The sequence below is a fragment of the Hemiscyllium ocellatum genome, chromosome 5 (genome assembly GCF_020745735.1).
Source record: "Hemiscyllium ocellatum isolate sHemOce1 chromosome 5, sHemOce1.pat.X.cur, whole genome shotgun sequence".
In the NCBI taxonomy this organism is placed as follows: Eukaryota; Metazoa; Chordata; class Chondrichthyes; order Orectolobiformes; family Hemiscylliidae; genus Hemiscyllium; species Hemiscyllium ocellatum.
Genome location: NC_083405.1, coordinates 57,540,232 through 57,612,320, shown reverse-complemented (window position 1 = coordinate 57,612,320; position 72,089 = coordinate 57,540,232).

Genomic DNA, 72,089 nt, shown 5'->3' with positions numbered 1-72,089 from the left:
TCCAAATCAGGATAGGGAGTCGGTTGAAGTGGAACTAACAGGTAGTGGTATTCCTATGTGTCTGTTCTTGCCCTTCTGGATGGGAGAGTTTGTATGTTTGGAAGCTGCTGTTTCAGGGTATTGTGTAGTGTGTCCTGTAGATGGCACCCATTGCTGCCAAAGTGTTGATGGCGGAGGGAGTAGATGTTTGTGGATGTGGTGTCAATCAACTGGGCTGTTTGGTGTCAAGTTTCTTGAGTGTCGATGTAGCTGCATCTGTCCAACTGGGGAATATTATGTCACACTCTTGACTTGTGCCTTCTCGATATGTGGCTGTCTTTGAGGAGTCAGGAAGTGAGTTACCTGCTGCAGGGCTCCTGGATTCTGAACGTTTCCTGTAGCCACTATATCTATGGCTAGTCCAGTTCATTTCCTGATCATTGAAAACTCCAGGATGTTAATGGTGGAGGTTACATTTTGGTTATTTCCCATTGTTACGACATGAGGTAAACACTCTTGCTTAATTTAAACGAGCAACAAAGAAAATACTTATCCCATGCAGTAATCTGTGAAAATTTGAGAGGCTAAGAACTATTTAAAGTAAAAATTAACAACTTTGTTTCTTAAACAGAGAATAATTAACTAATAACAATTTACAACTCCTTCCTCTAGCCGATCTTTTACCTTCCTCTTCTACAGTACGAGTCTGATGAAACCCCTGATTAAGATTTACAAAACAAAACTTCTTATCTCAAAATCAGGCAACTTTTGGTCCTTCTCTGTATTCCTGTCTTCTTTTTTTCTTCTTGGGGATTCTGCTTCACAGGTTACTGATCAATAAAGGTACCTTTTAAGAGAGCTATTCTCTGGGCTGTTTGCAGATGTTGTTGGCTTGGCAGTTCTCCTCCCAACTGTTCAATTTTCCTAGGTCATATACCCCCAAAGCATCAGATTATGTCACTGGGTTTTCAGAATTTCAATATATTAAATTCAAACTGGATTAGATACTGGCATTTTCTAAACTGATTGGCCTAATTCAAATCTGATTTTGTCTCCAGGGAACCAGCTACCCTAGACACCCCAGTAGCTGGACCACACGTCATATTGTATCTTATTGAGAACACTTGATGCTTCACTTATAGCTTTTAATTCTCTTAAAGGTGCAGTATACCCACCTCTTCATAACACTACTGAACATCAAGGAGACAAAACCCTTCTGGATCATGAATGCCTTTTAAGGACGGACACTGCTGACCTTACTAGGTCTGGCATACATGTGACACTTCACCCACAACAATGTGGTTGACTCTTAATATCCTGCTGGGCAATTAGGGATGGGCAATATGCAGCCAGTGGTGCTCACATCCAGTGAATGAATTCAAAAAACCCAACCACTGAGAATTTTACGCTGAATCCTATTGATACCAACTTTGCTTCAATTCTTTGACACCAGACCGAGTTAAATGTGGCCTTGATGTCAAGGGCTGTCACTCTCTCTTCACCTCTGGAATTCAACTCCTTTGTCCATGTTTGAACCAAGTTTCTAATGAGGTCAGAGCCGAATCGTTACCCAAACTGAAATGAAATGAACACGTTATTGCTGAGGTAGTGCTGCTTGATAGCACTGTTGTTGACCTTTCCATCTATTGTGGACCAACAAAGATAGATCTGAAACATTGGAATGTGTCAGGAGCATTGTTATTCAACTCATAGATTCTGATTGAGATGGCCACGCCCAGAGCTGTGAATCTGTTTCTGTGTATTACTGGGAGCAAGAATGCAATGAGCAATTAAAGCTTCAGAATAGATGGTGCTTTACTTTATCAAAGAGTGAGAGCAGATGACATATTGAATCCTGATCTGTGCTTAACTGAGATATCTCTGAGATGTTAAGACTGAAGCTGTCTTCTATTGCTTGTATTCATGTCCCATCCAACTGATCCATGGGCCTCAAGCTGCCTAGTCTCAGGCAGCACCAGAAGTGGGTGGGGTGACGAACAGACCCACTGACTTTCCTGACTCTTCCTGACTTTTTAAACAAGGCAGTGTGACGCGAGAAGGTGCCTGTGGAGATAAGGAATTCCTGCCTGACAAACCCATAATGTGCTGCATTCTACTCATACATGCTTTGGAAATGAACTGAAAAGTGTGGAATCATGTGAGACAATCTGATCCACCCCTAAGTGGGAGACGCCACTAACGTGTAAAACACAGATTCCATCCGGGGAGTGTGCCCAAAGCTGGGACAAGTGCAACTGACTTTGAAGTTGCCCTGGGCCCCTGTCCCCATTAAATCAGTTCACCTCAGCACTGGGGAAAAATATCAGAAGGTCACATTCTCTGAATTCTCTCTGTCATTTTATCTTGGATTAAGCACACTGTTTAAAACTTACCCATTCAATAAAGTGTTGTATTTGTAACAATTTTCAAAAGCTGATTGGGGGCAGACGTTGACAGGTAAAGGGACGGCTGGAAAATGGGAAGCCTTCAGGAATGAGCTAATGAAAGTGCAGAGACAATATATTCCTGTTAGGGTGGAAGGAAAGGTTGGTAGGTATAGGGAATGCTGGATGACTAAAGAAATTGAGGGTTTGGTTAAGAAAAAAAAGGCAGCATATGTCAGGTATAGGCAGGATAGATCAAGTGAATCCTTAGAAGAGTATAAAGGCAGTAGGAGTATACTTAAGAGAGAAATCAGGAGGGCAAAAAGGGGACATGAGATAGTTTTGGCAAATAGAGTTAAGGAGAATCCAAAGGGTTTTTACAAATACATTAAGGACAAAAGGGCAAGCAGAGAGTGAATAGGGCCCCTCAAAGATCAGCAAGGCAGCCTTTGGTGGAGCCACAAGAGATGGGGGAGATACTAAACAAGTATTTTGCATCAATGTTTACTGTGGAAAGGGACATGGAAGATATAGAATGTAGGGAAATTGGTGGTAACATGTTGAAAATGTCCATATTACAGAGGAGGAAGTGCTGGATGTCTTGAAATACATAAAAGTGGATATATTCCCAGGACCTGATCAGGTGTACCCTAGAGCACTGTGGGAAACTAGAGATGTGATTGCAGGGTCCCTTGCTGAGATATTGGTATCATCGATAGTCACAGGTGAGGTGCAGGAAGACTGGAGATTGGCCAATGTGGTGCCAGTATTTAAGGGAACTATAGAACAGTGAGCCTGAAGTCATTGGTGGGCAAGTTGTTGGAGGGAATCCTGAGGGACAGGATGTACATGTATTTGGCAAGGCAAGGACTGATTAGGAATAGTTAACATGACTTTGTGCATGGGAAATCATGTCTCACAAACTTCATTGAGCTTTTTGAAGAAGTAGCAAAGAGGATTGATGAGGGCAGAATGGTTGTTGTGATCTAAATGGACTTCAGTAAGGTTTACAATAAGGTTCCCCATGGGAGATTGGTTAGCAAGGGTCGATCTCATGGAATACAGGGAGAACTAGCCATTTGGATACAGAACTGGCTCAAAGGTAGAAGACAGAGGGTTATTTCTGAAGTGTTGTTTCCCAGACTGGAAGCCTGTGACTAGTGGAGTGCCACAAGGATCGGTGCTGGGTCCATTACTTTTCATCATTTATATAAATGATTTGGATGTGAGCTTAAGAGGTACAGTTAGTAAGTTTGCAGATGACACCAAAATTGAGGTGTCGTGAACAGAGATGACGGTTACCTTGGATTACAATGGGATCTTGATCAGATGAGCCAATAGGCTGAGGAGTGACAGATGGAGTTTAATTCAGATAAATGTGAGGTGCTGCATTTTGGGAAAGCAAATCTTAGCAGAACTTACAGACTTGATGGTTAGCTCATCGGGAGTGTTGCTGAACAAAGAGTCCTTGGAGTGCAGGTTCATAGCTCCTTGAAAATAGAGCTTCAGGTTGAAAGGATATTGAAGAAGGCATTTGGTATGCTTTCCTTTATTGATCAGAGTATTGAGTACAGGAGTTGGGAGGTCATTTTGTGGTTGTACTGTACATTGGCTAGGCCAAATATTGAATATTGCATGCAATTCTGGTCTCCTTCCTATCGGAAAGTTGTTTTTAGATTAGATTCCCTACAGGTGGAGACAGGCCCTTCAGCCCAACAAGTCCACACCAACCCTCTGAAGAGCAACCCACTCAGACCCAATTTCCTCTGACCAATGTAACTAACACTTTGGGCAACATTGCATGGCCAATTCACCTGAACTGCACATCTTTGGACTGTGGGAGGAAACCAGAGCACCCAGAGGAAACTCACGCAGACACAGGGAGAATGTGCAAACTCCACACAGACAGTCGCCCGAGGCTGGAATCGAACCTGGAACGCTGATGCTGTGAAACAGCAGTGCTAACCACTGAGCCACTGTGCCGCCCTGTTGTGAAACTTGAAAGGGTTCAGAAAAGATTTACAAGAATGTTGCCATGGTTGGAGGTTTTGAGCTGTTGGGAGAGGTTGACTAGGCTAGGGCTGTTTTCCCTGGATTGTTGGAGGCTGAGGGGTGACCTTATAGAGATATATAAAATGATGAGGAGCATGGATAGGGTAAATAGACAAGGTCTTTTCCCTAGAGTGGGGGAGTCTAGAACTAGAGGGTTTACGTTTGGGGTGAGAGGGGCAAGATATAAAATATACCTAAGGAGCAACTTTTTCACACAGAGGGTAGGGTATGTGTGGAATGAGCTGCCAGAGGAAGTGGTGGAAGCTGGTACAATTGCAACATTTAAAAGGCTTGGGGATATGAACAGGAAGGGTTCGGAGGAACGTGAGCTGGGTGCTGGCAGGTGGGACTAGATTGGGTTGGGATGTCTGGTCGGCATGGACGGGTTGGACTCTGTGACTCTGTGACTTTAATGGAAAAATCTGGACTATCCTGAAGGATGTAAATTCTGTCAACAGCAAAGATTTCTTGTCAAGCTTCACTTTCAGTGGTCAACACAGGAACTGACAGAGAAAAAGTTTTCAGTAGCTTGATGAAATTCATTCAGGAAGTGTGCGCTTTGCTGGCTTTTATCACCAGCATTTGATAGCCAACCTGAGGAGCCTTTGCCTTGCTCCTTCACTGTTGCTGAATCAACCTCCTGTGAATCTTTTCTGAACTGCACTGTCTATGTACCTATACTGCAGTGGTTCAAGGTTGCCGTTCACCAGCATCTTCTCTTTGTTAACTCTGAATGAACAATAAATGTTGCTGATGTTTAAAAATCTCTGTTAAAAACTGAGAATCCTATCTTTAACATATTATAATGTCTCGATGTTACTGGTCACTGCTTCATGGGAGTAAGATACTAAGGGTGAACACACAGTTCTGGTCACAATGTTCTGCAGACAAGAACTGTTCTAGCAGTAATTCTTTCCTAAAGCTGTCTCTCAAAACATCTTCAAATCATCATTCCCATCAATTTATCATCAAACCAATCAATTGCTTGCCCTCCTGAGGTGAAAACATACTTCGTGCCTCACCTTTCTCTTGTACAGCCCAGATTCTTTTATCAAAGGAAATTCTTCAGTTGAACTATTATGTTCACCATTATGGCTGGTATTTCAATTTAGTCTTGCTATCGTCTTTGGATCTTCCAATAAGATCTCACTCCTGCCCATAATGATCCCTTGTAAAGTAGTCCTAACCTGAGTTAGAGCTTATTTCCCTTTAGTACCAGCTGACAGCTTCAGTGGTCTAAATAGTTCTTTACACATTTTCAATTAACATCCATAATAACTTTAGTCAATTCTTAAGTTTATACAAACTGATATAGAGAGTTTTCTTTGGTTCGGATTAAGCAATTGGATTCTGAAATCTCCCAGAACTATTCGATAAATCTGTGTTTAAATATGATGTTGTACAGATCTTCATAGTCTTCATTGACACTTGTATTCAAACTCAATAACCAATTTTGCAAACGTGAATTGGAGGAACTGATGTTTGAGTGGGTTGGATAATGTTAAAAATCACATGACACCAGGTTATGGCCCAACAGGTTCATTTGGAAGCACTAACTTCTTCCCCACCTGATGAAGAAGCAGCACTTCTAAAGCTAGTGCTTCCAAATGAATCTGTTGGACTATAACCTGGTGTTGTGCGATTTTCAATGTCTCCCTTCACAGCTTCATATCCTTCACAGTTGCTCAGTGGTTCGCACTGCTGCCTCACAGTGCCAGGGACCAGGGTTCAATTCCAGCCTCGGGCGACTGTCTGTGTGGAGTTTGCACATTCTCCTCGTGTCTGCGTGGGTTTCCTTTGGGTGCTCCTGTTCCCTCCCACAGTCCAAAACTGTGCAGGTCAGGTGAATTGGCCATGCTAAGTTGCCCATAGTGTTAGGTGCATTAGTTAAAGGGAAATGGGTCTGGGTGGGTTATTCTTCAGAGGGTCAGTGCGGACTTGTTGGGCCAAAGGGCCTGTTTCCACACTATAGGAAATCTAATATAATAGATCTCATATTTGAACCAAGGCTTTCACCAGACCTGGAGCTTCATGGCACCACAGAGACTCAAACTGAGCATTGGTGGTAAAGTAAATACCATTTGACCCATTGGATGTGAAATTGCTTATCTTTGTCTGTTGCATTCTGCTCCCACAGTTTAACATGCAAATAGTCCTGTATTAGCTTCATTTAGTTGACCACTTCATTTTTAGGCTGGCTTGCTGCTGTTCCAGGCAACTCTCCTACACTCTACAATGACTTGATGGTAATTGTAGAGTGAGGGATATTCTCAGCTGTGAGATGACAGATTACGGATGAATATAATTCCATGATTGCTGATGGTCCATAATAACTCAATGATATCCCCATTTTAACCACTTGACCTGTTCTGAGTCTATATCCTGCAGCATAGTGACAGTGCCATACAAAATAATTGAGACTGACCTCAAGATGACAGAAATAATTTGTAACCACAAGGGCTGTTTGATGGTTTCTTCCACCAATGTAAGGTTCAAGCATTAACCACTTCCCCTCAATACTCAATGGTGTTACCATCACTGAATCTTCCACTATTAATATCCTAGGAGTTATCTTTGATAAGAATGAGACTTAGGCAACCATGTCAAGAGGCAACAAGGACAGGTTAGAGGCTATGGATTCAATGTGATGAATGTTGTAACTTCTGATGCCCCAAAGCTTGTCTACCACCTTTCAGGCGCATGTCAGGATAGAATATTCTCTACTTGCCTGAATGTGTATACCTGCAATAACAACTAAGAAGCTTGATATCATTGAGGATAATGTGAGCTCCTTGATTGACATAATCACAAATATTCATTCCCTCCACACTGGCACTCAGTATCAGCAATTTGGACCATGAACAAAAAAGTTCTGGGATTCCCTTCCATACAGCATTGGAGATGTACTGACACCACAAGGACTTCAGCAGTTCAATAAGGCAACTCACTCCCATCTTTACAAGAGCAGTTATAAATGGGAAATAAGGGTTGGCCTAGCCAGCAATGCCAACATCCCTTGAATGAATTTAAAGAAAAATATGTCTTCCTTTTGCTGTGCTATCAGCACCAGCCACAAGCCCGGTGTGACCACCACATCCCTTAGGACTCGTACACCTCACTTCAGGAGTAGTGCTACCATGTCACTCTTACTGATGAACATTGATGCCCAGAAGAGCTCCTACTGCTTCCTTGCCATTCCCAGAGCTACTGCTGTTCAATGTGGAGGAGTGCTCATTTATCACTTTTAACTGATGCTATAACACTTTGTGTGGTCAGGAGCAAATCCCTCCCAGTTATAATATCACTGTAACTGTGCTGCTTATCAACCGGGATATATCCTGGGATGGTGAAGGAGGAATTTGGGATATTGGCTACAAAACTGTTGCTTGATTTGTGGAACATTCTCCCAATGTTGTTGTAAATCCTCAGACATGACGAAGGATTTAATTAATGTGCGATGGATTGGATTCAATTTTTTTCATAGCAGTGTCTATAATTTTAGAAATTAGAACATAATGTTTTAATGAGTGTTTTAATTGAAAATGTGACAATTATCTTTCATCAGAATGACCATAAACTGGCAACATTTATGAATACTAGAGGACATTAATAATAGCCATAAGACCATAAGTCACAGGTGCAGCAGTGAGCCATTCACCCATCAAGTATGCTCCACCATTAAATGGAATTATGGTTTATCTGATAATTCTAAAGTCAACTTTCCTGATATCCATAAACTTTGATGTTCTTATTATTTAAAATAAAGTCTCAGTCTTGAACATAACAAATGAACCATTCTCAACAGCCCTCCGTCATAAAGAATTCCATAATTCACAACCCTCTAAGAGAGGATATTCCTCCTCATCTAAACTGTAATCTAAAATGATGCCCTCTGATCTTACACCCTTCCACCAGAGGAGATACCCTTTCCACATCTAACCTATCAATTTACCTAAGTATCTTGAGTGTTTTAATATGGTCAACTAGTTCTTCAAAATATCAATGAGTACAGGTCCAATCTACTCAACCTATGTTCAGACTACAATCCCTCTGTACCTGGTATCAGCATAGTGCACCTTCTCTGCCCTCTTTCCATTGTCAATACATCTGAGATAAGAGAATGAAAACTCTTCACAATATTCTAGCTGTGGTCTATATTAGTGCCTGTATACGCTTAGCAGAAACCTCCCAAAATTTGTTTCATTCCTTCATGGGATGTGTTCATCACTGGATGGTCAGCAGATATTGCCTATCCCTTGTTGCCCTTGAGAAGGTACCTTTTTGAACTGCTGCAGTTCATGTCCTGTAGATTGACCCACAAGCCATCGGGGATGGAGTTCCATTGTTTTGATACAGCAACAGTGAGGAAACAGAAAATCAGGAAGGTAACAGGCACTTGTAGGTGATGGTGTTCCCATACATCTACTTCTCTTGTCCTTTTAGATGGAAGTGATCATGGGTTTGGAAGGTTGGAAAATTCCAGATCTTTGGTGAATTTCTGCATTGCATCTTGTGGATTGTACACACTGTTGCTACTGAGGGTCGGTTGTAGAGGGAAGGAATGCTTTAAGATGTGGTGCCAATCCAGTGGCTGCATTGTCCTGGGTTGTGTTAATATTCTTGAGTGTTGTTAGAGCTTCACCCATCTAGGCAACTGGGAGAATTCTCTCACACTCCTGCCTTTTGCCTTGTACATGGTGGACTGGCGTTAGAATCAGCAAGTGAGTTACTCGTCACAGAATTCCTAGCTTCTGACCTGCTATTTTGGATGCTGTTTTAGTGTGAACAGCCAAGTTGAGTGGCTGGTCAATGGTAATCCCAAAGATATTGATAGTGGGAGAACTCAGTAATGGTAACACTATTGAATGTCAAGGGACAGTGGTTAGATTGTCACTTATTGGAGAAGGTCATTGCCTGGTATTTGTGTGGCATCAATGTCACTTGTCAGTTTCTCGCCCAAATCTGGATATTGTCCAGATCTTGTTTCATTTGAACATTGACTGCTTCAGTAATGTGAATGGTGCTGAAGATTGCTCAATCATTAATGAAGATCTGACCTTATGATAAAGGGAAGGTCATTGATGAAGCAGCTGAAGGTGGTTTGGCCAAAGGTACTTCCTGAGGAATTCCTACAAAGATGTCCTGGAGCTGAAATGACTGACCACAACCAACAGAGTGTTTTTTGGCAAATACTCATCAATTTCAAAATTGCTTGAGACCCTTGATGTCATCTTTGGTCAAATGCCAGCTTGATGTCAAGAGCTGTCACTCTCACTGCACCTCTGGAATCCAGCTGTTTCGTGCATGTTTGATCTAAGGCTGTACTAACATCAGTAGCTAAGTGGTCCTGGTGGAATCCAAGCTGGGCATCACTGGACAGTTTATTGCTGAGCACATGCTGCTTGATAACATGGTTGAATATACCTTCCATCATTTTACCAATGACTGAGAGTAGACTTATGGAGTGTAATTCATCAGGTTGGTTCTGTTCTGCCTTTTGTGTACAGGACAGAACTGGACAGTTTTCCACATTGTCAGAGCTTGACTAGTGGAGCAGCAGGTTCTATAGCTATTGTTGGCATGTTGTCACGGTCAGTAGCCTTTGCAGTAAGTAGTGCCTCCAACCATTTCTTGATATCACATGGAGTGAACTGAATAGGATGAAGACTGAAATCTGTGATTCTGAAGATGAAGGAGGAAGCAGAGATGGATCAATCCTTCTACACTGTTGGCTAAAGATTGCTATGTGTGCTTCATCCCTATCTTTTGCACTGATGTGTTGGGTTATTGTGAAGTCTGCTTCCTTCAGAAATGTATTTAATTGTCCACTATCATTCGCTACTAGATGTAGTAGGTCTGCAGAGCTTAGATATGTTCAGTTGACTGTGGAATCACTTAGCTTTGTCTATCAATTTCTGCGTATGCCATTTTTCAGGTTGCCTTGTCTTGCTCTTGGCATGCTCAACAACCCAACCCTCCCGCCACCACGCTGATTTTGTTCTCCATTGAACCAGAGTTAATCCCCTGGCTTGATGGTAATGATTGAGTTGGGGATATCACGATTGTGCTGGAATACAATTCTGCTGCTGTTGATGGTCCACTGCATCTCATGGATGTCCAGTCTTGAGTTGTTAAATCTGTTTGAAGTCTGTCCTGTTTAGCAAGGTGATAATGCCACACAACATGATAGAAGGCATTCACAATGTGAAAGCAGGACTTCATCTCCACAAGAACTGTGCGATGGTCATTCTTCCCAATACAGCCATAGACAGATTCATCTGCAGCCAGCAGGTTGGTAAGGATGAGGTCAAGGATATTTTTTTCCTGTTGATGGCTTCTTCAGAACATGAACAGACCCAGTATAGCAGCCAAGTATTTTAGGAGTTGACCAGCTCAATCACTAGTACTGCTGCTGAGCCATTGTTGATGGTGGACATTGAAGTCTCCCACATCGAGTACATTTTGTCCCCTGCCACCCTTAGTGCTTCCTCCACATGTTGTTCAACACGGGGGTATACCGATTCACCAGCTGAAGGTAGAAGTGGGTATTTAATAATCAGCAGAAGGTTTCCTTGTCCGTGTTTAACCAGAAGCCATGAGACTTTATGAGATCTGGAGTAAATGTTATGGACTCCTGGGACTATTTTTCCTCACTGTATACCACCACCTCTGCCAGGTCTGATCTGCCGGTAGGACAAAATATACTCAAAGATGGAGATGGTTGTGTCCGGCACATTGTCTGTAAGATGTGTTTCCGTGAGTATGACAATGTCAGGCTGTTGTGGACTACTTTGTGAGACAGCTCACAATTTTGGCCTTAGGAGGACTTTGCAAGTTTGTCATGGCTGTTTCTGCTGTTGTCTTTTCAGGTGTCTAGATTGATGCTGGGTGGTCCGTGTGAGGAATTTGGCAATGTAACAGCATGAGTCCATTTTATCAGAAGTTGATTCCAAAATTCAGCACTGCAGTGGCTCTATTGATACGTTTGTTCAAGAAATGCAAAAAATTGGAATGAATAAATGAATGTCAGGGTGGTTTTGATAATTTGAAAGCTGCACTGACTACTGCTGTAGATGTAGCAACTAATTCAACAAAATTAGATAACAGGCTGTTGATACTCGTGAGATTGATGTGTTGCATTATTCACAATAGAAAGATGAGATTGGGGTCAAATGACCAGAGTATTATTTTTCAAACAAACAGAATTATTCAGTTGTGCAAAAATGTCTTTGAGTTTAGTATTGATTCCACAACATTTTGAAGTCTTAAGATTGAGCAACTCTGCTAGAAATATTCCATAATGAGAATGTAAGATTTCTAACTGGTGTTTAATAGTCCAACTATGCCAGTCACATTGCAACGGAAGACAATATTATAGTGGATCCATTATCAAGAGCAAATATGAAAGTAATGTCGTTAAGAAGGTATGCAAAATGGTTATTGTAGAAAGTACTTGTATAGTTAATGTGAATATCATTATCATTGACTTCAAATCTGCATAAATAAAATAGCATAGTGATGAGGTGATATTGTAACAGAAAAATAAAATAATTGCTTCTTAAAGGTACATTTTCATTTTTGTTCTGAGGACAGGTATTATGAACATTCATGATTCCATTATTATTACAGAAAACTTGGTTTTAACTAACCTTATCAACTGGCACTCCTGATAAACCCGCAAAAATTATATCCCCAAATGCTAGTATTACTATCAACTGGAATTATAGCATAATGCAATGTGCAGGAAAATGTCTGTTACCTAGATAGCTGGCACTATATTTTCATTATTAAAATCTTATATGGATGGGAGATCTTTGAGGCCCAAGAAAATGTGTATGTCTGACCATGAGGTTACAAGAGATTCCTTCTGATGCTATGCCTCATGACACCTGTTAAAAAGTCTGAGTCACCAAACTCATATAATGAGAACCAATCGGCCATCAGGAATATTATAAGATGGGCCATAGGTAACTGAAACTGAGTTTGGGGATCAGTCAGGAGGGGCTATGAAATTCTTAGAAGGGAAGCAGTCCAAGATAGTGATAACTTATTACATGCTCCAGAATATGGTGATCATTATGGTCCAGCAGTTACTGCCAATAAATGTGCTAGAGAGTCAAACCAAGGCAGCTCGAGGGGAGGAGGCAGAAGATCATAGGAGGTCATCAGAGAGTAGCTGGTAGAAGGTACACATCTGAGAGAGTTGATAACCAGTATTTAATTGACAACAACTTTAGAGAGACATCCGTTGACACCTTACATCAGAGCACTTGTCTCTATGCTTCACGTTCCACAAGCCCATCAGGAAATTCATCTGCAATCAACCCTTTCAAATTTTTCCCTATGCAGCAGATAAAAAAGGAGCACCAAATATACAACTTCTCCATTACAATAATCACTCTTTATCTACCTTTAACAAACGGTAAGCACATGAAACAGTCAACATTACTTACAAATATTAAACTATACATCTGTAATACCTTTGCAGGGAAAAATAAAACAGTATGACACACAATGAGAGGCAGCACAAAATGAAAACTAATTTGTTCTGATATATACATACATCCATACGGATGGCCACAAGGAGATGATATTAAACTCCTCCCTCCTTGGTGAATATGTCACATAATTTTCAAAAATACTATAAAACTTATATATGTCCATAAGGTATAGGGTAGGATTAGGCCAGTCAGCTGATTGAGTCTGCTCCACTATTTGATCATGGCCAACGTGCTTCTCAACCCCATTCTCCTGCCTTCTTTCTGTAACCCTTAATCCCCTTTCCAAACAAGAGCCTATCTTTCTCTGTCTTAACTACACTTAATAATTTGGCCCCCATAGCCTTCTCTAGTATGAGTTCTGCAGATTTATCACCCTCTGGCTGAAGAAATTCCTCATCTAAGGGTTGTCCTTTCATTCTGAGAGTGTGCCCACATGTCATAGTCTCTCATATTAGTGGAAACATCTTCTCCATGTCCACTCTACCCAGGCCTCTCAATAATCTGTAAATTTCAATCAGATCCCCATCTCTTCCTCCTAACCTCCATAAAGTACAGACCCAGTGTCCTCCTAACCTCCTCATATGACAAGCCCTTCATGTGTTGGATCATTCTTGTAAACTTCCTCTGGACCCCCTACAAGGCCAGCACATCCTTCCTTAGAAACTGCTCACAATATTCCAGATGTGATCAGACCAGAGTCCTATATGGTCTCAGCAGTTCATTCCTACTCTTATATTCTAGCTCTCTCTAAATGAATGCTAACATTGCATTGCCTTTCTAACTTCCAAAAAGCCTGCATTTTAATCTTAGAAGAATCCTGAACTAGGGCTCCTAAGTCCCTTTGTACTTCAGATTTCTGAAGCTTTTCCCCATTGAGAAAATAGTCCACACCTTTATTCTTCATACAAAGTCTTTAACCTCACACTTTCCAACAGTGTACACATTTTCTTTTCCTTTTATGCTATTCTTGTTAGCCATGATTGCTTCATCCTTCCCTTAGTATGTTACTTCTTTCTTGGGATGAATTTCTGCTGTGCCTCCCAAATTACCACAGTAACTTCTGTCATTATTGCTCCACTATCTTCCTGCTAAGCTCCCCTTCCAATCAATTCTGGCCAGCTCCTCCCTCATGTATTTGTACAAGGTCAAATCACGTGATACCCGGTTCCAGTCCAACATGTTTATTTGAAAACATTATTTTACAGAGCTCTGCTCCTTTATCACACTGAAAGCTAGTGTTTTCAAATAAACCTGTTGGACTCTAACCTGGTGTCGTGTGATTTTTGACCTTGTCAAACCCAATCCAACACCAACACCTCCACATCATGTGTTTGTAGTTACCTTTACTCAATTATAATACCATTACACCTGATTCTAGCTTCTCCATCTCAAACTCCCGTATGAATTCTATCATATTGTGGTCACTGCTCCTGAGGGTTCTTTCACCTTAAGCTCGCTAATCAAGTCTGCCTCATTACACATCACCAAACTCAGAATTGCTTGTTCCTCAAGTGGGCTCCACCACAAAAAAATCTCATTGACATTCCATGAGTTGCTTTTCTTGGGGTCGCTACGAATCTGATTTTCACAATTTATCTGCATATTGAAGTTTCCCATGGTTAGTGTATTAGTGTCCTATCTGACATGCCTTTTGTATCTCCTGATTATTCTCTGTCTCACTTCCTGACTACTTCTAGGAGACCTGAACATATTTACCATGAGGGTCTTTTTCTGTTGCAGTTCCTCAACTCTAGCCACACTGATTCTATGCCTTCTGATTCTATGTCACTTCTTGTGATCAATTAAATTTTATTTCCTACTAACAAGACAACTCGCCCATCCACCAGTTCTTTCGGTAGGATGTATATCCTTGGGTATTTAGTTCCCAGCTCTGATCCCCTTGCAATTATGTCTCTGTGAAACCCACAGCATCGTAACCACCAATTTCAATCTGTGCTATAACCTTTAAGTACTGTGTTGATTGACCCTTCGATGTCCTTTACTTGTTCTGGGAAGTCTAATAACCTCTGCTGAATGCCATCCTCATTTTGCTTTTCCCATCATCTTCCATGCAAGTTAACCCAAACCCACACTATCTAGTTTAAAGCCCTATCCACAGCCCTCATTATACAATTCACCAGGACTTGGTTCTGGCATGACTCAGGTGCTGTCTGTCCCATTGGAAATGCTTCCTCCTTCCCCAGTACTGATGCTAATGTCGCATGAATTCAAATCTGTTTCTCCAACACCAATCTTTGAGCCAATCCTGTTGACACTATGTCAAACAGGTCATGGTTCACCAAGTAATGTCTCTTGTTTTTCATTTATTTATAATCATTTATTTATCTAACTTAACCACAGTTTTCCTATTCCTAAGAGGATAGCTCTTTTCTTGACTTAAGCCTTCCATGTGCAAATGCATGACTGTACATGAATTAGGAATTGCACATGATCTTGAACTGGGCTTCAGTGGTGGGAAAATGAATGTGGGACAGCTAGAAACCCTGAGAATGAGAAGGAAGGAGGGTCCAGAAGTTGGGGAGGGGTGGTCGAGAGTAGGGTGTGCAATAGGGAGGGGCCAGAGTGTGAAAGACTCTCTACTCCTCTCTCTCTTTTCCATTTGCAATTTAAAGTGGCAAATGCATGGTTCAGTATCACCAAACACAAGCAAATTGGCAAAAACTCTTGACCAGTTTTAGTCTGGGACTGAAGAGAAGGGCAGCACAGTTGCTTAGTGGTTAGCACTGCTGCGTCACAATGCCATGGACCTGGGTTCGATTCCAGCCTTGGGTGATTGTCTGTGTGGAGTTTGCACATTCTCCCCATGACTGCGTGGGTTTCCTCCGGGTACTCCGGTTTCCTCCCACAGTCCAAAGATGTGTAGGTTAGGTGTGTAGGCCATGCTAAATTGCCCATAATGTTCAGGGGTGGGTTAGATATAATAAATGTAAGGTTATAGGAGAGGTGAGTCTGGGTGGGAGGCTCTTCAAAGGGTTGTTGTAGACTTGATGGGCCAAATGGTCTGCTTTCACACAGTAGGGATTCTATAAAAGTCTTTTCTAACAAAGACTGATGTAGCCCTAAACTTTTATTGAATATTCCGTTCATCAGGTATAATTTATTGAACCTGACTTTGATCTGTGATGGGTTAAGGCACGACCTGTGTTGGAGTAACCATTCTACTTGTATTCCAACCAGAACATCAGACATGTATGATTCTTCTGAACAGAACTGCCTCATGAACCACAGAAGATTTTAAAATGATCAACATGTACAAAGCTAACCTTGCCACGATTAAAGTAAATATTGTGAGAAGACAGTATATCTTTACATCTGTCCCTGATAGCCACTCCAACCACTTACAATATTGTCTTTTCACTTACAATAGAGTCTTTGATTCTACCTCTGGCTTCCTCCCCTCCCTCAATCCCGGTTGTGGGACTATTTGGAGGCAAATTAAGAAAGTCATCCAATTAACACTGAATTCCAAGAATTCCTTCCACAATTTGGTTCATTACCCTTTGGAAGTTTTCAGATGCTGAACCAGCATCATATGGTCATTTATGAAACTGAAACAAACCCTTGTGAGTATTAACAGTCAGGAATCTCAATCTTCATGTCCACTGGGGCACTGCCAATAAAACACCCTAACAATTTCATTCAGCATCTTTTCATTCTTATTGTATGTTTATAGTGACTGCCATTTCCTTCCCCCAGTACTTCCCCATGTAACTTCTTCAGACATACCTTGGAGAAGTGACCTTTCTTCTTGCACCCATAGCATTCTGTGGTCACAAATGGACAATTCTGTCCCCAGTGCTGGCCTGTGTAGTGGTAACAGGATGTTGTTACTGCAATTGGGGCCTTTGAATTATTAAAATGCACCTTATATATTTCCACAGATTACAGGCTGATGTTAAGTCTGACTTCTCAGATTCACAGTCTGCCATATCCATGTTTGACAAGTTGTGTCAAAGATGATCTTTGGGAACTTATTGCAAATGCCCTCACTTTAAAAGCTACATAGAAATCTTCCTGTACTGCCCTCGCCCCCTCCAAAGTTGAAATAGATCGATACCTATTTCAAAACTACAATAAATTCTCTGCTATCCTGTCTGAGTAACTATTCCCTTGTTCTAAACTGATAGCCTTATGTAATATCCAAAGACATGGGAGTGTAGTACTGCTCTGGCTTAGTGCTTTGCTTTAGCAGGGAAAAATACACACTTGAGTATTTTATGCACGTCTGCTTTGGTCAAAAATATTGTTGTTTTACTTTCTTCCACTTCCTGATTAACAGCCAGATTACCAGGAACATCCAGGATATTACTAACAGTGAGACATATGTCAAGCCAATTCACATTTGCATCAAGACTCCCGATAATGACTGCATTCTCCCAGACTGCCAATAATACCTGACTTTAAAAAAAAGTTATTCATGAAATACAAATATTGTTGGATAGACCAGAAGCTATTGCCTATCCTTAATTGCCTAGAGGGCAGTTCAGAGTCAGCACATTGTTCTCTGCTTTACCCACTCATTGCCCGACTATGTATATTTATTTTATATACATGGATAAACCTGCCACTTCCTTGAGTATCTGTTCACATGCGGTGACCATAAAAGGTACAATTTTCTGGATGGATTTTCTTAAGTTGCTGAAAAGAAAGGAAAGTTACTTTTTATGTTGAAGCTTTCTCTCTCTCTCAAACACATGGACAGACACACTCCAACCAATTCAATGATTGTCTGGATACTTTGTCAATGGGATAGGAGATGGTTCCATTTCATCAACTTCAAAACAATTAATTTTAGTGCAGCTTTGCAAAAAGTTTGACTTTGTTTCACTGGGATTTGAAATGTAGAGGGTGCAGAGACGCAAATGTGCAGCCATTTTAGGTTGTAATTTGACTTCAGATATTTTAAAAATTCAGCTAAGGACTTCTGGGCATTATATTTGAATATAATATTTTCAATGCATATTCTCATAACATTATACAAATTTACCTACAATTTACAGGACAGAAGCAGGCCATTAGACCCAACCGCTGCAAGCTGATGTGAATGCTGTAAATGAATTTCCTCCCTCTCACTTCATCTCACATATTCACCATATTCTTCTTCTAATTTATCCCTGTTGAAGAGAGGTGCTACCTGGTCTGGTGACTATTCATAGCACTTCCAGTTAATTTTGTTTAGGATTTACATCATCCACTGTGTTAGCCCCTGCTTTTACCCTTGTTCAATGCTCTTTACAGCACTATCCTACTATGGGAAAGGCAAAAGAAAAGCCAGTTAGATTGCTGATATCACAAATGGCCTCTTACCTCTTATGGTTGTATCAGCATTGTTTTACAAGTTACTTTCAGGGCAACAGACTAAATGCAAGTCCCTCACTATCACGAATTAAGCATTTGTGGAAAGTATACTCATTGGCAGAGTTACTTATGTATAATAGCCCATGTTCTATTTCTAGGTCACAGTAGAAGATCCACGCACTTGTCACCCTGCATAGTTGGTGAAGGATTATTTTACTCTGAGTGCTAGAAGCCTGCTCACCAGCAAGCCAGTCCAAAGGAAATAAAATGAAAGGATTGCAACTAACCCACAAAGCCAAGACAAAATCATCTGTTCAACTATCATACAGCTTGTAAGTTATTTTACTCACTTTTCATTTATAATCTGCATGTATATTTATAGTGTTATTATTTATTCTTGCATTTAATAACCTAGAAGTTCACTCAGTTATGAACGCAAAGAAACCTAGTTAACGTGACTCCTTTTAAAATGAAAATTCTTCTGGTTTTGATGTAAAGTGTTGAAGTGAAACTGCTGCCTTCACTAAATTTTTTTGGCCAACGTTTCCCAGGTTTCAAGAAACCTAACTGTGGAGCTGGAAATGACTGAATTTGTAAGGATGCAGCCCTTTTGAGAACTCCATGTGGGCCAGGATGAGAACTATGTTTGCTTCAGGCCAGATATAACACTTTTCAGAGAAATGAAAATAGTTAGATTAGATTAGACTTACAGTGTGGAAACAGGCCCTTCGGCCCAACAAGTCCACACCGACCCGCCGAAGCGCAACCCACCCATACCCCTACATTTACCCCTTACCTAACACTACGGGCAATTTAGCATGGCCAATTCACCTGACCCGCACATCTTTGGACAGTGGGAGGAAACCGGAGCACCCGGAGGAAACCCACGCAGACACGGGGAGAACGTGCAAACTCCACACAGTCAGTCGCCTGAGTCGGGAATTGAACCCGGGTCTCAGGCGCTGTGAGGCAGCAGTGCTAACCACTGTGCCACCGTGCCGCCCACTGGGCCACCGTGCCGCCCACCTGCCACCGTGCCGCCCACGGTTCTATCTATCAATTTCATTGCTTGAAGCTGCTTACAGGAGTGATGAAATTGAGTTAAAAATGTAATAGATATATTCAACCTGCATTTTAGTGTTCCCACAGGAAGAGTCCATTTGTGACGAGACAGCAAAATTTGTTTCTGACTTCAAATAAACTACTCGCTGAGAAAGAAAATAATTCTCCCCAGCCTTAAGGTCAAAGCTATTACTTGCAAAAGTCAATTTTCAGGTGTTTTAAAGCGAAAACAAAGGAGATGATGTGTTCTGGGAATGTTTGCACAGGGCACTCCGTTACAATTAAATACATCGAGCAAAGAACATTTTGAAATCTACGGAAAATGACACTGACTCAGCAAAGCTGAAATATAATGGATATCATGTTGCGACCTTTCCAAAATGACTATTTAAGGAAACCGACTTGCTAAGCTTTTTAAGCATTGTTTTATTTTTCAGAAGCTGGTGCAGAGGCTTTGCACAGATTCCTAGGCGAATAAATGCAACGTCTTTGCTACTTTGAATCAAAATGGTAGAGTAATGGAAAAGTTTCTTCTTTTCAAGGTATTTCTCGAAAGCCTTGTTGTATTAAAGTGAATTCTTGTTATGCCTCCTCTGGGAGGAAACATGGCAGGATGAAACTGACCTATGCTAGCAACACTAAATTGACCCTTACCAAATTAGCAATCCAAATTAAACTACACCTTATTCTCTCTTCCATTGAAGGGGCAGTAAGGGAGTGGAAAAAAAACTACAGGTAATAAAATAAAAATCCAAAGGTTCTGGCCCAGAAGTCAATGGTACAGTGCGATGGTACACCTTTATCATACTAGAAGTGATAGTACACATGAGGCAATGACACTGGTTGCTCAGAAGTCCCACGGATCAGGTCAATTCATCAACAGATCTCCTGGTGCAAGTTTGAAGCAGCTGGGCAAAGAACCTGGCTGCAGCAGCAATTTATTCACATTGTCTCTTTTTGTACCTCTTCTTTTGCTATGACTGAGCCATCTTTGGTAATATAAAACAAAAAAAAAATTGTCAATGCTAGATATCTGAAACGTAAAGATAAATTGCTGGAGAAATTCAGCAGTTAATATTTTTAGATCCAATGAGCCTTCTGCAGAACTGATAGTAGCAAGAACTAGATTGTATAGATGCTGAAGACAGGGATTGGGGGAGGAAGGAGTAAGCGACAGGCGGAGATGGAGTCCAGTTTGAAGAGAAAGACAAAGGGATGGATAATGGCCAGCCAGGGAAAAAGAAAATGCTGATAATGGAGACCATAACTAAATGAAATTGGGTTGGCTGCACTACAAACAGTCCTATGTGATGCTAAGGCTTGGGGTGTGGGGATGGATAAAAGACATACAGAAAAGTATTCATGATTGTAGGGGGTGACCTGTACCTGCTTATAACAAAATGGTTCATGTTTGCTTACACAAAATGGCCAAGAAACGGAATGAGGCAGCCTGCCTGAGAATTAAAACACAAGATGGCTGAGGGGAGATAAACAAGACTAACTGTCTGTTCCAGGCTTTAAATTTAGAAAATGACAACAATTTTGAATGAACCATTCCAAGGAAGTAAGTACGCCATTCCAGACAGTTTTTGCTAAGAGCGTGCCATCATACAGACAATCCTGATCTTCATTAATGAAAGAATAATTATCCTAGTAAATGGGTGAACACCAGGTGCAAGATGCAGCCGATAAATTACCTAAGCAGCTATCGGGATGACAGCTTAAGTTATAGTGTTCTTTAAAATTACTCAGAGCATTAAAAAAAAGATTCTCATTAAAGATTTTTTAGAATCATAGGGGTAGGTTTCAACAGAAAATTTATACCTATAGTTAATGACGAACACATTGCTCTCACCAGTTAATGCAGCTTTCATTGCCTGGAGATGGAACTTCTGCCCCTTACCTAGGAGAAAGTCTATCCCAGAGAACCACTAACTAATCTGATTAGCCGGCAGTTCTTTAGTCCCAGCGATGCCACAAGCAACAGTTTATCATATTACCTTAGCATAGAATTATTACTCTGCATTTATGATAATGCCGGTCATGGATCTGTCTCAATTCTTTGATAAAAGAAGAATGGCAACAATAACCTGGATGTAAAATTTACATTAATGCAGTCTAGTATCTCAAGGCCCAGGAGTGAGATGTGGAGTGATTGAAAATGTAGTCGAAATGGCTGCTTTTTAGTAGGATTTGATGGTGGGAAGTGAGGTGCTGGAAGAGTGGAGATCAGTTAATGTGGTGCCTTTATTTAAGAAAGTGATAAAGAAAAGCTGGGGAACTATAGACTGGTGAGCCTGAATTCAGTGGTGGGTATGTTGTTGGAGGAGATGCTGATGGACAGGGTTTACATGCATTTGGAAAAGCAAGGACTGATTAGAGATAGTCAGCATGGTTTTGTGTTTGGAAATTATTTCTCACTAATTTGATTGAGTTTCTTGAAAAGTAATGAAGAGGATTGATGAAGGCAGAGAGTGAATGTGATCTGTATAGACTTCATTAAGTCATTCGACAAGGTTTCTCATGGTAGACAGGTTAGCAAGGTTTGGTCACACAGAATAAAGGGAGAGCTAGTCATTTGGATACAGAACTGTCTTGAAGGTAGGAGACAGAGAGTGGCGGAGGATTGTTTTTTGGACTGGATGTCTGTGACAAGTGGTGTGCCAAAAGTATCAGTTCGGGGTCCATTGCTTTTCATCATTTACAGAAATGATTTGGATGTGAATATAGGAGATGACCCCAGAATTGGTGGTGATGTGGACGGTGAAGAAGGTTATCTCAGGGTACAATGGGACCTTGATCAGATGGGCCAATAGGTGAAGGAGTGGCAGATGGAGTTTGATTTAAATAAATATGGGGTGATGCATTTTAGTAAGGCAAATCATGGCAGGACTTACACACTTAATGGTAGAGCCCTGAGGAGTCATGAGCCATGAGGTCATGTTGCAGCTGTACAAAACTCTGGTGTGGCCACACATTGAGTACTGCATATAGTTTTAGTTGCCACATTATAGGAGGGACATGGAAGCATTGGAAAGGGTGCAGAGGAGATTTACCAGGATCTGGCCTATATGGAGGGTTCATCTAATGAGGAAAGGCTGAAGGACATAAGGCTGTTTCGTTAGAGAGAAGAAGGTTGAGAGGTGACTTAACAGAGACATACAAGATGATCAGATGATTAGTTGGGTAGACAGTGAGAGCCTTTTTCATTGGATGGTGTTGGCTAGCATGAGGGAACATAGCTTTAAATTGAGGTGTGATAGATATAGGACAGATGTCAGAGGTAGAGGGTAGTAAGGTCATGTATTGTCCTGCCTACAACAGTCATAGACTCGACAACTTTAAGGGCATTTAAATGGTCATTGGATAAGCATATGGATAATAATGGAATAGTGTCGGTTCGATGGGCTTCCGATTGGATTCACAGGTCAGCGCAACATCAAGGGCCAAAGGGCCTGTACTGCACTGTAATGTTTTAAGTTCTATACCTTTTACCCAGCATCAGAAGACCAAAACTAGAGGGCATAGGTGTAAGGTGAGAGAAGAAAGATTTAAAAAGCATCTCAAGGGTAAATTTTCATGTACAGAGTGGTTTGTGAATTGAATGAGCTGCTAGATGAAGTGATGGGGGTGGATACAGTCGCAACATTTAAAAGGCATCTTGATGGTACATGAATAAGAAGGGCTTCGAAGGAATATGGGCCAAATGCTGCCAAATGGGATGGGATCAGTTTAGGATACCTGGTCAACATTTATGAGTTGGACTGAAGGGTCTGTTTCTATGTAGTGTAGTTCTTGTGTGTTTTGTCTATGACAAAAGGTGGAATGAGCACATTTTGAATTGTAACACGTTGGATAACAGAGTTAGAGCAAGGGCTCCTATTATAGAAGGTCAAGGAGAGTGGCTTGGACATAGTTATTCAGCTATAGATTAGGAATCTTCTCCTTGGAAGGTATGAGGAGCCAAATTTCAGGTACTTCACCACATGTCTTGGCTCTTTCTGCCCTATTAAGTGGCATTACGTCCAACACACATGCAGAACAGGGATTGAGTGAGATGAAAGTCAGTAGCACAGCAGTTAGTGCTGGTGCAGTGGGGGAAAGATGGTGAGAAGATGGTGATGGCATTGCAGGAAAACTCACTTGTCTTCACAGAGAGAAATCCTGTCATGAAATTCACAAAATTGGCTCTTCACTAAAATAATATAGTTTTCATCCTAATATTGTCACTCCACTCTGTTATCATTGAACCTTTTACCCTTGTTTCACCAACAGTCTCCTGCTCCCCAACTGCTCCACCACCAGCTGAGTCTGCACAATTACAATCTGCTTTCGGAATTGCTTTGCACTCCCAAGAGCAACATAGGATTCTGCTCATTGATTCCGATGATAACGGAGGAGGATGATACAGGCAAACATGAGAATGGTGCATCTTTGTTGTTGGTCCCACTGCACCATGATAACTCCCCTGTGAACATGGCTGAGGGTTTAAGATGCACTTCTGGTGAAATTATAATGTGTGGAGTTAGGGTGGCTATATGAAAGGTTCCAGTTTTGATAGTCTCAGTATATATGATTTGAGAAAATAAGAAATTATCTGTAAAATAGATTGTAAAAGTGGTTATTGAGGTTGAAGACAAGTGTCAGCATGGCTGGGAAGTGAAAACATTGAAGCTTTTAAAATTTTTACCTCATAATATTTAAGTATAGTTGTATTAACTACTTATTGGAGATTTCAGAATCTCATCATTGATCAGAATTGAAAGTCTCTTCATATCAGTTTGTAAAAACTTTAAAAATGATAAAGGATATAATTGATGTTAATTGAAAATGTGAAAAGAATTACTTCTCAAACTGATATTGTTGACTGGTACTAGCAGGAAATAGATATAGCTCAGGCTACGGCTATTTACAAGAGCTGAACCAGGGCAGGGTGTGAGATTTTATTGGAAGAACGAGAAAGCTAGAGCAAGACCAAATTGAAATATTAGCCATAATGGTAAACATAATAGTGCAATTTAGGAAGTGACTCTGGTAAAAGAATCTGGGCTGCTCAGGAGAAAGGTTAGGCACAATGTATTTCTTCACCTGAGATGGGGAAGTAACTGATCTACTTAGATGGCTGATTGGTGAACATGATGATTTATACCCATATTGAGAGATAGCTTTAGTGTAAAGTTATTGCTGGAAAGGCACTGAAACAAAACATGTACCTTGAATATTGTGACCAGGACCACCCTTCTATCTTATTATCATGAAGAAGCTACTTGTAATATCCAGATATCATAACAAAGTTTTTTAAACATTAACAAAGGATTTTTCAGAACAATTTAATTCACTATTCTACATTTGTATAATTATAACCAACTGGTCCTATCAAAGATGGTATTCAGTTAATAATTTATTATGATCATTTCTACTCAACTCAACATAACTACTTCATTGACTTCTTTCAATACTGAGATGATCAGAGAATCACAGAATACTACCAATAAGACAGAGGATATAGATTAGATTAGATTAGATTAGATTAGATTAGATTAGATTAGATTTACAGTGTGGAAACAGGCCCTTCGGCCCAACAAGTCCACACCGACCCGCCGAAGCGCAACCCACCCATACCCCTACATTTACCCCTTACCTAACACTACGGGCAATTTAGCATGGCCAATTCACCTGACCCGCACATCTTTGGACTGTGGGAGGAAACCGGAGCACCCGGAGGAAACCCACGCAGACACGGGGAGAACGTGCAAACTCCACACAGTCAGTCGCCTGAGTCGGGAACTGAACCCGGGTCTCAGGCGCTGTGAGGCAGCAGTGCTAACCACTGTGCCACCGTGCCGCCCATATTGTGTCTATTCAGCTTGTATTGGCTTTTTATTAGATATGCCAAACTGAGAAAAAAGATGGGAGAAACGAAAGTGATTTGCAGTATCACAGAGCCTCTTTGATGGTAAATTCCATCAACATGAGAGAGAAGCAAAGGATGACCTGTGAATCTTCATGGATCCCCAAGGTCTAGTTTCCTTCTGTCATGTGGTAGCAAGGAAAGCTTTAATCAATGTGGTGAGACGAGCTGGTAATAAAGTTATGAAACAATCAATAATCTTCCTAAATAGGCCATTTGTTATTCCCCAGCAACAAAATCACTTGAGACCTGGAATTTGACTAAAGGTTGCAGTGAATTGCTCCAAATATCAGGATGGGCCTTGCTGGATTCTTGCCCTGTTTGACCATGATTTCCTGCCATAGGCCTTGCCATTCAGGCCTCTTCATACAGGTCCCAAAAAGATTTAGTCCATCAACAAAATTCTCTGTATGCTTTTCAGTACTAGAACCAATAAATTGAATTCCTCAGCAATAAAATTATCTGTGCAAATTTTCAACTGTTTGATATACTTTGACAAAATTGGATGCATCAATTTTATCAGAACAGATAGAACCAATTATAATATATTTTGTGAAAGTCTTCACTCATGTTTGGCAATCTACATTTAATCTACAGTTGGCTGAATGCTATATATATTTCCCTGTCTTATGAATAGTGATGCAGAGACACCATGTGTGAACACACTGTTCTTGGTACAAAGTACGGATCACAAACTGCCATGTTACTGTTCGTCTAACAGAAATAGCCAAACCAATATCTTGAAATGGTTTCAAGTTTTTCTTTCCATTTAATGTGTTTTGTATGCAATCAGTTACATTGATTGTCCTCTTCGAGAGCAGAAGATAGTTTGTGCTCAGTTGTCTCCACGAAATCTAATATTGTTGATCTCCTTCAATAGTTCATTTTAATTCCCTATTACCAATGTTTTATCACAGTTCTCTCTGTCTTAGGAAACATATTGTGTTCAGCATCAGGAGTATGGACCAAGCAAACCCCTCTTTCCTGGATAGTTTCTGGTTTCATTATAGTCAAGGCTGCGGTGAGATGTGGGATCTTAGCATCCATGGAGCCAAAGTTGGGGCAAACCTGTCTCTGATCAGCTTGCTTCTTAGTCACTGATAATCATCATGGGTTTGCCTTCTGGGGAGGATCTCCTGACCAGGAGAGCTCCTGGCCATTGCAGCACCAGCATTGGATGTTGTAACTCTTGCTGGGAATAACATGCAAACTGTGAGGTCATCCACTTTGTTTGGAGAAACGGATGTGCCAGAGTATTTCTTAAATGGGAATAGATTGTAAAGTGTAGATGTCCAAAGGTACCTCAGAGTTTGTGTCAATATAACATCAAGGGCTAACATGAAGGTGCAGCAAGCTATTCAGAAAACTAATGAAATGTTAACCATTATTCCAAGGGATTTAAGAACAGGAGTGGTAAGTTCTGCTTCATCTGTATGGGAGGTTGCTTAGACTGCACCTGGAGTATTGCGTACAGTATTAGTCTCCTTATCGTGAGAAATATATTATTGCTGTAGAGGGAGTTCAATAAAGATTCTCTAGACCTACTTTCTGGGATGATGGGACTGCCCTATGCAGACAGATTGGGCAAACTTGGTCAGTATTTTCTAGATTCTTAAAGAATGATAGGTGACCTTACTGAAACTTAAAAAGTACTGAAAGGGATAGACATGGTCAATGAAGATTAAATGTTTCCCTTGGTTGGAGACTCAAGAACCAGAGGTACAAATTAAAAATTAGGGTTGGATACCACATAACCCAAGATGAGGATTTATTTTTACTCAGAGGAACTCTCTACCAGAAAGCACTATAGAAACTCAGTCTTTGAATATGTTTAAGATAGAGATTGATACATTTCTGATTACCAACAATGTACAGGTCAATGGGAATGGGGTGGGTAAAAGTATTTTGAAATATTCAATCAGCCATAATCAGATTGATCATTTAATGGCCTAATCCTGTTCTTGTGCTGTCTTGTATCTCCCAATTGATGCAGTTCTGTAAAACGTTTGATGATCCAATATCAGTTGAACAATTTTGCAAATGAGTCTTCAAATACTGTATTCCATCAATTGCACTGTGAACATCACACATTGCTCACATCTCCCACTGCTCACAGCTCTGTTGTAAGGTGAATGGTTATCACTCCATTTTTGCAGCAGCAGCAGGGGCAGTGAGAGTGAGGGCCAGGGGCTGCTGGGAAAGTAAAGTTCTCCTTTAAAAATGTACCTCGTGAGTAGGCAGAGCACATGCTGAGCAGGAGCAGACATGGGACTGCTGAGTAAGTGAGGCTGTATATTTTGGGTGGTTTCTTTACCCGGAACACTACTTAGGTAGTGTCTCCCACCTATCCTCCTCCTCTAACCAAAAAAAAAACAGTTCTGTGCGCTGCTGCAGGGCGGTTACTTGTTTTTTTTCAGTTGTCTCTTTGGGAATTCAGAACATTGGGAATGGATGTTAGGGCAATTACATGCTCCTCCTGTAGGATGTAGGAGGTAAGGGTCACGACTAGCTTCCCCACTGACTTCATCTGCCGGAAGTACACCTCACTCCAGCTCCTTGGAAACCGTGTTAGGGAACTGGACCTGGAGTTGGATGAACATCGGATCATTCTGGAGGTGGAAGGGGTAATCGTGAGAAGCTCTGGAGGGGTAATCACACCTCAGGTACAGGAAAAAGATAGGTGGGTTACAGTCAGGGTACGGAAAGGGAACAGGCAGGCAGTGCAGGGATCCCCTGTAGCTGGTACCCTCAATAATAACTATCCTGTTTTGGATATTATTGCGGTGGCCGACCTACTCGGGGGCACTGAGCCTGAGTCTGTGGCTCAGAAGGGAAGGGGTAGAACAGAAAAGTGCTAGTGGGGTGAGACTCAATAGTAAGAGGAATGGACAGGAGATTCTGTGGTGGCAAGTGGTACCCCCAGAATATATGTGACCTCCCAGGTGCCAGGGTTCAGGATGTCTCTGACCAAGTCTACAAGATTCTGAAAGGGGAGGGTGAGTAGCCAGAAGTCAAGTTGCACATTGGCACCAAGCCAGATAAAGGGATGGGGATCTAAAATGTGATTTCAGGAAATTAGGTTGGAAACTAAAAAGCAGGATGAGCAGAGAAGTAATCTCAGGATTACTACCAGTGCTACATGCTGGTGAGGTGGGAAACAGTGAGCGAATGCAGCTAAATATGTAGCTATAGGACTGGTGCAGATGGGAGAGCATCAGATACATAGATCATTGGGATACCTTCTGGGGAAGGTGGAACCTGTATGTGAAGAACGAGTGAGGCACCAACATCCTGGGCGGGAGAATTGTAAGAGCATTTCAGGAGGGTTTAAACTAGTTTGGCAGGGGGATGAGAACCGGAGCCACAGATCAGAGGAGAGGGTAGTTGTTGAACAGGCAGAAATGGAATGCAGAGAGTCTGTCAGGAAGGATACGCAGTTGATAGAGCATAGGTTTGGATTAAGGTGTGTCTGTTTCAATGCAAGGAGTGTCAGGAATAAGAGTGATGAACGTAGAGCATGAATCAGTGCTTAGAACTACAACGTTGTGGTCATAATGGAGACATGGATTTCACAGGGACAGGAATGGTTGCTGGATGTTCCAGGGTTTAGATATTTCACAAAGAACAGTGAGGTGGATAAAAGAGGAGGGGGAGTAGCATTGTTAATTAGAAGAAAGCAGATCTTGGAAAGGTGCAGATGTGACAGAGTTGTTGTTTTGGGTGACTTCAATTTCCCCAATATTGTTTGGAACCTCCTTAGTGCAGATGGTCTTGAGACATGTACGACACTTGTTAGACCTTAGCTGGGGTATTGTGCACATTCCTGAACATCACATTATCAGAATGATATGAATGCACTTCAGAGAGTACAGAAGCAATTTACAGGAATGGTTTCAGGGATAAGAAAGTTCTGTTATGAGGATAGATTGAAGATTATTCTCCTTGAAGTAGAAGGCTAAGAGGGGATCTAATTGTGGCTTTCAAATTCATGAGCAGGCCAGATCAACTAGATAGGAGGGAAATTATTTCTGATCTTAAAAAGGAAAAACGACAAGAAGATATGGATTTGAATGCCATAACAGGTTGAATGAGCTGAATGGCCTAATTCATAGAGTCATAGAGAAGTACAACACGAACAGACCCTTCGATCCAACTCATCCATGCTGACCAGATATCCCGACCCAATCCTATGTTCCGATACAAGTTGTGAACAGTGATTGGATAGGCTGAGCATATTTTCCTCAGAGCAGAGGAGACAGAGAGTGGACATTGAGGTGAATAAAATTAAGAGGGACACACACAGAGGAGACACAAATGAACTTTTCCCTTGGTGAAAGGATCAGTAATCATGTGCAAACAAAGCCAGGGTGATAAGGTAAAAAGAGCTTTCAGTCAGCAGGTAGTTATGGTATTGAATTCACTAATCGTTGATGATGCCTTCCATCACTTTACTGATGATTGAGAGTAGACAGATGGGGCAGTGATTGGAATTGCCCTGCTTTCAGTGTATAGGACATACTTGGGCAATTTTCCACATTGCTGAGTAGATGCCAGTGTTGTAACTGTACTGCAACAATTTGGCAAGGGGCATGGCAAGTTCTGGAGAAGATGTCTTCAGAAGTGTTGCTGAAATGTTGTCAGGACCCATAGCCTTTGCAGTATCCAACATCTCCAACCGCTTCTTGAGATTATGTGGAGTGAATTAAATTAACTGAAGATTAGTATCTGTGATGCCAGGGACCACTGAAGGAGGCTGAGATGGATCATCCACTTGCAACCGCCCAAATATATTACATCACTTACCCAGCAGTCCTGTGTCCACTCCTGCTCAGCGCATGCTCCACCTATTCACGAGATATATTATTACAGGAGTAATTTCCCTTCTTGGCAGCCCCCTTGTCCTCGCTGTCATCATTCCCACTGCAGCTGCAAAAATGGAGGCTGCTGATCCCACAAGGGTAAGTTATTAAAGGATTAATTTACCTTCCTGGCAGCCACTTGGTCTTCACTCTCACTGCTCCCACTGCTGCTGCAAAAAATGGATACATTTAAGAAGTTGAGTTTATTAACTAAGATATTTTTGCATCATGTCCTTCTTAAAGGATTGGTTTCTTTTTCTCTGCATTGACTTATTTCAGTTCCTATAAATATAGAACTCCTAAATTATTTATTCTTCTTATAATTATCCTTGAATTCAAAACCGACAAGAATTTAGCTTCTCTTCCTGCATTTAAATGGAGCTAACCTCTACTATGAGCTATTTGGGACTGCTAATGCCAGAACTAAGACATAGAGGTTCAGCTCTACTTGTGAGCAAAGTTGGACAAAGAAAACACTAACCATTCTTCAAAAGGAAAACCTTTTCAAAAAGATCAATGTCTGCAGTCAACAAAATTCATGCTTCAAATGGTTCAATTCCTTTTAAAACTTTAAATTCCTTAAGGATTGTTGATCGTTGCTCATGGAATGGATTCTTAGAATACACTAAATTAGAGAAGTAAAAATAAACTTCAAGATTTGGAGATGCCGGTGTTGGACTGAGGTAGACCAAGGTAAAAATCACACAACACCAGGTTATAATCCAACAGGTTTATTTGGAAACACTAGCGCTGCTTCTTCATCAGGGGCAGGGCTTCAAAAGTTAGTGCTTCCAAATAAACCTGTTGGACTATCGCCTTGTGTTGCATAAATTTCAAAGCTGTTTCCCTGGTGGAATAACCACTTTCTTATAACTGGGTAAAAACAATGACTGCAGATGCTGGAAACCAGATTCTGGATTAGTGGTGCTGGAAGAACACAGCAGTTCAGGCAGCATCCAAAGTGCAGCGAAATCGATGTTTCGGGCATAAGCCCTTCATCAGAGAGCAATTAACCTGCATTGAGTCATAGTCATAGAGTCATAGAGATGTACAGCATGGAAACAGACCTGTGGGTGTATAGTCACACATAGACCTAACAGATAAGAATTTGGTCATTGTCGAAGAGTGTGGTGCTGGAAAAGCACAGCTGGTCAAGGTGCAGGTGAATTGATGTTTCAGACATAAGCCCTTCATCAGGAATCATGGGATGGCTCATTTCCTTCCTTAAAAGAGACTTGAGAATCAATTAAGTTTTACACAATCAGTCATTCAATTCTTTTTTAATTGCAGATTTTTAAAATTAAGGTTTGATCATCTGCAATAGTAGATTTGAACGCATGTCTCTAGAGCAGTTGCCTGAAGTTCTGGTTGGTTAGTTCTGAAGAAAAGACATATGAGACTCAATGTTAACTCCTCATCTTTCTCCATAGGTGCTGAGTTTTTTTCAGGATTCTGTATTTGTTTCAGATTTCCATCATCTGCAGTATTTTGCTTTTATCAGAGTATGATACTATAGCTTTGATTGAAATTTGGCAGAGGGATGGGCAGGATTGACAATTCAACCTTCCTAATTATGGAGGATTTAGACAAGAAAGAGAAGGGTATCAGAAAGGAGGGGTGTTGGTTGCAATATTGATCAAGCTGGAGGGGCAAACATGCTGTTGGCGGTGTTCTAGATAAAGGATCAAATATGTCATTACATTTCAGAGAAGTGTAAGAATAAAAAGGCAGTACTGGGAGGGAATTTCAACTTCCCTTTGATTAAATGGAATTGACCTGGAAATAATTGTTCAGAACAATGAAAAGGCAAATTGTACTAAGATACAATTTGGTGCAAAGAGAGTGAAAGCAGCTAATTGCAGGTGAAGCTGACCATCACTGAGTCAGGTTTGGAATTGTTATGGATAAAGGACTAAACTGGGGAAAGCCTCATTTTACCAAGATAAGATCTGGTTTGACCCAATTGGACTGCGAGCAGCTGCATGCAGATCAAACAGTTGGAACTGTGGGAGGTATTCAAGGAGGAATTGGTGAGAGTACAGGGCAAACTAGAGAACCTTGGATCTCAAGGAGCACAAAGCATAGGATTCGGAAAAAAAATTATGGCAGAAGTTAACATAGAGAGAGTATGAACTGTCGAGTTTAGCAATCTTCAAATTGGATAAATCTACTGGCTGGGATGAGATGTATTCCATACTGCTGAGGGAGACTAGGAAAAGCTGATCAGGAGTCTTGGCTTATCAGATGAGGTGCCAGAGGATGAGAGGACTACCAACATGATCCCATTATATCAATGGAGGAAAGGATTGACCAGGGCCTTGTATTGGCCAATCATTGTAACCTCAGTGGTGGGGAAATTATTGGAAAGAATTCCGATGGATGGAATGTATCTGTACTTGAAGAGATATGGAACAAGCAGGCATAGCATGATTTTAAGGGATAGCCATGTTTGACAAATTTGATCGATTTTCTTTGAGAAAGTAAATAGGAGTGTTAATGAGATCAACATTTCTGTTGTGGTCTACATGATCATGGAAAACTGGTCAAGAAAATAAGAGCCCATGGTATCAAAATCAGCCTCAGGTTAACACCTTATACCTCAAAGACAGCCAATGAGCTCTAAACAGTATCTAATTTTATGTTTTGTACTGTGCAATATTCCACTTAAGTTTTGTACATGTGTGTTAGTATAGTCTCAATCATTCATGAAGATAGAACAATTGACATATACCTTTTTATTATTTTACTTGGTTTTAATTCTTAATAAACTTTCTGTCTATTTAATACAAAAATACCATTTTGATCACAAGAGCAAGTCAGAGTTTAGGAAAGCTGCTGCAAATAAACTACCTCCTGACTCCAAAAACTGTCCATCATCTACAAGGCAAAAACCAGGAGTGTAATAGAATACTCTCAATTGCCTGGATGGGTGTAACTCCAACAACACTCAAAACCTTAACAGCATTCAGGACAAAGTGGCCCGGTAGATTGGCACCACATCCACAAGCATTCACTCCCTCCACCATCGACACTCAGTAGCATCAGTATGTACTATCTACAGATTTCCCTCTTAAGTATACTCCTATTGCCTTTATACTCTTCTCGAGATTCACTCGATCTCTGCTGTTTGTACTTGACATATGCTTCCTTTTTCTTGAACAAAATCTCAATTTATCTGGTCACCCAGCATTCCCTACACCTACAGATTTGCTCTTCACCCTAACAGGACATACCATCTCTGGACTCTCATTATCCCATTTTCACACACTTCCCAATTTCCAACTGTCCTTTTTCTTGAAAACATCTGCCTCCAATCAACTTTTGCAAGTTTTTGCCTAACACTGTAAAGATTGGCCTTCCTCCAATTTAGAACTTTTAGGTCCGGTCTATCATTTCCCATTAATATTTTAAAACTAATAGAATTATGGCCACTGGCCCTAAAGTGCTCCCCCACTGACACCTCAGTCACCTGCCCTGCCTTATTTCCCAAGCGTAGGTACATCCACATATTCAATCAGAAACATTTCTTGTACACACTTAAAGTCCTCTCCATCCAAGTCTTTAACACTATGGCAGTCCCAGTCTATGTTTGGAATGTTAAAATCCCCAAAACCACCCTATTATTCTTACAGATAACTGAGCTCGCCTTACAAATTTGTTTGCCAATTTCCCACTGTCTGTTGGGGGGAACTGTATTACAGTCCCAATAAAGTGATCATCCCTTCCTTCTTTCTCAGCTCCACCTGAATAACTTCTCTGGACATATTCCCAGGGATATACTCCCAAAGTACAGCCATTACACTTAATCAAAACGTCACTCCTCATCCTCATCCATTGAGAAGGAAAGGGCAGCAGATAGATGGGAACACCACTACCTGCAAATCTCCCTCCAAATCATTTACCATCCTAACTTGGAAATGTATCGCCATTCCCTGTCACTGTGTCAAAATCCTGGAATTCCATCCCTGATTGCTTGTGTGTCAATCTACAGCACATAAACTGAAACAGTTCAATAAAGTAACTTGCCATCACCTTGTCAAGTGTAACAAGGGATGGGCAATAAATGCTGACCAGCCAGCAACAACCACAAGCTTGATTGCATAAGAGGTTTTACTAAACTGTACAAGCCACTATATTGACTGCAGATGGAATACTGTGAACAGTTTTCATCCTCTTATCTAAGATACACTGACATAGGAGATAGTCCAGAGAAGGTTCACTAGGCTGATCCCAAATATGGAGAGATTTTGCTGTGAGGAAAGGTTGCATAGATTGTGCCTATACTCATTGATTTTTAGAAGAATGAGCATTAACCACATTAAAACACACAAGATTCTTTGGTGAACTGACAGATTTGGAAAGATTATTTCCCCTTCTTGAAGAGTCAAAGTTAAGGGGACATAATTTTAGAATAAAGTTTAAACCCCTCCCATGTGGTCGATGATGCCCTCCAATGCATCACTTCTTTATCCTGCACCTCCGCCCTTGAGCCTCCATCCCTCCCAAGGCAACAAGGACAGAACCTCCTGGTCATCACCTTCCACCCCACCAACCACAATATCGATCGTATCATCATCCGCCACTTCTGCCACCTTCAAACAGACCCCACCATTAGGGATACATTTCCCTTCCCACCTGTATCAGCGTTTCAGAAAGACCATTCCCCCCGCGACTCCCTTGTCAGATCCATGCCCCCCCACCCACCAGCTGTAACGCCACTCCTGGCACCTCCCCCTGCCACCGCAGGAACTGCAAAATGTGCACCCACACCTCATTCCTCATCTCCGTCCAAGGCCCCAAAGGATTGCTCCAAATCTGACAGAAATTCACCTGTACTTCCACAAATGTCATCTACTGTATCCATTGCACCCGATGTGGTCTCCGCCACATCAAGGGGACAGGGCGCCAATTTATGGATCGCTTCAGAGGACATCTCTGGGACACCCACGTCAACCAACTCCTCAACCCTGTGGATGAACACTTTTCCCTCCCAGTCCACCAAGGACATGCAGGCCCTGGCCGTCCTCCATCGCCAAATCCTAACCACCTGACGCCTGAAAGAATGCCTCATATTCCACCCTGGGACCCTGCAACTTTACAGGCTAAATGTGGATTTCAGCAGTTTCCTCATTTTCCCTGCCACTACCTATCCCAGTCCAAGCCTCCAACTTGGCACTGCCCTCTTGACTTGCCCATCTTCTTTCCCACCTATCTGCTCCACCCTCCTCTCTGACCTAAAATCTTTACCCCCACCTTCATCTTCCGATCACATTCCCAGCTACCTTCCCCCTAGCCCCACACCCCTCCCATTTATGCTGGACATAAGACTCTTGATCTTCTTTGAGAAGGGGGCAGTGGATTTGTTGATAGGGCAAGGGTCTGTGCTGAGGCGGGAGTTAGATAAGTACACCCATTGAGTGGGAAAGCCTTTACTGTTCTCAGTTGAACATACTGAAGAAACTATTTCAAAGCATTTTGGATAAAAAATTCTGTAGAACACACAGCATCAGGGTTTCAATCCCATGCTGAACTACAAAGAGGAAGAGAAATAGTGCTGGCAGATGCCTTACTTGGAGAAACACGAGATTAAAAAGTGAGGTGTAAAGATCCATCACTAGTGAACAGAACACCACCAAAACTGAGTGGGGAAGATATGATAGTGAAGACGAACAGTTTCAGATACTTTCCCAACAAAGCGAAAAAAGAATAGTCTGAGAAACTGCAAACAACACAGGCAGCATTACTGCTGAATTGATCTTCCAGATATGGTAGGAGACAGTGAGGTGCAGATGCTGGAAAAGCACAACAGGTTAGGTAGTATCCGAGGAGCAGGAAAATCGACGTTTTGGGCCGAAGCCCTTCATCAAAACTCTTTCCTAATGATACTTCCAGCAACACACTTCCAGACATGGTACCCCATCGAAGGATCAGTGTTCTGCTCACCAGATTCGGAATATTCATGCCCAAAACAATGCATGAAGAACAATTCCAGAAATTGCAGAAAACCATGAGGGAGTGGAGAAGTGTGAGTTCACAGTCTGATCAGCTACAAAATTAATTGGCTTCTGTAAAGACATCCAACAAATAATGCTACTATATAGTATAAACTAAACCTAGCAAGATACACAGCAGGAAAAAGGTGAGGAAAACTAATGAAGTATCACACAGACTTTAGCATACAGTGGGAGTCAAGTTATTCATATCCAATCAAGAGTGATATCACATAGCAACACACAATTATACAAAGTTATCAGAAAGATGAAAGAATTGGGAGTGGAAACAATCACCTCAACGGTATGATCTCTGTTTTCTGCGGAAGGGATTTCTGAAAGGAAAATGTAAGCTAGTAGGAAATCATTTCATCTCTGGAGATTTTAAGGAGTTTGCTGAACAGTATGGGTTCAACAGTATCACATCATCACCATTTTATGAAAGTAGACATAATTAAATTGAAATATATTCCTGGACAGACAAGAAAACCTTCATGAAATGCTGAGACAAAGAAATGTATACCAGATGACCCATCATTTATAACTGCATGATAATCTGTGCAAATTGTTATTAGTTATTTCCAATGTGAAAACAATCTGAACAGAAACTGCTTCTGTTGTGAGAATTTCTTTCGATCATTTCCCAAAGCTATACTTTGAAATGGTTTCAAACTTTTCTTCGTTTTGGGTGGCATTGCGGATTAGTGGTTAGCACTGCTGCCTCATAGTGCCATGAGCTCAAGTTTGATTCCACGCAAGAGTGATTCAATGTGAGGAGTTTACATATTCCTCCTATATCTGCTTGGTTTTCCTCCCACAGTCCAAACATGTGCAGGTTGGACAGATTGGCTATGCTAAATTGCTTGTCATCTCCAGGGATTCGCAAGCCAGAAGTGGATTAGCCATAGAAAAAGTAGGGTTATAGGGTCTGAGTGGCTTGTTATTTAGAGAGGTGGTGCAGACTGGGTGGGCCGTTCAGCCTCTTTCCACACTTATCTATATCCCTTTGCAGAAGGATATAGATAAATGTGGAAAGTTTAGTTGATCCACGATGTAAGAGTTGTGGATCATGTAAATATGCATGTCGTCTCCCTCCCCGTGCCCTCACTGCAGCACCAGTTGGTTGCCTTTCTTTTCTATAGAATCGAGGAACTGCAACCAGAGTCAGGTAGTGAAGGGAGAATGAAAGGTGAAAATCAGGAAAACAGTGATGAGTAGGAAATACGATCACCCAGCTATTAGCTCAGATACTCCCACTGCACATAATTCAGTAAATAGATTAGAGACTGTTGCAACATGGGGTAAACCCTCTGCTAATTTAAACCAGCAACGCAGAAGAGATTCACCCTGTGGTGTAATCTGTGAAAATTCGAGATGTAAAGAACGATACCAAAAGTCACTATTTAGAGTAAAAATTAACCACATTATCAAGTCTAACAGAGAATAATTAACCAACAACCATTTACAACTCCTTTCTCTAACCTATCTTTTACCTTGCCCTCAACAATACTGGTCCGATTAAAAAAAAATCCTGATTATGATTTCTAAAAAAAATTAATCACTTTTCAAATCTGTAGATTTTCCTCTGTCTTCTTCTTCTTCTTCTTCTTAGGGATTCCGTTTCACAGGTTGTTGGTAAATATAGGTACCTTTAAGAGAGCACATGATTCTGTAAGCAGTGTCTATCTTTAGTTATGGGTGCTTGGCTGTTCTTTGCCACTCTGACTGTTCAAACTGTCTGATACTTAAAGCCCACAACATCGGATCATTTCATTGGTTTTAATATTGTCAAAATACTAAGTTCAAACTCGATTGGAGTTTGGTATCTTGGGGCATAACTCAAACTGAAAGACTGAATTTGTATTTGTTTTTTGTCTTATAGCAACCCAGCCAATGCTAGCTGTTCTGATCAAGCATTATATTGTTATATTTTTCCAGACTCCCTATGCCTCTCTAAGTCCTTACTAGCTTTTCAACTCTTGAAGTTACAGTACACCCTACATCTTCATAACAGAGACAGAACCTACAAGTGAGGTGCAGCTAGGGATAGATGAAAGGCATCATCCAGGTAGCAACTCACTGGAAGATAGCGTGCACATAACTTTAGTTGCACAGGATTCAGGTGATGATTTCACTGAGATGGCTGACAGGGAAGTTTGATAGCTGTGTACACTGAAACACTGGTGGATTGGCAGGCAGACAGAAAGCCTGAGCTCACTGTCAATGAGCATGTGGGAGTGCAGCTTCACTTTGGCTCAAGACTTTGTGTGGAGCTTGGGCCCATCCTTCCATCATGGAAAAAAATGAACAACTGGAGCTAATGGGAATCAGGAGGAAATGTCTCTGCTGGTGAGAGCCATATCCAGCACAAAGGTTATGGTTCTTGGAGGTCATTTCTTTCAGTCCTAGGGCATCTCTGCAAGCTTTCCTTAGCATAGTGTCCTCGTCCCAACCATCTTCACTTGCTTCATGAATGAACATAAATGTCTAAAATGGGGATATTTGCCAATGATTACCATGTTGAGCACCATTCACAGCTTGTCAGATACTGAAGTGGTTGATGTTTAAATGCAACAAAATCCAGGTTTGGGCTGGCAAGTGGCAGGTAACATTCGTGCCATACAAATGCCTAGCAATGACTGTCTCTAATGAGAGACAATCTAATAATCACTCTCTGATATTAAATGGCATTACCATCACTGATTTCCTCCCACTATCAACATGCTGAGGGTTACAGTTGACCAAATACTGAATGGAACTAACCGTATAAATATATATTAGCTACAACAACAGGTCAGAGGCTGGGATCCTGGTATGAATAACTCCTGACTCCCCAAAATCTTTCCACCATATATAACGTACAAGACAGGACTGTGATGGAATATTCCACAATTGCCTGGATATCTGCAGCTCCAACAACAATCAAGTGTTTTGACACCTTCCAAGACAAAACAACTCACTTGACTGGCACTGGAGCTGCAAACATCCTCTTCCTCCACTTGCTGATATTCAGTTGTAGCAGTGTGTACCATCTATAAGATGCATTGCACACATTTACTAAGGTTCCTTAGCCTGCACCTTCTAAACACATGGCACTTCCATCTGGTTGGACAAGGCCAGCAGATATATGAGAGCTCCACAAACTCCAAGTTCCCTCCAATCCATTCACCATCCTGACTTTCAAATATATTGGGCCACAAATAAGAAAGAAAGGGATATGGGACAAATGAAGATAATTGGGGCTAGTTTATTTTAGAAAACCTGGACTGAAGGGTCTGTTTCAATGCTGTATGACAATGACTCTACGTGGACTGCAGCAGTTCAAGAAGACAGCTCCTTCTCAAGAGCAACTAGAGAATCACAGTAAATTCTGGTTGACTCAGTGACACCCATATCCCAGTAATGACTTTGAGAAAGAAAGAAGATTGCTGAAAGTAACATTGGATCAGCTGTTCTCTCTATGCATTATGCATTAGTCCACTAGAACATAGAATGGTACAGCACAGGACAGAGTCCTTCAGCCCATAATATTGTGCTGAACATGAGACAATTGAAGCTAATCCCTTATACCTGCCCGAGGTCTATATCTCTCCATTCCTTGCATATTCATGTACTTATCTAAAAGTCCCTTCAGTGCCCTTATCGTATCTGCCTCTACCACCACCCTGGTTGTGCGTTCCAGACACTTACCACACTGCGTAAAAAACGAACCCCTCACGTCTCCTTCGAACTTGCCCCTCTAATTTTAAATGCATGCCCCATAATATTAGACATTTCAACGCTGGGAAAAAAGATTCTGACCGTCAACCCCATCAATACATTTCATTATTTTATAGACTTCTACCAAGTCTCCACCACTCAATTATATATAGTGGAACTGAATATTGAGTTAAATAAGTGGTTAATCAATATCTCTCATTTTGTACTACTGTCACATTTGAGATCAATTTCTACACCTCCTGTTAAAATCAAAGGTTGAGATTCTAAAGGGAGATTACAGAGAGTTAGGCAGAAATGTAAAAAGCAAGTCCTCAAGGGTAGTAATATCTGGATTACTCCCTGTGCTACGAGCTAGTGAGGGCAGGAATAGGAGGATAGACCAGAAGAATGTATGGCTGAGGAGCTGGTGTATGGGAGGAGGATTCACATTTTTGGATCATTGGAATCTCTTTTGAGGGAGAAGAGACCTGTATAAGAAGGACGGATTGCATCTAAATTGGAAGGGGACTAATATACTGGCAGGGAAATTTGCTGTAGCTGCTCGGGAAGATTTAAAATGGTAAGGTGCAGGGGGAGAGAGTGAAGAAAGAGGTCAATCTAAGACTGGTACAGTTGAGAACAGAAGTGGATCAAACAGTCAGGTCAGGCAGGGACAAGGTAAGACTAATGAATTTAACTGCATTTATTTCATTGCAAGGGGCCTAACAGGGAAGGCAGATGAACCCAGGGCATGGTTAGGAACATGGGACTGGGATATCATAGCAATTACAGAAACATGGCTCAGGGATAGTCAGGACTGGCAACTGGTTCCAGTATACAAATGTTACAGGAAGGATAGAAAGGGAGGCAAGAGAGGAGGGGGAGTGGCGTTTTTGATAAGGGATGGCATTACAGCTGTGCTGAGGTAGAATATTCCTGGAAATACATCCAGGGAGGTTATTTGGGTGGAACTGAGAAATAAGAAAGGGATGATCACCTTATTGGGATTGTATTATAGACCCCCTAACAGTCAGAGGGAAATTGAGAAACAAACTTGCAAGGAGATCTCAGCTATCTGTAAGAATAATATGGTGGTTATTTTAGAGGATTTTAACATTCCAAACATAGACTGGGACTGACATAGTGTTAAAGGGTTAGATAGAGAGGCATTTGTTAAGTGCGTACAAGACAATTTTCTGATTCAGTATGTCGATGTACCTACTAGAGAAAGTGTAAAACTTGACCTTCTCTTGGGAAATAAGGCAGGGCAGGTGATTGAGGTGTCAGTGGGGGAGCACTTTGGGGCTAGTGACCATAATTCTATTCAATTCAAAATAGTGATGGAAAAGGATAGACCAGATTTAAAAGTTGAAGTTCTAAATTGGAAAAAGACCAATTTTGATGGTATTATGCAAGAACTTTCGAAAGCTAATTGGGGGCAGATGTTTGTGTGAACGCCTGTCCGAGAACAGAGAACCACCACTTGATTAATAGAGTCAACAGTACTGTCTTTATTCAAGATTGCCAGTATACACGTATACAAACAAGCTTGGGAGCAGATCCACTCTAGCCCACGCCGGATGCTAGACAGTGGTCTCTCGCTCTCAATTGGGAACGTTGTCATATTTATACTTAACTTCTCACACAAGGCAGAATCCTGTGTCATGGGGTTATCACAAAGTATGTTAATCAAGTTATACTTAAATGTAAACGTACACATCAGGAATGTTCTAAGTCTGACATACAGACGTCAGCATTACCTCAAGTTAAGACATTAGCATTTTTCTGAAGATAAGCTACCAACATTTTCTTTAGTTAATACATCAGCATTCTTGTACTGCTCTCAAATTAAACATTCAGATACCAGAATCTGCTCGAAAGTTAAACATTTAGACATCAACATTCTTCTAAGATTAAACATTCAGATATCAGCGTTGTTCTGGTGACTGCCCCTTGACTTGGTGGGTTTACTATGGACTTGTTTATTCGGACTTCTTTCAGGGAACCTTACAAGTTGCAGTGTTAGCAGTTTATATGAAGTTGCAGTGTTAGCAGTTTGTGTCTCGCTCCGCATGTCGGTCAATACAGCCAATGCCCCACAAACATTGACCATTTTACCCGACACGCCGGGCGTCATTTTCTATATGGTCACTGTTTCTATCTTCAACTTATCATTTGCAGGCAAAGGAATGGCTGGATAATGGGAAGACTTTGGAAATGAGAAAACAAGAATTCAGAGAAAGTATATTCCTGTCAGGGTAAAAGGAAAGGCTGGTAGGTATAGGGAATGCTGGATGACTTAAAAAATTGAGGGTTTGGTTAAGAAAAAGTAAAAAGCATATTAAGGTATAGACAGGATAAATCGAGTGAATTCTTAGAAGAGTATAAAGGAAGTAGGAGTGTACTTAAGAGGGAAGTCAGGAGGGCAAAACGGGGACATGAGATAGCTTTGGCAAATTGAATTAAGGAGAATCCAAAGGGTTTTTCCGAATACATTAAGGGCAAAAGGGTAACTAGGTAGAGAATAGGGTCCCTCAAAGATCAGCAAGGTAGCCTTGTGTGGAGCGAGAGAAAATGGAGAGATGCTAAATAAAAATTTCCATCAGTGTGGAAAAGAATATGGAAGATACAGACTGTAGGGAAATAGATGGTGATATCTTGCAAAATGTCCAGATTACAGAGGAGGAAGTGCTGGATGTCTTGAAATGGTTAAAGATGGATAAATCCCAGGACCTGATCAGGTGTACCCAAGAACTCTGTGCGAAGCTAGAGAAGTGATTGCTGGGCCTCTTGCTGAGATATTTGTATCAACGATAGTCACAGGTGAGGTGCCGGAAGATTGGAGGTTGGCAAACGTGTTTAAGAAGGGTGGTAAGGACAAGCCAGGGAACTATAGACCAGTGAGTCTGACCTCAGTGGTGGACAAATTGTTGGAGGGAATCCTGAGGGACAAGATGTACATGTATTTGGAAAGGCAAGGACTGATTAGGGATAGTCAACATTACTTTGTGCATGAGAAATCAGGTCTCACAAACTTGACTGAGTTTTTTGAAGAAGTAACAAAGAAGAATGATGAGGGCAGAACTGTAGATGTGATCTATATGGACTTTATTAAGGCGTTTGACAAGATTCCCCATGGGAGACTGATTAGCAAGGTTAGATCTCATGGAATACAGGGAGAACTAGCCATTTGGATACAGAACTGGCTCAAAGGTAGAAGAGAGAGGGTGGTGGTGGAGGGTTGTTTTACAGACTGAAGGCCTGTGACCAGTGGAGTGCCACAAGGATCTGTGCTGGGCCCTCTACTTTTTGTCATTTACATAAATGATTTGGATGCGAGCATAAGAGGTACAGTTAGTAAGTTTGCAGATGACACCAAAATTGGAGGTGTAGTGGACAGCGAAGAGGCTTATCTCAGATTACAACAGGATCAGGACCAGATGGGCCAATGGGCTGAGAAGTGGCAGATGGAGCTTAATTCCAATAAATGCGAGGTGTTGCATTTTGGGAAAGCAAATCTTAGCAGGACTCATACACTTAATGATAAGGTCCTAGGGAGTGTTGCTGAATAAAGAGACCTTGGAGTGCAGGTTCATAGCTCCTTGAAAGTGGAGATTGGATAGTGAAGAAGCCGCTTGGTATGCTTTCCGTTATGGGTCAGAGTACTGAGTACAGGGGTTGGGAGGTCATGCTGCGGCTGTACAGGACATTGGTTAGGCCACTGTTGGAATATTGCATGCAATTCTGGTCTCCTTCCTATCGGAAAGATGTTGCGATATTTGAAACGATTCAGAAAACATTTACAAGGATGTTGCCAGGATTGGAGGATTTGAGCTACAGGGAGAGGCTGAACAGGCTGGGACTGTTTTCCCTGGAGTGTCGGAGGCTGAGGGGTGACCTTATAGAGGTTTACAAAATTATGAGGGGCATGCATATGATACATAGACAAAGTATTTTCCCTGGGGTCGGGGAGTATACAACTAGAGGGCATAGGTTTAGGGTGAGAGGGGAAAGATATAAAAGAGACCTAAGGGGCAACTTTTTCATGCAGAGGGTGGTACGTGTATGGAATGAGCTGCCAGAGGAAGTGGTGGAGGCTGGTACAATTGCAACATTTAAGAGGCATTTGGATGTGTATATGAATAGGAAGGTTTGGAGGGATATGGGCCGGGTGCTGGAAGGTGGGTCTAGATTGGGTTGGGATATCTGGTCAGCATGGACGGGTTGGACCGAAGTGTCTGTTTCCATGCTGTACATCTCTATGACTCTATGACTCTACGAATTTGTCCATTAAACTACCTGCCAGAACACTTAACAAGTCTCCAGATCTGACTCCTATCTCATCCACCTACACCTCACCAATCTGGCATTCTTCCTGTCCACTAGCTGATTCAACTACTGATGACTACCTCGCACTCGACACAACAACCATCCCATTTCCCTGTCATTTTGCCCATTCAATGTTGCATGAGCAATTTGTACCACTACTCATCATGACATATGACCTGTTTTGCACGATTGTGAGTAGAACATTGATTTGCTCTCACCAATCAGGATAGGGATCTATAGAGCCTGGTTAACCTAGTGTGGCTGAGGAAAAGCCCTAAGTCAAAGAAGAAGAGGCTCTTGTCTTAGATAAGATGTATTTTATTACATGACAACAACCATGTGCATGCGAGTTACAATGTTGTGATCGTCTTTGTTACCAAGACTGTGGAAAATCCAGTTGTTAAGTCTTATTTTAACATGGGCTTGGGCTAAAAAGTGCCACGTAACACCCATGCTACACAAATGCTGGGCAATGATCATCACCAACAAGTGACAATCAAACCACCATTGCTTGACATTTGATGGAGTAACCATCACTGAATCCTCACTGACAACATCCATGGAGTTACCATTGATCTTAATCTCATTGGACTGGCTCCATAAACACAATGGTCACAAGAATAGGACAGATGCTAGGAATACTGGAGTGAGTAACCCACCCACTCATTCCCCAAAGCTTGTCCCTCATCCAGAAGGCACAAGACAGGTGTGTGATGGAACACTTCCCACTTACCTGGATGATTGCAGCTGCAACAACACTCATAGAATCCCCATGTGGAAGTAGGCTATTCAGTCCATTGAGTCCACATTGTCCCTCCAAAGAACATCCCACCCAGACCCACCCCCTACCTTATCCCTGTAACCATGCATCCAGGGAAAATTGAATTAGACTATTCAGCATCTCCTCAGCTTATAACTTCCAATCCTGGCAACATCCTTCCAAATTTTATCTGAACCCTATCATGTTTCACAAAACCCTTCCTATAGCAGGGAGACCAGAATTGAATGCAGTATTCCAAAAATGGCTGAACCAATGTCTCTTGACAAGATGAGCATTTTCGCATTTTCCCATATTCCATTCCATTTTCCAGATTGTTGTCCACTCATTTATTACTACCTACAACCATTTTTAGTCTTTTTTCCCTCTCCACAATTTAGTTTTCTACTATTTTTGTATCATCAACAAATACAGCAACATTACCTATAATTCCTTTGAACAACTCATTCATATAGTTTGGCCTGTGTCTCAGTGTACATTGCCTCTCACAAACCTAAGAAAGATTCATGTATGCATGCTCTCTGCATTATAACGGCTTAACAATTTTCAGTCCATGCCAAGATGTCTTCCATTACATGATGAATCCTCATTTCCACAATAAAGTTTCAAACATCATCTTATGAAATTCATTTCTGGAATTTCAAGTACAGTGCATCGATTGATTTTCCTTGATCCACAGCACATGTTGTTTCTTCAAAGTATTGAAAGGCAATTTGTTGAACATGATTTCCCTTTTGAAAAATCATTGACTGCCTGATTACCTTGAATTTACCTAAATGCCTTCCTATAGTCTTTAATAATAACTTCTCTTGTTTTCCTTTTCACATATGTTAACCTAACAGCCTTGTAGTTTCCTGATTCGTGTTTTCCTACTCTCTGAATAAAGGAATAACTTTTACAATTTTCAGCTCTAAAGGAACCTTTCTCAGGAATAAAGAAGTTGGAAAATTAAAACAAATTCATCAACTACCTCACTAGGACCCTCCTTTTAAGAGCCTAGAATGAGGTCAATTAGGAACCAGGATCTTGTCAGCCCACAGCCCCATCAATTGCTAAGCACCACTTCCCTGGTGATTGTAATTTTCTTCAGTTTATTTTTCCTCCTTCCCATTCCTGATTTATCAAAATTTGTAGGATGTTATTGTATCCTTTATAATAAAGGAATCAATGTAAAAAACCTATTCCATTTCTCCGTCACCTCCTTACTTTTCATTATTAATTCCCTAGACTCATTTTCTAAGAGATCAAGATCACAATCTTTTTTGGTAAATATGTATAGAAACTCTTTCTCATTGTTCTTATACCTTGGCTGTCTTTCTCTTGACCATTAATATTTCTCTCATGAATAACTGTTTAGCCATTCTTGACTGTTTTTATAGAATCCCTACAGTGTGGAAACAGGCCATTCAACTTAACAAGACGGCACCGACTCTGCAAAGAGCATCATTCGCAGATTGACCTCCCCCACCACCCATCCTATCCCTGTAGCCCTGCACTTCCCATGGCTAATCCACCTAATCTATACATCCATGGACACAAGGAACAATTTAGTATGGCCAAACAATCTAACTTGCACATCTTTGGACTATGGATGGAAATATGGAGCACTTGGGGGAAACCCACATAGACACAGGAGAACGTGCAAACTCCACACAGACAGTCACCTGACTCTGGAATTGAACCCAGTCCTGGTGCTGCAAGGCAGCAGTGCTAACTGCTGCTACTGATATTTGCATCAACGATAGTCACAGGTGAGGTGCCGGAAGACTGGAGTTTGGCAAACGTATTTAAGAAGGGTGGTAAGGACAAGCCAGGGAACTATGGACCAGTGAGCCTGAACTCAGTGGTGGACAAGTTGTTGGAGGGAATCCGGAGGGACAGGATGTACATGCATTTGGAAAGGCAAGGACCAATTAGGGATAGTCAACATGGCTTTGTGCGTGGGAAATCATGTCTCACAAACTTGATTGAGCCTTTGAAGAAGTAACAAAGAAGATTGATGAAGACAGAGCAGTAGATGTCATCTATATGGACTTCGGTAAGGCGTTCGACAAGGTTCCTCATGGGAGACTGATTAGGAAGGTTAGATCTCATTGAATACAGGGAGAACTAGCCATTTGGATACAGAACTGTCTGAAAGATAGAAGATAGAGGTTGGTGGTGGAGGGTTGTTTTTCAGACTGGAGGCCTGTGACCAGTGGGAGTGCCACAAGGATCGGTGCTGTGTCCACTACTTTTTGTCAGTTACATAAATGATTTGGATGCAGGTTTCCTCCAGGTGCTCCGGTTTCCTTCCACAGTCCAAAAATGTGCAGGTTAGGTGAATTGGCCATGCTAAATTGCCCTTAGCGTTAGGTGAGGGTGTATTGTAGGGGAATGGGTCTGGGTGGGTTGCGCTTCGGCGGGTCGATGTAGACTTGTTGGGCCGAAGGGCCTGTTTCCACACTGTAATAATCTAATCTAAAAAACATCTATCTGAAAAAGTTTGCAGATGACACCAAACTTAGAGTGTAGTGGACAGCGAAGAGGGTTACCTCAGATTACAACAGGATCTTGACCAGATGGGTCAATGGGCTGAGAAGTGGCAGATGGAGTTTAATTCAGATAAATGCAAAGTGCTGCATTTTGGGAAAGCAAATCTTAGCAGGACTCATACACTTAATGGTAAGGTTCTAGGGAGTGTTGCTGACCAAAGAGACCTTGGAGTGCAGGTTCATAGCTCCTTGAAAGTGGAGTCGCACGTAGATAGTTTAGTATGCTTTCCTTTATTGGTCAGAGCATTGAATACAGGAGTTGGGAGGTCATGTTGCGGCTATACGTGACAATGTTGGAATATTGCGTGCAATTCTGGTCTCCTTCCTATCGGGAAGATGTTGTGAAACTTGAAAGGGTTCAGAAAAAGTTTACAAAGATGTTGCCAGGGTTGGAAGATCTGAGCTGCAGGGAGAGGCTGAACAGGCTGGGGCTGTTTTCCCTGGAGCGTCGGAGGCTGAGGGGTGACCTTATAGAGGTTTTCAAAAGTATGAGAAGCATGGATAGAGTAAATAGGCAAAGCCTTTTCCCTGGGGTCGGGGAGTCCAGAACTAGAGGGCATAGGTTTAGGGTGAGAGGGGAAAGATATAAAAAAGACCTAAGGGGCAACGTTTTCACACAGAGGGAGGTATATGTATGGAATGAGTTGCCAGAGGAAGTGGTGGAGGCTGGTACAATTGCAACATTTAAGAGGCATTTGGATGGCTATATGAATAGGAAGGGTTTGGAGGGATATGGACTGGGTGCTGGCAGGTGGGACTAGATTGGGTTGGGATGTCTGGGTGGCATGGATGAGTTGGACCGAAGGGTCTGTTTCCATGCTGTACATCTCTATAACTCTATGATTACTTCAAGTCAGAAAACAAATCCAAAGTTTCATTTTAGATCCATACTATCAATAGGGATTTTCACATTAATAGTATATGTTATTATACTCCAATACTGGCAAACCAATGATGTATTTCAGCAGTTGAATTCATATAACCCATACAATTACATATTTCTATGTCAACACTGGTTGTGCAGATACTAAGCTGTTTTACAAGATTATTCCAAAAGTGTGTAAACCCTAGCTTCAAAAATATAGCCACACATAATGGGTTAAATAACTATACAGAAAAAATAAAATATCTATTTTGTTAAAGTAGTGGAAACTGTTCAAAGGGAGCAATGGAAACCTGTATCAGAGCTGTTAGACAAGTTACATGCACATTTATTGCACTTCTAGATTGAGAAAATGATGGTGAAATTGAAGTTGCCAGCTTTGGTTTTCCACTTGGAATCACACTGGGACATCTCAGAGCCAGATGCAATAGCCAGAACACCTTCTATATAAATGTACCAGGTTGGAATTTCCAGTCAGGGAGTGAAGAGTCACTTGATTCCGTTGATCTCATGCAGACTAAAATCACAAATCACAAAGAGGATTCTACAGTGAAATCAATGTAACTCACTTGCTCTGTCCAAATCATGGAGTTGCAGCTTTTCACCATGACCTGCAGTATCTTGCTGCTTTTGGCTTCACAATTCAACATGGCACAGAAAGATAAAAGCTTCAAAATTGTCAGTGCATAAGACTAAGTTTATTTTCCTTCGGTTGAAGTAAAGGTGGACCTGCTGTCTCATTAGAGAGAAACAACTGGTGGCAATTTAATCTGAGGGTTACCACACTTCAGGTAAGGACAGTCTTTCATGGAAACCCCAGCTAGTGCAGGAATTGAACCTCTACGGTTGTTGACATCTTGCATTGCAAACCAGTCACCTGTGCTAACCAAATTCCTCTTGAGGCACGTTGTCATTCTGCAGTCCCTAGTGGTGATCTCAAATTGGAATCCAACTGATTTTTCTCCTTCCCATCCCAGGGTCTGAGGCAGTAACAGGACACTTGATGTTGCATTGATAGAGATCTGTCACCTCTTTTCTGACTTTGTCTTTCTGGAGGTGCTTCATTATTGGTTAGGTATTTCCATTGAATCATCTTTCCTGGGAATTTGACAATATTACAGAGATTATATGCAGCATTGTATTTTCTGCAGACATGCTTTCTGACAGTTTTTTGTGTGAAGGGATATGGATGTTACAACACAGAGTAAACCCTTCTGCTTATTTAAACTAGACATAGAAAACTCATCTTGCCTCGTAATCTGTTAAAGTATTAGTGACAAAGAACTACCCAAATCCCATTATTTAAAGGAAAACAAATTAACGATTTATTCTTTGACTCCAAGTAAAGAAAAGAACATTAAACAACAACGATCTACACTGTAATCCTTCTTTGTCTGATTAATTTATCTCCTTCCCACTCTATAACACTACACTGAGCCAATAAAACCCCCGATTAAATTTAACAAAAAATTCAAATTTGAAAACCAGTCAGCTTTCAGTCTTCCCTTTGTAATATTCTTTGTAGATTTCCCTGTCTTCTTTTCTTCAGTCTTCTGCTTCACAGATTTCATATGAAAAGGTCCCTTTCACAGCGTGATTCCGAGGGCGCAGCATTTGTCACTCTGAACCTTCTCTTTTTCCTCTCTCGTTTCTCTGTCTTTTCCTGTTTCTCTCTTCTTTTGTTTAACTTCTAACTCCATTTTCCACAACTGTAATTTAGAGAAACTCTACTGCAATTGTCTGTTTCTCCGAAACATCTAAATGTTTGAGTAATTCCTTTACAATTTCAGTTTTACTTTTGTCCTTGGTTAAACCCAATTCTAACATCATTGCTAATTCTAAGAGTAAGGTCTTTTTCTTTCCTTCGAAACTATCTTGGCAATTTGGGAATCATATTCATATTCCAGAACCTCTTTAGCAATTGTAAGAGCCATTGCTCTCACTTTTAATTTAACCAACAACAAGTAACTAAAATTAAACAAATTGTATCCCCTACGTTTTATTTAAAGATCCAGGACACTAACTGGCAAGCGTTTACATCCACTGGGCTTTTTCATACCCTAAATCTATTCAAATCTTTCCAAATCTCAGACTTGTGACTGGTCCAAGATCCCGAGTAGTCCTGGAAATATGGACTTGAAAATGGTAATGTCTCTTGTACTTCAACACAGACTGTTTTAATTTAGGTGTCGTTGTTAAAGTATAAATATTAGGAGATTATTATTTTAGTGAGTTGTGTGAATGTAAGGTGATGGAAGAGCAGGAAAATCGATGTTTCAGGCAAAAGGAATGATTCCTGATCAAGCACCTTTGCCCTAAGCACGATTTTCCTGCTCCTCGGATGCTGCCGGCGTGCTGTGCCTTTCCAGCACCACTCTCATCTGGACTCTGATCTCCAGCATCACTTTCACCTAGAAGGTGATGGAGACAGTGTCACAAAATATTTTTAAGAGAGAGGACAGATTCTTTTTAGGCATGGGCAAAATGGTTATTGGGAATAGATAGGAATGTGAAATTTAAAAGAAATAGGTTAGCCATGATGTTACTTGATGTTGGAGCAGGTTCAAACAGCCAAATGGCTTATTCCTGCTCCTATTTTGTACTTGAGTTGTATTTTACACACAATCACACTTAACTAAATAAAGAAAACAAATTTAAAAATGGAGCATACATATAATGTTGTAAAATATGGAGTTTGATTTTAAATACAGATTTTAAGAAAAGCATAACTTTATTTTACATCATTAATGAAAAAACATCAATCATTTCTCAGCATTGAAATGAATTGATCTTCACTTTCACTCGACTGAAAACTAACTGAGCTGCACAGTTTGCCACGTGGAGCTCCTAATGGAGACACTATGATCACAATCATCCACTTTGATGTAACTTATTTTCCAGAAATGACAATGGAATTGAGTCTGTTGTACTGGAGCAGCATTAGACAGGACGCTGGCCTGTGTAAAATCCTCCCTCTGGTGGTGTTCATTCACATTGCTCGATTATACCGTCTTCAAGACTCTGATTTGGAGATGCCGGGGTTGGACTGGGGTGTACAAAAGTTAAAAATCACACAACACCAGGTTATAGTCAAACAAGTTCCAATTAAACCTGTTGGACTATAATCTGGTGTTGAGTGATGTTTAATCTCAAGACTCTGGAGAGACTGTCGGCCGTTTTCGGGATTCCTGCTAACAGCGATTGTCAGGAAGTTACTGAAGCCAGCAGCTTCCAAACCAGATATCTTCTTGGCATAAATTAATTACAAATCTTGCGAAAAAGAAAGGTGGGCAGTACATTTCAGACTGCGAATTTAACAGGCGTCACATGGCCACATTAATTTTAAAGTGGGCGGGTTCCTAAAGTTGCTTCACTGACCTGTTCAGTTGGTAGAGAAGGATAAAAAATGAGGTCTGCAGATGCTGGAGATCACAGTTGAAAATGTGTTGCTGGTTAAAGCACAGCAGGTTAGGCAGCATCCAAGGAATAGGAAATTCGACGTTTCGGGCATAAACCCAGAAGGATGTTAATCAATGAAGGGGTAACATTCGCAACCTGAGACCAATGGATTGCTGCAAATTTGCAAAAGAAAACAGTTATCAAAAAGAAAATAGATTAATGAGGAAGGAAAGAAGTTCAGAACATCAAAGTGAAAGAAACAACTGTAACCTGTACTAAACGAGGAACATAAAACACCCAGCTGTGGCCTCACGGGCCGAAAGAGAAACTCAGCATTTCAATCTCTTACACTCGGTCCCAGCTAACCAGCTGCTTGCTGTATGGAGAAATTTTATTTTCCGTAGATCTTAAACCTATTCTGGAATAAAGTTGAGAAATTGAGGAAGGAAAAAAAAGCTGCTTGCTGTGTCTGCGAGGAATACTGGGCACTGAGAGACAATGAAGAGCGTTGATACTCTATGTGATACTGAGTGATTTTTAAAGCTAAGTGTAATGTATCTGGAGAATTTTGAAGCTTATCGGGAGGGATTTTCAACTCCACTAAGCGGCGTGGTCAATGTCGGGAAATATAGGAAAATACAGCAAAAACATCAGAATCTTGTTGAAAGGAATTTTTGATTTTCTCTTGAGAAGGACGAGTTCAGAGCCTCTTAACACTGGTTCTGGCGTTATTTCCATCTCATTAATAGCCCGCCTTATCTCATTTCTTTTCTCAGGAAAGTATATTCGGCCAATTTCCAATGTTATTCTGTTGATTCGTGCGATGTAGGCAGTGCTGGTATTTGTTACAAATCCATAATCACAATCGGGCAATTACATGACAACTGCTTTGCTATTGGTTTCCAGTGGCACTTGACACTCGAGACCAGACCAGCTAAGGATGGCTGATTTCCTTCCTTAAAAGACATTAGAGAATAAAAAGAATGATTTTTGATTTATTATTGTCACTTGTACCTAGGTACTGTGAAAATGTTTGTTGTGTGTGCAATACAGGGAGATTCATGCCAAACAAAGTGCAGAGTGAGGAATAAAATATTACAGCTGCAGAGAAGGTGCACAAAGAGCAAGATCAACAATGACTTTAAAATTTGAAGGGTTCATTCAAAAGTCTAATAACACCAGTTAGGAAGCTGTTCTTGTACCTGTTGATACATGTGTTTAACCTTTTATATCTTCTGCCTGACAGAAGTTGGAAGAGATTATAATCAGGGTGGGAGAGATCTTTGATTATGTTTATGCCTTTCCAAGGCAGTGAGAAGAATGAATGAAATGGATGTAAGGCTTGTGTGATTGTTCACTGTGTTCACAATTCTCTGTAGTTTCTTACTGTGTTGGGCAGAGCAGTTGCCATACCAAGGCATGATGCATCCAGATAGAAAGCTTTATAAAAATCTATAAAAATTGGTAAGGGTCTTTACAGACATGCCAAATTTCCTTATCCCCCATGTTGTGCTTTCTTGATCATCGCATCAATGTGGATAGACCAGGTCGGATGTCATGATCATCATTCCCAGGAACTTGATGCTCTCGGCCAACTCCACCTCAGCATCTCTGATACAGACAGGGGATGTACTCTCCCCTTGCTTCCCTACGTTAATGACCAGCTCTTTTATTTTGCTGATGATGAGGAAGAGATTTTGTAAAGATCAAAGTAAGGATAACAATCAACCACAAGATTTTTTTAATTCCAGGTTTTTAAAATTTAATTCAAACTTGACCATCAGCAACGGCAGGTTTTGAACCCATGTCTACCATCCACAGTATTCTGCTTTTATCGGTGAATGATATCATACCCATAATCAAAATGTGGCTGAAGTATGGTCAGGATTGGCAATTTAACATTCCTGGTGAGAGAGTGTTTAGACAAGCTGGGCCAACAAAAAGAAGGATCGAAAAGTGTGGCACTGCACAAGCACAGCAGGGCAGGCAGCATCCAAGGAGCAGGAGAGTCGACATTATGGGTATAAACCCCACATTCCTGCAGAAGGGCTTATGCCTGAAACGTTGATTCTGCTGCTCCTCGGATGCTGCCTGACCTGCTGCGCTTTTCCAGCGCCACACTTTATGACTCTGATCTCCAGCATTTGCAATCCTCACTTTCTCCCATCAAAAGCTGATCAAGGAAAAGGTGCAGTCACATTGTTTGGGGGACCTCTAGGAAGCCTCCCACAGTCAGGGACAGAGCAAGGATCAAATACATCATTACAATTCAGAGAAGTTTAAAATATTAAGGCAGTATTTGAAGAAAATGTTAATTCTCCATATATTAAATGGAATAGGGATGGGAATGAACATTCTAAACTGTGGAAGGCAAATTTTACTCAGATACAGTTTGACACAAGTACAATGATAGCAGCTATTTGCAGGTAAAGCCAATTTGGGATAGTTATGGATGGGCCAGGAATGAAAGTTCAAGACAGAGTGAAGCGTAATTTTACCAAGATAAGATATGATTTGGCCAACTGCAGTGCCAGCAGCTGCATGCAGATAACACGGTATCAGAGCTATATCAAGTGGGAGGTTTCCAAGGGGAAATAGTGAATGTACAGAGCAAATATGGTCCCCTAAAGTCAAAGGATAGGACCAAGACAGGAGAACCCTGATGTCAAGGGGCACAAAGGATAGGACTAAGGAAAAAATTGGTGTATGTTAATAGAGAGAGAGAGTAGGTACTGGCAGGTTTAGCAGCCTTAAAATTGGATAATTCCACAGGCTTTGATGAGATGTATTCAGCCTGCTGAGGAAGGCAAAGAAAGAGATATCATGGGCCTTGGCAGTAATTTTCAAATCCAGATGAGATGTCAGATGGCTGCCAACATGATCCCAGTGTTAAAATTGAGGAAAGGTTTGACCAGGAAATTATATAGGCCAATCATTCTAACCTCGGTGAGTGGGGAAATTATTGAAACAAATTCTGATGGATGGAATATATCTTGGACAGATATGGAATAATCCAGCATAGTCATCATGAATTTAAGGGATGGTTGTATTTGGCAAATTTGATCAATTTTCTTTGAGAAAATAACCAGGAGCGTTATGAGGGTAATGCTTCTGACATGACCAACATGATCATGGCAAACCGCTCAAGAAAGTAAGAGTCCATACAATCAACATCAGCCTCAGGTTAAATCATTACACCTCAAAGACAGACAAAGGACTCTGAGTTGTATCTTATTTTATCTTTTGTATTGTGCACCATTTCACTTCAGCTTTATAAACGTGTGTTAGTATAGGCTCTCATCATTTCATGAAGGTGGTACAATTGACATTCACTTTTTAAAACTACTTTCCTTGTGTTAAACCTTTAGTAAACTTACTATCTCTTCAATATAAATTACCAGGTTGATTAGTTTCTTAAAGCACAACTAGTTAACTCCATTTTTATTTGGAGATGGGCATGTCACATACAAAAGAACGTAAACCTGTCATAACCAATTGAAGAGGTTGAACAAAGGGAAGCCATTTCACACCTTCTTATGTGGTCAGAACAAGATATGATCACACAATTTTGTGTTCAATGCTGTGAGCAGTAAAAAGCCTGCCTGGTACAGGAGAGCAAGTATCTGTTCAAAAGCTATTTAAAATCAGCAGTTTTACATTCAGACGGGCAATCTGTCAAGGTTTGAGCCACAGTGGCATGTCATGAACCTTAGTTTCCAAATTCCTTGAAGGATGCACCTTCTCCTGTCTATTGGCTAAGGCCGAGTTGACATACAAATTGAAGCTGCCATTAAATCTGTTTTCATATGCTTGTCATGTTAAAAATGACTAACTCTTTTTGAGTTCCCTGCATGCAGCATCACATTGACTCCTATCTACTCTGGAAGGAGACAGTGAGGTCTGCCGATGCTGGAGATCAGAGTTGAGAGTGTGTTGTTGGAAAAGCACAGCAGGTCAGGCCTGATGAAGGGCTCCGGCCTGATGAAGGGCTCCAGCCTGAAACGTCGATGTTCCTGCTCCTCGAATGCTGCCTGACTGGCTGTGCTTTTCTAGCAAAACACTCTCAACTCCTATCAACTCTGAGTCAGAGCATTATATCCCCGTGAGTGGAGGGAAGTGGTGTCTGATCTACAATCTCCGCGATATTTGGAAGCAGGAATTAGTAGGCAGGAGTTTGGCGAACTTGGAGGAAACGTTCCTATCTCTTTGACATAGAAGTGGTGCTTCTTCCTGAAAATGTCATCACTTTTACTTCAAAGGCCAGAGTTCCTGAGGCATGAAAAGTCTGACTTGTCATGTTAAATCTGCGTCTAGATTAGAGTGGTGCTGGAAAAGCACAGCCAGTCAGGCAGCATCCGAGGAGCAGGAAAATCAACATTTTGAGCAAAAACCTTCTCCAGATGAATAGCTTTTGCCCAAAATGTCAATTTTCCTGCTCCTCAGATGCTGCCTGATCTGCTGTGCTTTTCCAGCACCACTCTAGTCTAGACTCTGATTTCCAGCATCTGCAGTCCTCACTTTTGCCCAATGTTAAATCTGCACGAGCTTGAACCAGAAATGACTGAATTAATTAAATGGATGTTAAATTGCCAACCCATCTCCGTCTTTGCTTGTACACATTTGTCCCACCTCCATTAAACACAGAAGTGTGAAATCTGATGTTGGTTGGGGCCTTGGTTGAGATTTAAAAACAAAATCAATGTTTGATCTGAATCAAACTCACCTATTTTATGATTTGGAGATGCTTGTGTTGGACTGGGGTGTACACAGTTTAAAATCACACAACACCAGGTTATAGTCCAACAGGTTTCATTGGAAGCACACTAGCTTTCAGAGCGACGCTTCACCTGTTGGACTATAACCTGGTGTTGTGTGATTTTTCCCCCAATTGAGGGTGTGAAATTGATACCATAACCAGTGTAATGGGATCATAATATTATTGCCAAACTTAATTACGTGGTCTTTTGTATGTTTATGATATTCCAACTGAGTAGTACTGTGCCCAGTAGATGATCAGGTCATTTACATTCCCTGCAAGCAAATTGTACATGTCAACAAGCAGCCAACCTGGAAAGGCCTTAGCTTGAGTCGAAACAAAACCAGAGACAACAGTTAGCAAACTGCTGCCAGAAATGAAAAGAGTAACCACAATGTAAACATATTGAGGTCGAAGAGCTGAAGCTACTCCTGATTTTCCTTTCCATTCAATTGAGTAACACTGATCTTTGCCTATTATTGAAGTTTTCATTACTGATTCCATTCACAGTATTGATATCTAATAGCATAGTCTTGCCTGGGAAGTACATTGCAATGACTGGATTCCTATCACTATACAAACTGTAAATAACTTATCCAGATTTCTTTGATCAAATAATACTTTATCTCCTAGTCACCGTAGTCTGAGATTTGTTACATCAAAATGCCTAGAGCTCACCAGCTGGAATGCTACTCCAACAATACTTATCTGGAGAGGTCTTGTTTATACCTGTCTCCTGTTACATGAGAAAGACAATGGTTTCAAGGCACTTGGCTAAACTGCACACCATACCAATGAGCATATAAGTTTTTCCTTAAGGTGATAAATCAGTAAATGTTTATATTGAAATGCAATCATATGTAAATACCTTTCCTATAATGCTATAGTCAGCTGACCTTTAAAATGAGGCACACACACACACTGTAGAAAGATATAAGTTCATTTCAAAAGTTGAATTTAAGTAATTTCAAAAGCTACCTTGTTGGATCATCTGGTTGTGTTTTACACTTGAAACATGTTATCAGAAGTGGCACCTTCTCCCTGTGGTGATTGTTGCAGAGTCACAGACAGCAAGACATTGAGACAGACAGCTTAATCATTTGATACTAGAGTATAGGTTCCTGGAGATCAGTAGCAATTTTTACTCAGACTGACCCATAATTAATTAGAAAGCTTCCAATCTTAATGGCTTCACAATTTTGTAAACTTCACCTCCCTTTCAACCCTTCTCTCACAAAACATTCAGAATGATGTTTCCCCTCCGACATACTCATGTTGGATGGACAACAGCAGAAACAGGAAATTCTGAGAGAATGATGCTAAAACAGAAAACACTGACAGAGTGAAAGCACCAGCATCTCTATAAAGTAAAATTTACACCTCATTGGGATGTTAAGCACAGAAGATAATCCTGAATAGTTCAAACTTCAACAATATTAACACAGGGCGGGATCATCCAATCACAGAATAATTACGGCGCAGGAAGAGGCCATTTGGCCCAGTTATGTTGTCTGCTGCCAGTCTCCTGCCTTTCCCACATATTTCTGAACACTACTATCCAAATAATCATACATAGTACTCCTCAGGTGCCTCAGTTGAACCTACCTCCACCATACTTCCGGCCTTTACATTCCATATCCCAACTACTCGGCGTGTGAAATAAGTTTCTCTCACATCATTCTTGCTGCCTTTGCTCGTCACTTTAAATTGGTGCACTCTTTTTCTTCTTTCTTTTATAAGCAGAAAGAGCTTCTCCCTTTCTACTCTACCAGCCTGTTCATGATTTCAAAAACCTCAAGCACAACTGTCCCAACTTCTTCAATCTATTCTCAAAGCTGAAGTTCCTCATTCCTGTTCCACCTCGGTGAGAACATCATGTGGGGAACCTCAATTGCTGGAGAGGCAAAAAAAAATCACATCCTCACCACTGTGATAGAGTCAGTGGGTGGAGAGAGGCCTATCTGCTGGTGTTTACGTCTCATTAAAACCACAATTTACTGGAATTAACTTCACTTCCAATTAATTTCTACCCAATCGAGAAACTTAACTCTTCAGAGACTTGACATCAAAAAGTATCTGGCATTTGCACTTCACCATTGTCCTCAGGATGAGCACTCATGCACACTGTGAACAGCAGGCCAGGCCAGTCTGTCTCACTGACATCTCCAAACCCATAGAAAATACTGGGCAATTCATGGCTAAACAGCAAGCTTTCAGGCACATAAAAGGAGGCTGCTTGTGGCAGAGCTGCAGGGAGACCTGAAAATGGGAAAGAAGGGTCAAAGTCTGAACAACGTGGAACTGGAAAGCAGTGAAACAGAACAAAGACAAAGGCAGGCAGGAGTGTGGTCCAGTGAGTCTGGGTGGGGGTGTGCTGCAGTCACGCAGTGATGGGGGTGAGGCTGTGTTCCCATCAGACTGGGACCAAGATGGGAGTTTGATTCAGTCAGTCTGGGATGACAGTGAGGGGGTATCCCAGTCAGTCTGGGATGGGGATAGGGCTGCGCTCCTGTGAGTCTAGGACTAGGGTGGAGATTGTACTCCCGCCAGTAGAGATGGGGGTGGCAGTGTGCTCCTATCAGTCCAGGGGATCATGCTCATGTCAGTCAGCAGCTGAGTTGTAGAATGAGAACTATATTTGTGAATGCCACCCATGGATCCAAGGTACATTTCTGCAACCTCAAGATCTCTGCAGTAAGCAATGCAAGAAGGGAGGCACCTGCAAGCTAAAGGCTACCCCATTGACAAAAGAACATTTTTACTTAAAAATATTTTTATGAAGTATGTTTTTGATCTCCACATAGTCACAAAAGCAGTTCAGTTCTGTACAGTAGCCTATGAAGGAACAAACAAACATTGGAATTTGACTCTTTCCAGCAAACAAACCTAAGGCATTTGTTACTTGTACAAGATTACAATTACATTTGCAGGGACCAGGAAGGTCCAATAACTGAACGGAGCCCCATTTAACTTCAGCAGAAAGACCTCAGACAGTGATCTTTCCCCACTGCACCTTGGCAGCAGCTACCCCAAGCTTGAGTCCATCTCTTCGTACATAGTCTTGTATCTTAGAATGTGCCAGGCTGCAACAGAGTTGAGGTCAGCTCCTTGCTCTGGAAGACCAACAAGTTTCAGGCAGACCAAAGGGCATCTTTCACTGAGGTGATGGTCCTCCAGGCACAGTTGATGTTTGTCTTGGAGTGTGTCCCAGTGAACAGACTGTAGAACACAGAGTCCTGCATCACGGCACTGCCCAAACCAAACCTCAACAAAAACAATTGCATCTTTTTTCCAGACTTTGGAGGGCAGCATGTGGTGATACAAAGAGTCTGGGCATACATGTAGGTTCTCAAAGATAATGCCCTTCTCACCACCAACTAAGCAGCATCTTGATGTTTGTTGGAAGTTGTGGTGATAACTCATTGGGAATATGGTTCAGAGGGACCAAGGTGTGCACAAAATCTTGGGAGAAGTGTATTATCAAGGTGAGGCAGAAACTGGGCTTTTCTGAGTGCCACTCTCTCTCCACTGCAGGTAAAAGCCTGGTCATTAGGTATGAGACACTTGCTCTGTTGTTGTACATGGCACATGTCTAGCCTGCTCCCAGACATGCGCTATTGTCTTCACCCGAGCAATCTTCCACTTCATCTGGAACTCTAGTTGGACCGGGTCCACAGGGACTCCATGGACAAAGCTCTGGATATGGGGGGAGTAACATGCCTAAGTGCTGCCCTCATCCTGAAGGCCACCTTTGTGCACGACTGCATCAAGTTGTGTGTAAACCTTCAGTACAAAATAAAGGTGTCGTTACGTATTGACGTTCAACCTGTCCCTGGTGTTGCGAAAGATAGAACATTGTTGCAGAATGTGGCAAGTCATTGGACCATTTTGTATCACCTGTACTTTGTGGAGAAATTTGCAAAGAGAAACACTTTTGACTACAGGTCCAGTAGGAAGTGGTCAGCATGTAGCATCCTCAAGACCCTGCAGGAAAAGGAGAGGGTGGATCCTGTTCGATTATACCCCATTGATACAAGAAAACCATGACAACTCTGCATGTCCTGACCACTGCCACACAATGAGAAGGGTGGCAAGCTCAGGGCTTTCAGTCAGATTGATTGCTGGCAGTGCCAATCCAAGGTCACGTTAAACGGATTCTGTTCTAACTTCTCTGAAGAGAAGCGTTTTGCTATAAATGCAAAGTTCGGAGTTCTTCTATCTGCTTGTGATGTGATAATGTTGAGCACCTCCTCTGAGATTTAATTGGTTTCATCTCCAGATATTCTGCTTGTGAAGAGCTTCTCAACATGGTTGTGTGTTGCTGGCTGTTGGATTACTCATATCTAAGAGAGAAATGTAAATATGGAGAAGCAGAAGCCTTGCTGTGACTCTGAAACTGGCTGCACATCTGAGAAAAACGGATAGCAATGGTGCTCATTGCCTTCTGTCCTACTGATCGCCTGTAGGCACTGGAACCATTCTAACCAACAGCAGCCACCTTCTTCAAAGGATGTGATGTCTCAGAGATCTTGACGTCTTCCACTGGTCTGGGTCATATTTTCTATTGTGCAAGGACATGTCCTACAAGTAGAACAACCAGTAAAAGGTTGGCTGCTTGTTGACATGTACAATTTGGCTTGCAGGGAATGTAAATGACCTGATCATCTACTGGGCACAGTACTATTCAGTTGGAATATCATAAACATACAAAAGACCCACGTAATTAAGTTTGGCAATAATATTATGATCCCATTACGCTGATTATGGTATCAATTTCACATCCTAAAATAGGAGAAAAATCACACAACACCAGGTTATAGTCCAACAGGTTTAATTGGAAGCACACTAGCTTTTGGAGTGTTGCTCCTTCATCAGGTGAAGCATCGCTCTGAAAGCTAGTGTGTTTTCAATGAAACCTGTTGGACTATAACCTGGTGTTGTGTGATTTTTAACTGTGTACACCCCAGTCCAACACCAGCATCTCCAAATCATAAAATAGGTGAGTTTGATTCAGATCAAACATTGATTTTGTTTTTAAATCTCAACCAACGCCCCAACCAACATCAGATTTCACACTTCTGGGTTTAATGGAGGTGGGACAAATGTGTACAAGCAAAGACGGAGGTGGGTTGGCAATTTAACATCCATTTAATTAATTCAGTCATTTCTGGTTCAAGCTAGTGCAGATTTAACATTGGGCAAAAGTGAGGACTGCAGATGCTGGAAATCAGAGTCTAGACTAGAGTGGTGCTGGAAAAGCACAGCAGATCAGGCAGCATCCGAGGAGCAGGAAAATTGATATTTTGGGCAAAAACTATTCATCAGGAGAAGGCTTTTGCTCAAAATGTCGATTTTCCTGCTCCTCGGATGCTGCCTGACTGGCTGTGCTTTTCCAGCACCACTCTAATCTAGACGCAGATTTAACATGACAGGTCAGACTTCTCATGCCTCAGGAACTCTGGCCTTTGAAGTAAAAGTGATGACATCTTCAGGAAGAAGCACCACTTCTATGTCAAAGAGATAGGAACGTTTCCTCCAAGTTCGCCAAACTCCTGCCTATTAAATCCTGCTTCCAAATATCCCGGCGATTGTAGATCAGACACCACTTCCCTCCACTCACGGAGATATAATGCTCTGACTCAGAGTTGATAGGAGTTGAGAGTGTTTTGCTAGAAAAGCACAGCCAGTCAGGCAGCGTTCGAGGAGCAGGAAAATCAACGTTTCGGGCCGGAGCCCTTCATCAGGTCTGACCTGCTGTGCTTTTCCAGCAACACACTCTCAACTCTGATCTCCAGCATCTGCAGACCTCACTGTCTCCTTCCATCGTAGATGGGAGTCAATGTGATGTTGCATGAAGGGAACTCAAAAGAGTTAGTCATTTTTAACATGACAAGCAAATGAAAACAGATTTAATGGCAGCTTCAATTTGTATGTCAACTCAGCCTTAGCCAATAGACAGGAGAAGGTGCATCCTTCAAGGAATTTGGAAAGTAAGGTTCATGACATGCCACTGTGGCTCAAACCTTGACAGATTGCCTGTCTAAATGTAAAACTGCTGATTCTAAATAGCTTTTGAACAGATACTTGCTCTCCTGTACCAGGCAGGCTTTTTACTGCTCACAGCATTGAACACAAAATTGTGTGATCATATCTTGTTCTGACCACATGAGAAGGTGTGAAATGGCTTCCCTTTGTTCAACCTCTTCAATTGGTTATGACAGGTTTACGTTCTTTTGTATGTGACATGCCCATCTCCAAATAAAAATGGAGTTAACTAGTTGTGCTTTCAGAAACTAATCAACCTGGTAATTTATATTAAAGAGATACTGAGTTTACTAATGGTTTAACCCAAAGAAAATAGTTTTAAAAAGTGAATGTCAATTGTACCATCTTCATGAAATGATGAGAGCCTATACTAACACACATGTATAAAGCTGAAGTGAAATGGTGCACAATACAAAAGATAAAATAAGATACAACTCAGAGTCCTTTGTCTGTCAGAAGCATTACCCTCATAACACTCCTGGTTAATTGATCAAATTTGCCACATACAACCATCCCTTAAATTCATGCTGACTATGCTGGATTATTCCATATCTGTCCAAGATATATTCCATCCATCAGAATTTGTTTCAATAATTTCCCCACTCACCGAGGTTAGAATGATTGGCCTAGATAATTTCCAGGTCAAACGTTTCCTCAATTTTAACACTGGGATCATGTTGGCAGCCATCTGGCATCTCATCTGGATTTGAAAATTACTGCCAAGGCCCATGATATCTCTTTCTTTGTCTTCCTCAGCAGGCTGAATACATCTCATTAAAGCCTGTGGAATTATCCAATTTTAAGGCTGCTAAACCTGCCAGTACCTACTCTCCCTCTATTAACTTAAACCAATTTTTTCCTTAGTCCTATCCTTTGTGCCTCTTGACATCAGGGTTCTCCTGTCTTGGTCCTATCCTTTGTCTTTAGGGGACCATATTTGCTCTGTACATTCACTATTTCCCCTTGAAAACCTCCCACTTGATACAGCTCTGATACAGTGTTTTCTGTATGCAGCTGTTGGCACTCCAGTTGGCCAAATCATATCTTATCTTGGTAAAATTATGCTTTCCCCTGTCTTGAACTTTCATTCCTGGCCCATCCATAACGATCCCAAATTGGCTTTACCTGCAAATAGCTGCGATCATTGTACTTGTGTCAAACTGTATCTGAGTAAAATTTGCCTTCCCCAGTTTAGAATGTTTATTCCCATCCCTATTCCATTTAATATATGGAGAGTTAAAATTTTCTTCAAATACTGCCTTAATATTTTAAACTTCTCTGAATTGTAATGATGTGTTTGATCCTTGCTCTGTCCCTGACTGTGGGAGGCTTCCTAGAAGTCCCCCAAACAATGTGACTGCACCTTTTCCTTGATCAGCTTTTGATGGGAGAAAGTGAGGATTGCAAATGCTGGAGATCAGAGTCATAAAGTGTGGCGCTGGAAAAGCACAGCAGGTCAGGCAGCATCCGAGGAGCAGCAGAATCAATGTTTCAGGCATAAGCCCTTCTGCAGGAATGTGGGGTTTATACCCATAATGTCAACTCTCCTGCTCCTTGGATGCTGCCTGCCCTGCTGTGCTTGTGCAGTGCCACACTTTTCGATCCTTCTTTTTGGTGGCCCACCTTGTCTAAACACTCTCTCACCAGGAATGTTAAATTGCCAATCCTGACCATACTTCAGCCACATTTTGATTATGGGTGTGATATCATTCACCGATAAAAGCAGAATACTGTGGATGGTGGGCATGGGTTCAAAACCTGCCATTGCTAATGGTCAAGTTTGAATTAAATTTTAAAAATCTGGAATTAAAAAAATCTTGTGGTTGATTGTTATCCTTACTTAGGTCTTTACAAAATCTCTCCCTCTTCGTCAGCAAAATGAAAGAGCTGGTCATTAACTTAGGGAAGCAAGGGGAGGGTACACCCCCTGTCTGTATCAACAATGCTGAGGTGGAGTTGGTCGAGAGCATCACGTTCCTGGGAATGATGATCACCAACCATCCGTCCTCGTCTATCCACATTGATGCGATGATCAAGAAAGCACAACACGGGGGATAAGGAAATTTGGCATGTCTGTAAAGACCCTTACCAATTTTTATAGATGCACCATAGAAAGCTTTCTATCTGGATGCATCATGCCTTGGTATGGCAACTGCTCTGCCCAATACTGTAAGAAACTACAGAGAATTGTGAACACAGTGAACATCACACAAGCCTTACATCCATTTCATTCATTCTTCTCACTGCCTTGGAAAGGCATAAACATAATCAAAGATCTCTCCCACCCTGATTATAATCTCTTCCAACTTCTGTCAGGCAGAAGATATAAAAGGTTAAACACATGTATCAACAGGTACAAGAACAGCTTCCTAACTGGTGTGATTAGACTTTTGAATGAACCCTTCAAATTTTAAAGTCATTGTTGATCTTGCTCTTTGTGCACCTTCTCTGCAGCTGTAATATTTTATTCCTCACTCTGCACTTTGGGATGAATCTCCCTGTATTGCACACACAACAAACATTTTCACAGTACCTAGGTACAAGTGACAATAATAAATCAAAAATCATTCTTTTTATTCTCTAATGTCTTTTAAGGAAGGAAATCAGCCATCCTTAGCCGGTCTGGTCTCGAGTGTCAAATGCCACTGGAAACCAATAGCAAAGCAGTTGTCATGTAATTGCCCGCTTGTGATTATGGATTTGCAACAAATGCCAGCACTGCCTACATCGCACAAATGAACAGAATAACATTGGAAATTGGCCGAATATACTTTCCTGAGAAATGAAATGAAATAAGGCGGACATTAATGTGATGGAAATAACGCCAGAACCTGTGTTAAGAGGCTCTGATTTCGACCTTCTCAAGAGAAAATCAGAAATTCCTTTCAACAAGATTCTGATCTTTTTGGCTGTATTTTCCTATATTTTCCGTCATTGACCACGCCGCTTAGTGGAGTTGAAAAATCCCTCCCGATAAGCTTCAAAATTCTCCAGATACATTACACTTAGCTTTAAAAGCACTCAGTATCAGATACAGTATCAACGCTCTTCATTGTCTCTCGGTGCCCAGTATTCCTCGCAGACACAGCAAGCAGCTTTTTTTACTTGCTCAATTTTTCAACTTTGTTCCAGAATAGGTTTAAGATCTACGGAAAATAAAATTTCTCCATACAGCAAGCAGCTGGTTAGCTGGGACCGAATGTAAGAGATTGAAATGCTGAGTTTCTCTTTCAGCCCGTGAGGCCACAGCTGGGTATTTTATGTTCCTCGTTTAGTACAGGTTACAGTTGTTTCTTTCACTTTGATGTTCTGAACTTCTTTCCTTTCTCATTAATCTATTTTCTTTTTTATAACTGTTTTCTTTTGCAAATTTGCAGCAATCCATTGGTCTCAGGTCGCGAATGTTACCCCTTCATTGATTAACATCCTTCTCTCCCAACTGAACAGCTCAGTGAAGCAACTTTAGGAACCCGCCCACTTTAAAATTAAAGTGGCCATGTGACGCCTGTTAAGTTCGCAGTCTGAAATGTACAGCCCACCTTTCTTTTTCGCAAGATTTGTAATTGATTTATGCCAAGAAGATATCTGGTTTGGAAGCTGCTGGCTTCAGTAACTTCCTGACAATCGCTGTTAGCAGGAATCCCGAAAACGGCCGACAGTCTCTCCAGAGTCTTGTGATTAAACATCACACAACACCAGATTATAGTCCAACAGGTTTAATTGGAACTTGTTGGACTATAACCTGGTGTTGTGTGATTTTTAACTTTTGTACACCCCAGTCCAACCCCGGCATCTCCAAATCAGAGTCTTGAAGACGGTATAATCGAGCAATGTGAATGAACACCACCAGAGGGAGGATTTTACACAGGCCAGTGTCCTGTCTAATGCTGCTCCAGTACAACAGGCTCAATTCCATTGTCATTTCTGGAAAATAAGTTACATCAAAGTGGATGATTGTGATCATAGTGTCTCCATTAGGAGCTCCACGTGGCAAACTGTGCAGCTCAGTTAGTTTTCTGTTGAGTGAAAGTGAAGATCAATTCATTTCAATGCTGAGAAATGATTGATGTTTTTTCATTACTGATGTAAAATAAAGTTATGCTTTTCTTAAAATCTGTATTTAGAATCAAACTCCATATTTTACAACATTATATGTTTTGGGCAAAAGCCCTTGATCAAGAATCATTCCTTTTGCCTGAAACATCGATTTTCCTGCTCTTCCATCACCTTACATTCACACAACTCACTAAAATAATAATCTCCTAATATTTATACTTTAACAACGACACCTAAATTAAAACGGTCTGTGTTGAAGTACAAGAGACATTACCATTTTCAAGTCCATATTTCCAGGACTACTCGGGTTCTTGGACCAATCACAAGTCTGAGATTTGGAAAGATTTGAATAGATTTAGGGTATGAAAAAGCCCAGTAGATGGAAACGCTTGCCAGTTAGTGTCCTGGATCTTTAAATAAAACGTAGGAGATACAATTTGTTTAATTTTAGTTACTTGTTGTTGGTTAAATTAAAAGTGAGAGCAATGGCTCTTACAATTGCTAAAGAGGTTCTGGGTTTGAATATGATTCCCAAATTTGCCAAGATAGTTTCGAAGGAAAGAAAAAGACCTTACTCTTAGAATTAGCAATGATGTTAGAATTGGGTTTAACCAAGGACAAAAGTAAAGCTGAAATTGTAAAGGAATTACTCAAACATTTAGGTGTTTCTGAGAAACAGACAATTGCAGTAGAGTTTCTCTAAATTACAGTTGTGGAAAATGGAGTTAGAAGTTAAACAAAAGAAGAGAGAAAGAGGAAAAGACAGAGAAACAAGAGAGGAAAAAGAGAAGGTTCAGAGTGACAAATGCTGCGCCCTCGGAATCACGCTGTGAAAGGTACCTGTTCATATGAAATCTGTGAAGCAGAAGACTGAAAAAAAGAAGACAGGGAAATCTACAAAGGATACTACAAAGGGAAGACTGAAAGCTGACTGGTTTTCAAATTTGAAAATTTTGAATTTTTTGTGAAATTTAATCGGGGGTTTTATTGGCTCAGTATAGTGTTATAGAGTGGGAAGGAGATAAATTAATCAGACAAAGAAGGATTACAGTGTAGATCGTTGTTGTTTAATGTTCTTTTCTTTACTTGGAGTCAAAGAATAAATCATTAATTTGTTTTCCTTTAAATAATGGGATTTGGGTAGTTCTTTGTCACTAATACTTTAACAGATTACGAGACACGATGAGTTTTTCTATGTCTAGTTTAAATTAGCAGAAGGGTTTACTCTGTGTTGTAACACCCATATCACTTCACAAAAAAACTGTCAGAAAGCATGTCTAGAGAAAATACAATGCTGCGTATAATCCCTGTCATATTGCCAAATTCCCAAGAAAATTATGATTCAATGGAAATACCTAACTAATAATGAAGCACCTCCAGAAAGACAAATTCAGAAAAGAGGTGACAGATCTCTATCAGTGCAACATCAAGTGTCCTGTTACTGCCTCAGACCCTGGGATGGGAAGGAGAAAAATCAATTGGATTCCAATTTGAGATCACCACTAGGGACTGCAGGATGACAATGTATCTCAAGAGGAATTTGGTTAGCACAGGTGACTGGTTTGCAATGCAAGATGTCAACAACCATAGGGGTTCAATTCCTGCACTAGCTGGGGTTTCCATGAAAGACTGTCCTTACCTGAAGTTTGGTAACCCTCAGATTAAATTGCCACCAGTTGTTTCTCTCTAATGAGACAGCAGGTCCACCCTTACTTCAACCGAAGGAAAATAAACTAAGTCTTATGTACTGACAATTTTGAAGCCTTTATCTTTCTGTGCCATGTTGAATTGTGAAGCCAAAAGCAGCAAGATACTGCAGGTCATCGTGATAAGCTGCAACTCCATGATTTGGACAGAGCAAGTGAGTTACATTGATTTCACTGTAGAATCCTCTTTGTGATTTGTGATTTTAGTCTGCATGAGATCAGCGGAATCAAGTGACTCTTCACTCCCTGACTGGAAATTCCAACCTGGTACATTTATATAGAAGGTGTTCTGGCTATTGCATCTGGCTCTGAGATGTCCCAGTGTGATTCCAAGTGGAAAACCAAAGCTGGCAACTTCAATTTCACCATCATTTTCTCAATCTAGAAGTGCAATAAATGTGCATGTAACTTGTCTAACAGCCCTGATATAGATTTCCATTGCTCCCTTTGAACAGTTTCCACTACTTTAACAAAATAGATATTTTATTTTTTCTGTATAGTTATTTAACCCATTATGTGTGGCTATATTTTTGAATCTAGGGTTTACACACTTTTGGAATAATCTTGTAAAACTGCTTAATATGTGTACAACCAGTGTTGACATAGAAATAAGTAATTGTATGGGTAATATGAAATCAACTGCTGAAATACATAATTGGATTGCCAGTACTGGAGTAAAAGTACTATTAATGTGAAAATCCCTACTGATAGTATTGATCTAAAATGAAACTTTGGATTTGTTTTCTTACTTGAAGTAATCATAGAGTTATAGAGATGTACAGCATAGAAACAGACCCTTCGGTCCAACCCATCCATGCCACCCAGACATCCCAACCCAATCTAGTCCCACCTGCCAGCACCCAGTCCATATCCCTCCAAACCCTTCCTATTCATATAGCCATCCAAATGCCTCTTAAATGTTGTAATTGTACCAGCCTCCACCACTTCCTCTGGCAGCTCATTCCATACATATACCTCCCTCTGTGTGAAAATGTTGCCCCTCTCACCCTCACCCTAAACCTATGCCCTCTAGTTCTGGACTCCCCGACCCCAGGGAAAAGGCTTTGCCTATTTACCCTATCCATGCTCCTCATACTTTTGCAAATCTCTATGAGGTCACCCCTCAGCCTCCGACGCTCCAGGGAAAACAGCTCCAGCCTGTTCAGCCTCTCCCTGCAGCTCAGATCTTCCAATCGTGGCAACATCTTTGTAAATTTTTTCTGAACCCTTTCAAGTTTCACAACATCTTTCCGATAGGAAGGAGACTAGAATATTCCAACATTGTCCCGTACAGCCGCAACATGACCTCCCAACTCCTGTATTCAATTCTCTGACCAATAAAGGAAAGCATACTTAATTATCTACCTGCGATTCCACTTTCAGGGAGCTATGAACCTGCACTCCAAGGTCTCATTGGTCAGCAACACTCCCTAGAACCTTGCCATTAAGTGTATGAGTCCTGCTAAGATTTGCTTTCCCAAAATGCAGCACTTTGCATTTATCTGAATTAAACTCTATCTGCCACTTCTCAGCCCATTGACCCATCTGGTCAAGATCCTGTTGTGATCTGAGGTAACCCTCTTCGCTGTCCACTACACTCTAATTTTGGTGTCATCTGCAAACTTTTTTAGATAGATTTTTTTTTAGATTAGATTACTTACAGTGTGGAAACAGGCCCTTCGGCCCAACAAGCCAAAGCGCAACCCATCCAGACCCATTCCCCTACATTGCCCCTTCACCTAACACTACGGGCAATTTAGCATGGCCAATTCACCTAACCTGCACATTTTTGGACTGTGGAAAGAAACTGGAGCACCTGGAGGAAACCCACGCATCCAAATCATTTATGTGACTGACAAAAAGTAGTGGACCCAGCACCGATCCTTGTGGCACTCACACTGGTCACAGGCCTCCAGTCTGAAAAACAACCCTCCAACACCACCCTCTGTCTTCTACCTTTCAGACAGTTTTGTATCCATATGGCTAGTTCTCCCTGTATTCAATGAGATCTAACCTTGCTAATCAGTCTCCCATGGGGAACCTTGTCGAATGCCTTACTGAAGTCCATATAGATGACATCTACTGCTCTGTCTTCATCAATCCTCTTTGTTACTTCTTCAAAGGCTCAATCAAGTTTGTGAGACATGATTTCCCACACACAAAGCCATGTTGACTATCCCTAATCAGTCCTTGCCTTTCCAAATGCATGTACATCCTGTCCCTCCGGATTCCCTCCAACAACTTGTCCACCACCGAGGTCAGGCTCACTGGTCTATAGTTCCCTGGCTTGTCCTTACCACCCTTCTTAAACACGTTTGCCAAACTCCAGTCTTCCGGCACCTCATCTGTGACTATCGTTGATGCAAATATCAGGAGCAGCGGTTAGCACTGCTGCCTTGCAGCACCAGGACTGGGTTCAATTCCAGAGTCAGGTGACTGTCTGTGTGGAGTTTGCACGTTCTCCTGTGTCTGTGTGAGTTTCCTCCAAGTGCTCCATATTTCCATCCATAGTTCAAAGATGTGCAAGTTATGTTGTTTGGCCATACTAAATTGTCCATTGTGTTCATGGATGTATAGATTGGGTGGATTAGCCATGGGAAGTGCAGGGCTACAGGGATAGGATGGGGGGTGGGGGAGGTGAATCTTTGTATGATGCTCTTTGCAGAGTCGGTGTGGACTTGTTAAGTTGAATAGCCTGTTTCCACACTGTAGGGATTCTATAAAAACAGTCAAGAATGGCTAAACAGTTATTCATGAGAGAAATATTTATGGTCAAGAGAAAACAGCCAAGGTATAAAAACAATGAGTAAAAAGTGAGGTCTGCAGATGCTGGAGATCACAGCTGCAAATGTGTTGCTGGTCAAAGCACAGCAGGCCAGGCAGCATCTCAGGAATAGAGAATTCGACGTTTCGAGCATAAGCCCTTCATCCTGATGAAGGGCTTATGCTCGAAACGTCGAATTCTCTATTCCTGAGATGCTGCCTGGCCTGCTGTGCTTTGACCAGCAACACATTTGCAGCTATAAAAACAATGAGTAAGAGTTTCTATAAATATTTACCAAGAAAGATTATGATCTTGAACTCTTAGAAAATAAGTCTAGGGAATTAATAATGAAAAGTAAGGAGGTGACAGAGAAATTGAATGGTTTTTTACATTGATTCCTTTATTGTAAAGGATACAATAACTTCCTACAAATTTTGATAAATCAGGAATGGGAAGGAGGAAAAACAACTGAAGAAAATTACAATCACCAGGGAAGTGGTGCTTAGCAATTGATGGGGCTGTGGGCTGACAAGATCCTGGTTCCTAATTGACTCATTCTAGGCTCTTAAAAGGAGTGTCCTAGTGAGGTAGTTTATGAATTTGTTTTAATTTTCCAAATTCTTTAGGCCTGAGAAATGTTCCTTTAGAGCTGAAAATTGTAAAAGTTATTCCTTTATTCAGAGAGTAGGAAAACACGAATCAGGAAACTACAAGGCTGTTAGGTTAACATATGTGAAAAGGAAAACAAGAGAAGTTATTATTAAAGACTATAGGAAGGCATTTAGGTAAATTCAAGGTAATCAGGCAGTCAATGATTTTTCAAAAGGGAAACCATGTTCAACAAATTGCCTTTCAATACTTTGAAGAAACAACATGTGCTGTGGATCAAGGAAAATCAGTCAATGCACTATACTTGAAATTCCAGAAATGAATTTCATAAGGTGATGTTTGAAACTTTATTGTGAAAATGAGGACTCATCATATAATGGAAGACATCTTGGCATGGACCGAAAATTGTTAAGCCATTATAATGCAAACAGCATGCATACATGAATCTTTCTTAGGTTTGTGAGAGGCAATGTG